This window comes from Miniopterus natalensis, chromosome 1 (assembly GCF_054644295.1).
Source record: "Miniopterus natalensis isolate mMinNat1 chromosome 1, mMinNat1.hap1, whole genome shotgun sequence".
Classification (NCBI taxonomy): Eukaryota; Metazoa; Chordata; class Mammalia; order Chiroptera; family Miniopteridae; genus Miniopterus; species Miniopterus natalensis.
In genome coordinates, this window is record NC_142081.1 from 117,864,128 (window position 1) to 117,925,075 (window position 60,948).

Here is a 60,948-nt window from a genome sequence, read left to right on the forward strand (position 1 = left end):
TTATGGGCCTTAAGTGGCAGGTTGAAGAATGTTTATTTAATTGTTTCGATGTAATAGGGAACTGCTCAGATATCTGGAGTGAAATAATCCTTATGAGATATTTCTGGTAGGCCAGCTGAACTTATCTGGAGGGCTGGATCAGGGCGGCAGTCACGAGAATGCAGAGGGGGTGTTCGGGGGGAAGAATGGCAGATTCTCACACCCTGTGTTCTGGCCGCCCTCTCATTCCACAGTTTCAGCCTGGCTTTGGTGCTTTCTTTACTCTCTTTTCATTGTATCAGTTTAAAACATGACACTGTAGAATTAATCTGTGTTTTTAGTCATTAATAAAAACTCTCGTGAATATAATATTCTCTTTCAACCTCTACAACACTTAACTCTTTATTTCAGGGATACATCGTTGCTTAGACAGTTTTGTGGATTTTCTATAAAGTTTCCGTGCAATACAATATTGCTCCAATTTTCTATTTATTTTCCATGAAGCGTTACATAAAATAATCATGGAAATTCATGTACTTTTAAAACTACTCATGTGCTCATTGCATGGGAAACGCGTTGCCCCTAGGAAATTACCAGACCCACGACTGCGATGAACTGATCCTTCTGAATGTGGTGCAGTCTTGACTTGGGGAACATAATCCGGGCATTTGTTCTGCATGCTCATTACTGCAATGACTGCAATTATCTTGAGTGTAATGAAAAAGAATTATGAGTTAATCATTACCATTTGAATAATTCAGTTTTGTCAGAGATTTCCCTGAGAAAGTAGATTGTTACACACTATTGAGAGTTTGGAGGACTTTTCTTTTTTTCAGATTTTTTTCTAAAGTATAAAAAATAAACAGAGAAGATAATCAGAAAACTCATGTCCAGAGGAAGAAATGTCATAGGGAAATAGGTCTTTAGATAAGGACCATAGGTGTGCTAATGGCATGTTACATACACACACACACCTACGCATCTACTCAAGTTCTAGAAAACATAAAATATGCACTGGGGGGTCTTGTGTCACTGTGAGACAGGGACTGGGTAATGATAGGGCACAGGGCAGAGAAAATATAAATTGCTAGGATAAATAGCTCCAAAAGCCAGTGAAGGAACAAACACAGCTCGCTCTACCTCCAGCAGCTCTGGTCACTAGAATTTCAGCACATGCACTGGGTTAATCCAAGTTTCAGTTTCCCTTGTGTAAACCGTTCCTGACATCTCTTTCCAAGGGAACATAAAAAGAACAAAAATAAGTTTTCTACTTGGTGACTCCTAAAATTCCCGGAACAAGGCAATAAAGGGAAGGATATACTATAATGAAGGGAAAATGCCAAATTGCACTAACACTTCAACGTGAGTGACTGTAGAATTGTAGGTGTTATGTGAACAAGTGCAACTTATATTAAATGGGAACTTTTGAGAAGGGGGAAATTAATATTTATAACGATGCTTTGTGTTTGATGAGAGGAAGAGAGGTAAGTGTGTCACCACCGAGGGGAAGGAAGAAAGAAGGGTTTAGGGATACTTGGCACACTGCAGAACTCTGCCTCTGCTGCTTTTAATTGGAAAGATACAAATGGAAGCAGTACAGAGGCATCTTTATCTGCTGATGGGAGGCTTTGCTTCGTTGACGTGATTGATGATGGGAGGAGTGTTTTAACGAGGCTGACACTTTACCAAGGGCCATCACTCCCAGGGGATTTGTTAATTGAAGTGCCACACAGATCTGTGGGAAGATATAAGGTGTTGCCATCAAGGGCAGGAAGAAGAACGAGATGACCTCACCTCTCGGCTTTTCAGTGCCATTATTCTTAGATCTAAAAAAAACCCATAGCCTTTGTCCCTTTGTAAGTTTTCTTTTCTAGTGGCTTGGGCTATATTTATTACAGAAGTACTGCTAAATCAGGCTTTGTCAACAATTCCCAGACTATGTTTAGAGCAGGCATAAACAATCCCCTGGGAGTTATACACAATTCTAATATTAAATACTTTTCCTATAACAGGTAATGTGCGATTCTCGTTTAGGTTAACTGAGAGAATTATTTCAACAAGTCGTAAAAGACCATAATGATTCCCCTATAATACTCAGCATACACATATTCAAGTCAGGTTAACTGGACAATTATATATTAGATGCCCACAATCTGTCATCATCTGAGGGAGGTGCTGAAGAGACAGAACTGGGTAAGATACAGCCTCTGTCCAGGAGGGAAAATGTCTGCGGAGGAGACTGTGTTACAAGCCATCAGAACGCAAATGAAGTAGTGACTTGAAAGCTAGTTTAAAATGAGCAGACTTCATGGTAGAGACTTGGAAGAGAGTACTGATTTTGAATGAAAAAATGTTTTTACTTATAGTAATGTAACTATATTGCATTCAATTTGTAAAATATAAACAGGGAAACTTAGAATTCAATCACTCTAATATACTCTTACCTATTATTTTATTCCAATCTATTTTCAGATGAATAATTTCAGAGTTATAATTATAGAATATACATGGATAAAACTGTGTCCCTTCTTCTCTTGTTTTATTTCACATGAGCCTAATTCAGTGTCACTGCTTGGTCTCCCCTAAGAATAACTATAAAAAGTTTTACAAGGTTTTATATACATAGAGAAAGATACAACAGACACAGAGACACACTCAGAGAGACAGAGGTACAATTCATTAAGCAGATTCCTATGTGGGTCTTATTTTTACCTTCCTTTTATTTTCAACCTAACTACATTATTTTATTTGAAGTTTCTTGTAAATGACACCTAGTAAAATCATGGTTTTTTATCCACTCTGCTAATCTCTGTATTATAATTAGTGTATTTTGACCAACTATATGTAAGATAATTATTGATGCGGTAGAGCTTGTGTGCCATTTAATCATTTGTTCTATTTGTTTCCTCTGCTTGTCATTCTTCTGTTTCGTGTTCCATCTTGACTTATTTATGGTGGTTTTGAGTGCATTTCTTTGTATATTCTTTTGCAGTGGTTGTTCTGAGCATTACAATATACATACATGATTTCTCAGTCTACTGGTCATGAGGGGAAGCATAGTTTATTGCATGTATCCATATTTCTGCTCTTTCCATTATTGTACCTTCCTTCCTGATGCTCCAAGATGCCTTTTTTCATCATTTTATTTCTGTCTGCAGAACTTCCATTAGCCGTTCTTTTTGGATAGGGCTGCTAATAACAAATGGTTTTAGTTTTGCTTCATTTGAGAATATCATTATTTTCCCTTTATTCCTGAAGAATAGTTTGGACTAACACAGAATTTGCAGTTAACAGTTCTTTTCTTTAAGCACTTGAAAAATGTTGTATCACTTGCTTCTGGCCCTCATGGTTTCTGCTGAGAAATCATCTGTCATTCAAACTGTGTTTCCCTATAATAAATGTGTCACTTCTCTCTGGCTACTTTTGATATTTTTCCACTTTCAGTTTTCACATGTTTAATTATGATGTGTCCTGTTTGGGGTTCACTCAGCTTCTTGAACTTTCACATTTATATATTTTGCTAAATTTGAGATGTTTATCCGTTATTTCTTTGTGTGGTCTTTCAGCTCTATTCTTTTTCTCCTCTGCTTCTAAGACTCCAAGTATATGAGTGTTGGCGCCTTCGTTATTGTCCCACACGTTCCTGAGGTTCATTTTATCCCCAGTCTTTCTTCTCTCTCTAACCCAGATTTGGTTAATTCTATTGATTTATTTTTATGTTCACTGACTCTATCTCTGTCATTTCTACTCTATTATTGGGCCTATGCAATGAGTTTTTTATTTTGCTTACTTTTTTTTCAGTTGTATAATTGCCATTATTTCTTTTATTATCGAATATAGTGCACATACCATAGAAATTCTTTTCACTTTAGAAAAAAAACAACTCTTTTTGTTAACTATTTCTTGCTGAGCCTTTCTATTTTTTGTTTGTTTTGGGAGATCTTGTAATTGCTTGTTGACGCATTTTTATGATGACTGCTTCTAAATCCTTGTCAGATAATTCCAATATCTGATTCATCTTGGTAGTGTCATCAGTTGACTGTTTTTTTCTTATTCAATTTGTGATTTTTTTGGCTCTTGGTATGATAGGTGATTTTAAAATTGTGTTGTGGATATTTTGCTTGTTACATTAGGAGACTCTGGGTCCCATTTTAATCTTTTATTTTAGCAGGCAGTCACTGTGTTCATGTTTAGCGTGCAGGTTCAGGTTTTTGGTCTGTGATTCCAGTAACAGTTAATTTTCTGAGTCTTTGTGATGTTATTTTGGTCGGCTTGGTTTATCTGGTGCTGCTAGGGCTCCCAATGGTCCTTCATGGTGCTATGCTAGAGGAAGTTTTCTCTAGGCCAGGTTACCTGGTGCCTCTAGGCTGGGGGAAGGGAGCCCCCTGCCCACGGTGATGAAAAGGCTCCCTTTGCTGGTGCCCTCTGGCTGCCCAAATCTCTCAGCAAGTGAGAGGAGTCTCAAGCCTGGTAGGGAAGTAGAATGCTTCCCCTGGATACTTGTCAGTGGGATTCCTATATACTGGTGGTATCAGACTCACCTGGTTTTGTCAACAGGAGTTCAGTTCCATCTGGGGTAGAAATGAGCCAGTCTGTACTCCCGTATGTTGCTAGGTTGGGGGTTGGGGAATACCAAGCCTGTGTTACCTCTTTGTTGAGTGAGAGGTCATAAGACATCCTGCAGTTATGTTCCCTCTCCAGTCTTGGGAGTAATTAGCTAGTTTGTTTTTCTCATCCCATCTTTCAGAGTTCTCTTTCTGATGCCTCTGGCATTATCTTATAATTGTACTTACCCAGAATTGATCATTATGTTGGTGGTGAAACTGCACCAGGTGCTAGACCTCAGTTCAGCAACCTTAGTACTTGAGTTCTGGCTAAGAAAGAATTCAGAGCCAAGACTTAAATTATAAGAGAAAGCTTATTTAGAAAGTCATAGAGATGGAAGAAGTGAGCCATAGAAGAAATGGGCTCAGGAAATGAGTTACAGAGGCAAAAGAAGGGCCCTTGGAGCTTAGGGGAGAGAGAGAGAGGAGAAAGAGAGATGCACTCCTTGAGACAAGAGGAAGGAAAGGCAAGGGCATACTCTGGAAAAAGAGAGTACATGCACCTGGGTACCTGTCTTAAGGACTTTTATCTGGAAGTCCTAGGGCAGAATCTCAATGGGGAATTTATCAGCTTTCCAGGTGTGTCCTTTCAGGGTCATGGTCTCCACTAATTGGTCAGCACTAGGGCAGGGGGTCATTTAGTCATTGCAGCTGGTCCTGATGTCTCCATGGCATCGCTCCATCTGATTTTGCTGCTTCTCTGGGTCTGGAGCCGAAACACAGCTGAGGCCTAGATTTCATCTCCAGTAGTTAACGCTTAAGGAAGTGGTCATGCAAGGGCTTATAGTTTTGCCCATTGCTAGGCACCCGGGGCTCTCCACCCTGGTGACCCTCTGCATCTGGTCTATGGTCCCTACTCTGCTCATGTCTATCTACCTACCTACTACAGTTATACTTATCAGGGAGGAACAAAAAGAAATGAGTCCGCCCTCTTGTCCAGACAAGAAGTCAGAATACAGTATTTTTAAAATTTTCTATCTGCACAACTTTCCCTAAAGCCAAACTACAAGCACTATCCTAGAATTATTTTTAAAATCATGTATTTCAAACCTGAGTAAATTTGGCTCTTCCTCTGTGTACGGAGGACATGGCAATAGCACAAGTTAAATAGTTTTCAGGACAGTGACTTAAAGACACTGTTTGAACTTCACAGTGTGACAACTTTATGCAGCTTCTATATCAACCCATACAGTAACTATACTCACTCATTTAACAAATGTTTACTGAGTGTTGACTATGAGCCAGGTACTGTTGTAGTCACTGAGAAAGCAGCACTGAAAAATAATTAAATCCCTACCCTCCTGGAAGGTTACATTGTCTAAAATATGGAATATTCTTTATTTAAAGCCAATTCATATCATAGCAACTATCCAGCTTATTGTCTATTCATCCATAGGATGAGCTCTCAAATAGCCCACTCAGCTTATATGTGCTACACAAGAAATATCACATTCCATTCGGTATTTTCAATAGTGTGTGTGTGCGCGCGCAATTTCACTCTATTTGTGTAAGGAACTAGCTAAAAGTGAGCAAAATAACTACTTTAGTAAATATGATATCCATGCTAGATTAAATTCAGAAGGCTGAAATCTGTTAAATGTCCACGTTTAGCCAAGCATGCAAATCTGGTTGCAAACATACAAGTATGTTTTCAGATGTTTAAAATGATTTTTTCTTACTTTTGCTAAAATAAATCACGGTTCAGGAAAGGCCTTCTTGGGAAGGCTACTTTAATAATAGAAGCTTACAAATGGAAATAGAGGAGACAGAAGGGAAGATGATCTTGGCTGATGGGTTTGAACTTGGGACACTGGGAGAGGAGCAATACCATAGAGAGAAATATTTTAGTCATGAATGGAAATGACTTTATAACTGAGGACAATTGACTTGTTTTCAAATATACTAAATTTGATGTGACAGGAAGATATTCAAGTTAAAAATCTTCTCACATGAAAATTTTAGAATAGGGCCTAGGAAAAATATCAGATCTGGATTCATCTGGGTGTCATGGGCAAAAGGTAGAAGTTGTAGGAAAGAACGAGATAGATCTCTGAGAAAAAAGACAATGAAGGGTAGAGTCCTGAGGACTGAATCTTTAGAAACAGTTAAAGAGTTCAGCACCAAACCTCTGCAATCCTCTCTCCCCGTCTACTCTTTAGATTGTGATCTCATCTGATTATAGTGTCAACTTGGCTAAATAAACATGTTCCCTATTTACACTCTTATAATTGAAATCTTCCCTGATATGAGTAGATATAAAGATGCAAACAAAATAAAATGCTTCAAGTAAACAATGAAACCATAGTATGTGTAAGCAGAGAAATGAGAACCACCTAGAGCTATAAAGAAGAGTTCTATGGGAAAATTAACTTCCTATGTTCTAGCTTTTATTTTTTGTGAACATTTCTATCTAGATTTATATTTGTAAGAAAAATAAGATTTTAAAAGCTTTAGGAATCAAATATGGTGTGCTTGAGGTAGAGTTGTTAAGTGTTGGATGTAGTTGGAAACAAGACTCAGAACCTAAGGTAAATATAAAACAAGCTGAGAAGCTGGAGAGTAAGAAGTCATAAAATTTCCTTGCATGTGCTCAATTTTATTGAAAAAATAAATTTAAAAAGGAATAAACTTACAAATCAAGACAAAAATAGTAATTAGTTTTTGGGTCATGATTCAAAAATCCTAAGATTTTTGTAGAGCATGAGTATCTTAGTGCAAGACATTCTTATAAGTCCTAAAGAGAGAAATAGAGACAGAGAGGCTAGGGAAATAAATTTTTTAAAAACTGAAGTTTTAAAATTTTAGTAGCAAAGTGAAGGAATGCCAGGAGAAGGAAAGGGGTGCAGGCAGGTTCACTGGTATAAACTGAAGTTGAAGAACATGTTTAGAACTCTTACTGCCTCCTAACAAAATGAAATACAGGCATAACTAGACATCTCGGTGAGTATGATGAATGTGTGTAAGAAAGAGGCGGCTGGGTTGGAGGTGGGTCAAAAACATGCACGTTAAGAAGCTGACCTGGGATTTGCATGCAGCACACCTTGACATTAGAAGCTGAGGAAGAGAGTTCTAGTACAGGAAGGTTCAAAGGCTGTCTTGAAAACTTACATAATGACTTCAATCAGACTACAAAAAAACTGCTGAGACCATCTGACCCTCACTCAAGTTCAAAGTCCAAAGTCATTAGTAAGTCACTTTATAACTGGTAGCCAAAACTGCCATAGTTCCAAGCTGAAGACCAAATTGTGAAAAGTTAACCTTTTCAGTAACAAGATCAACTCAGGAAAACACACTTTAACTACTCTGTCTATATGGGTTTAAAATTAGATCCTTATTGCGTTATCTTGGTTTATTTGGGTTCCTCTTGATTCTAAATTTTGTTTTTAAATAATAAAGTTTTCAAAACAAAAAGAGCAACCAGAACTATTGTACTTTGGGTACAGACACAACAGCTGACCGGCAGAGTGCATTCTTCAGTATGTGCTTGAGGTTGGCTGACTTAGTAATGCTTTTTTTATTTTTATTGAATTTATTGGGGTGACACTGGTTGGTAAAATTATATAGGTTTCAAGAGTACACTTCTATAATACATCATCTGTGTACTGTATTATGTGCTCACCAACCCAAGTCGTCTCCTTCCATCACCATTTACCCTTTACTACCCGCCCCAGCCCTCTTTCCCTCTGGTATCAGCCATGCTGTTCTCTGTGTTTTTTTTTTCCTGTCCCTTCACCTTTTCACCCAGCCCTCAAACCTGTCCCCTCTGACAGCTGTGTGTTCTCTTCTTTATTCTGTACTGCTATAGCTAGAATTAAACCACTCTAATTTGTCCTCACATTGATTTCTCTATCCCCAGAAGCCTCCAATCTAATAACTTCTGACCTTAACTAGGTTGAAATTGGAGGAAGTACAGACTGTGATTTTTGTTAAGGAATCCTACCCACTACTCTTATTATTAAGTGCTGGGTAGTCCCTCAACTTCCACAATTTCAACTACTGTTTTTGTCTTTTTAAAAGGCTCTATCTTGGGAGGGGGGCAAGTTGGCTGGTAGTTAGACATTTTCTCACTCTTTAAGGCACAGGGCAGTGCCCACTGTGCAGCTGATTTATTAACCAGAACGCAATGTTTAGGGTCCTCTGAAGGGGGTCAGCTGATCCCTCAGGGTGACTCACACCTTCCTGTCATTTGGCTCTACTGCCTACCACTAAGGATTAAGATACATAAATGCTGAATCACTATGCTGTACACCTGAAACTAATATAATACTGAATGTCAACTATAATTTAAAAAAATAAAAGAGTGCAATGCCATGTTGGATAAAGGAAGAAACTGTATCAGGAGAGGGAGTTTTGACTGCTGTTAAGTCAGGCAAGATAAAGTCTGAAAACCTCGGGCACACAGAGATCCTTGATCATGATAGTAAATGCTCTTTTGGTAGTTTGACCAAGGCCAAAGTTATATTGGAGCAGTGGAAGAGTTAGAGGAGAGACCGCTAAGTGGAGATAAGTTACAGATAACCTCTGTAAGGATCTGACTATGAAAGGGAGGAGATGAAAAAAGATTAGGATCTAGGGAGGTTTCTGCCTGTTGTCACTGTCTTTAATATGGAAGAGACTTGAACAAAGTGAATGCTAGGAATGACTGAGATGGTGAGTTTAAATACTTAAGAGGGAGAAGAAACAATAATGTAAGTGTCCTGGGAAGGTGAAAGTATACTGACACAAAGCGAATGAATAAAAACCTGTATGAGACCCCCTCATAAAAGATTATCCAGCTCTGGCTCTTTCTCCCGTGATGCCTACCCAATCTCCTCTTCAAGATAATTCTCTAGTAGGGTTCATTTTGTTTGTATTAACTCATTTGATTATCTATTATTCATCATTTGGGGTCCAAAACACCTGCTAAAATTATGAGGCAGGTTAATAAATAACTTAGTTATTTGGCAAGCCATTCAAAAGAATACAGCTGATGAAAGTAGGAGAATGAAAAATCACAGTAGAAATGATACAGACCTAATTACATATAATTCTTTGTAAAAGAAGAGGCTATATTTTCCAAAATATTGAATATATAAATCCAAATATCAGAAATTTCCCAGGCAAATTTTATGCATATTACCCTTAGTATAGTGGGCATTCAATAAAATGACATTTCTAAATTAATTATGCATATAAATATATATAAATTAAAGTGTGTGTTTTATGCTTGCTACTGTATATTTTCAATTATGAATTTAGGGCAAGAATTACCATCTACCCATGAATATACTTCAATAATTTAAACTATCTCACAAAGCTATAGCCTATCTTCTAGTTTGTCAATGGATGTCTCTAGAGCTTTCATGTGTTTATAGTTAGTGCTCTGTAACTCAACACTTAAATTTTGTATAACATTGCTCAGTGCAGCATAGTACACTACAATTATAGCATAATCATAGTAAAACTCTCAACTTTTTTATTGGTAAAAATCTTTCAGAAATGAAGAGAACTGAGTAAAAGTGTGCCAAAATAATTTCAGGTTGTTGTACACTAAAATTTATGAAACTTGTAATAAGGTACGTCTTTAAACACAGATACAAAACGTAGATAGTGATACTTGATATATCACAAAAGTAGGTTTACAGTTGTTCATATGGAAAGAGACATGTAGGTTATGATTATTACAATAGCTTTATTGTTTATACAAGTATAAACTCTCTGTTTTGTGTACTCACAACTGTAAACCTACTTTTGTCGACATCTATATATACATTGGCCTACAGTTGCCCTATCCCTATATCCATGTTTATCTGAGTTCTGAGGAAAAAAAATATGGTGAAGTTTTCTGTGGTAAAATGTATATGACATAAAATTTGCCATTTTAATGATTTTAAGTATACAGTTCAGTGGCATTAATTACTTTCACACTGTTGTGCAACTATCACCATCACCCATCTCCAGAACCTTTTTACCACACCAAACAAAACTCCCCAGTCATTAAACCCCAACTCCCACTCCCAAGGTCCCCAAGCCCTGATAACCACTAGTCTACTTTCTATCTCTGTGAAATGGATTCTTTTACATGCTTCACATAAGTGGAATCATACAAAATCTGTGTTTTTGTGTCTGGCTAATTTCACAGAGCATAATGTCTTCAAGATTCATCCATGTTGTAGCACGTGTCAGAATTCCCTTTTTATGACTGAATAATATTCCACTCAAGGCTTACACCACATTTTGTTTATCCACTCATGTGCTGATGGGCACTTGGGTTGTTTCCACTTTTTGGCTGTTGTGAATAATGCTGCTATGAACACTGGTGTACAGGTCTCTGTTGAAGTCCCCTCTTTCAATCTTTTTGGGTAATATTCAGAAGTGGAATTGCTAGACATACGGTTTTTTTGGTTTTTTTTAAAGAAATCATCATCTATTTTCTACAGTGGCTACACCATTCTACATTCCCACCAGCAATGCACAGGGTTCCAATTTCCCCACATCAAACTATTATTTTTTTAAGGATAAAAATATGAATTAAAATTTTGTGATAAAATTTCTGTTCATATTTTTCATTTTTTCCCTCCATTTGTCACTTGATTTTACCACTGAAATCAAAGCCACAGGATTTCTGATGCAAGGTTTAGTCTGATTAGACACCCTAATTCTAAGAAGTCTACTGAAAAGGGAGAAACAGAAAATTTAAAGTTATAAAAGTTAATTCACAGAATAGTCATGAGGAATGGGGTCAGAAGGCAGAGTTTCCTCCCCAAAATCTTAATGTCATGCTATATTCCTTAGGATGTGATGATAAATTCAACTTATAAGAAGCTGAGAAGAAAGCTTCTGATCACAGCAAGCTCTGATCACAGCAAACTGAAGGGAAATATGCACAAATGAAGAAAGAACGGGTTTAACCTTTCAGCTGGAGGGAGAATTAAAGAATGTGCACCTACATATCCTGTGGCTTCCTCATAAAGAGGTAATCAAGAATTTAGGATTATTTTTTTCTGTCATTTTCTTCAGACTGTTGTATAAGGTGAATGATGATAATTTGATTTAAAATATTATAAGCATTTAAGTAAAACAAAGGAATGTTTAAGGAATTCAAATTAAGTAAAACATTCAATATTTGAAACAGGCTAGAATTAGAATTATTATTTTAGAATTAGGAATAATCATCTAACAAGTAAAATGACAAGATTCATAAAACAACTTTAATTAACACAAAAAATACAGCTTCTCAGGTTCATTATATTATGCCTATTATGACACTTTATAAAATATTGATGTAGACATTAAAATTCTAATATTCCTAAATATGTTTATACCATATTATAAAAACAGTATTTTATATATATATATTTAACAACTTTATATGAAAATATATTTACCTAAAGCATAACAATAATTTTACTTTACAAAACACAGTAATATAAATTTAAGGAAACAAACTGACACTTTTGTGATAAATTCAAATTTCTTATTAAAGAGAGATTAAGGTAATTTAGTTGAATTTCACCAAAATTAATTCGAACTAGAATTCCAGAATTACCATCCGGACATGAAGGAATACTGTGACTACCTTTCAGAGTCATTTTAAATTATCCATATAGGACTTTGATTAGTTTAGCTACTACATGTACATTGAGACTATTTCCAAGTAGACGATAACGCTGTTTCACTGTTATATTCTCAGGAAATCCTAGAAAAGAGAGATAACAATTTATAATACAATCATTTGTAATAATAACTTCAAGATAAAAGGATATATCCTTTAGTAAGAGCACAGTGATCATTTACATAAATAAGTTCCTAAGGTCTCCACAAAGTTCAATTAACAAATGAGAATTTAGAGCCCAAAACAGTATGCAACAGTACACTGCTTACACAATGTGATATTGTCACATCACATTACATATCATACTATGCTCAGTGCACACGCATATATACATATAACAGCCACAGAGTGCCTAGATATCTGTATAGTAGCACACTTGAGGAAAAGAAGTGACTACCATTATTTCACAGTTGTTAAATAACAAGTTTTTGAAGATATAATTTACATTCTATGAAATTTTAGTATAGTACATACTAAAGTTTAGTATAGTCACAGTTTTGCATACATCTCCACTATATTTCTAGAACATTTTTGTTGTTGTTGTTAATCCTCATCTGAGGATATTTTTTCAATTGATTTTTAGAGAGAGCGGAGGGAAGGAGGAGGAGAGAAGGGGGGAGAGAGAGACAGACAGACAGAGAGAGAAACATCCATGTGAGAGAGACACCTCGATTGGTTGTCTCCTGCATGTGTCCCGACTGGGGCAGGGGAATCAAACCTGCAACCCAAGTATGTGCCCTTGACTGGGAATCAAACCCGAGACTCTTCAGCGCAAGGGCTGACACTCTAGTGACTGAACCACACCAGCTAGGGCAATTCCAGAACATTTTAATCGCCTGAAAAAGAAAGCCAACCCACAGCTAAGATCATACTTAATGATAAAGAGCTGAAAATGTCCTCTAAGATCAGGAACAAGACAAGGATATCAATTCTTGCTACTTTTATTCAACATAGTATTGGAAGTTCTCCTTAGAACAATTAGGCAAGAAAAATAAATAAAAGGAATCCAGATTGGAAAGGAAGATGTAGCACTATCACTATCTGTAGGTGACATGATATTGTATACAAAAACCCTAACTACTCAACCAAAAATTGGTTAGAATAAACAAATTCAGTAAAGTTGCAGATACAAAAACCAACATACAAAAATCTATTTTGTTTCTATGTACTAATAATGAACTATCAGAGGAGAAATTAAGAAAACAATCCAATTTACAACTGCATCAAAAAGGATAAAATACTTAGGAAGACATTCAGCCAAGGAGGTGAAAGACCTGTACACTAAAAATTATGACATGTTGATTAAAGAAACTGAAGAAGACAAATAAATGTAAAGATATTTTGAGCTCGTGGATTGGAAGAACTAACATTATTTAAATGTCCATATTACTTAAAGCAATCTACAGATTCAATGCAATACCTAATAAAATTCCCATGGCTATTTTCACAGAAATAGAACGTACAATCCTAAAATTCATCTGGAACCACAGAAGACCTAAGTAGCAAAAATAATTTTGAGAAAGAATAACAAAGCTGGAAGCATCATGCTCCCTTATCACAAACTATATTAAGAACCTAGAGTATTCAAAACAGTATGGTATTGGTATAAAAACAGACTCACTGATCAATGGAACAGAACAGAGCACCCAGAAATAAACCCATGCACATATGGTCAATTAATTTACGACAAAGGAGGCAAGAATATAACATAGGGAAAGGATAGTTTTTTCAATTACTGGTGTTAGAAAAATCGGACAGTCACATGCAAAAGAATGAAACTAGACTATCTTACACTGTACACAAAAATTAACTCAAAATAGATTCAAGACTTGAACATAGACCTGAAACCATAAAACTCCTAGAAGAAAACAGGAGGTAAGCTCCTTGTCATAGGTCTTAACAGATGATTTTTTGGTATATGACTCCAAAAGTAAAGGCAAAAATAAACAAGTAAGACTACAACAAAAAAGGTTCTGCACAGAAAAGAAAAACATCAACAAAACAAAAGGCTAGCCTACTGAGTGGGAGAAAATATTTGTAAATCAAATATCTGATGAAGGGTTAATATGCAAAATATATAACTCAATAGCAAAAAACAAGCAAACAAAAAATTCAATTAAAAAATTGGCAGAGGAATAAACATTTTTCCAAAGAAGATATACAGATGGACAGGCTCATGAAAACAAGCCCAACATTACTAAGCATCAGGGAAATGCAAATAAACACTACAATGAGATATTACTTCACACCTGTTAGAATGGCTATCATCTAAAAGACAAGTACTAAAAAGTGTTGGTGAGAATGTACACTGTTGATGGGAATGCAAATTAGTTAAGCCATTGTGGAAAACATATGGAGGCTCCTCAAAATATTAAAAAATAGAACTACCATATGATTCAGTAATTTCATGTATGGGTATTTATCCAGTAAAAACCAAAACACTAATTAGAAAAGATATATGCACTTCCATGTTCACTGCACCATTATTTACTGTAACCAAGACATGGAAATAAACTAAGTGTCCATCAATAAATGAAGAGAAAAGAAAATGTCATATATACAGTATATACAACAGAATACTGTTGAGCCATAAAAAAAGAAGGAAATTTTGCCATTTACGACAACATGGATGGAGAGTGAGGGCATTATGCTAAGTGAAAAACAAATACTGTATGATTTTACTCATATGTGGAATCTAAAAAGCAAACCAAACAAAAAAGCTCATAAATACAAAGAACAGGCTAGTGGTGATGGATGGGGGCAAAATGGGTGAAGGGGATCAAAAGGTACAAAATTCCAGCTATAAAATAAATAAGTTATGTAATAAACAGCACAGTGACTATATAGTAAATACTGTATTCCATATTTGAACACTGCTAAGAGGGTAGATCTTAAAAGTCCTCATCACACACAAAAAATTGTAACTATGCATAGTGACAGATGTTAACTAGACTTACTGTGGTGACCATTTCACAATATATACAAATATCCAATCACTGTTGTACACCTAAAACTGACACATTATATGTCAATTACACCTTAATTTTTTAAAAAGCCAGTACCTATTAGCAGTCACTCACCAATTCCCCTTCCTGCCCCCAACCAGTAATCTACTTTCTGTCTCTATGGATTTGCCAGTTCCAAACATTTCATATAAATGGAACCATACAATATGCTGCTTTTGTTTATGGCTTCTTTCACTTAGCATGTTTTCAAAGTTCATTTATGTTACAGAATGTATCAATACTTCATTCCCCTTTATAGCCAAATAATATTCTATTGTATGGATATATTACATTTTATTTATACATTGATCCACTAATAGAAGTTTGGTTTTTTTCTATGTTTTGATTATTATGAATAAACCTGTTATGAGCATTAAGTATACGGTTTTGCATGGACATTTATTTTGCACTCTCTTGTTTATACACCTAGGCGTGAAATTGCTGGGTCAAACAAAAACTCTGTGTAACATTTGAGAAACTGTCAAACTGTTTTTCCAAAGGGGCTGTACCATCTGATATTCCTATCAGCAGTATACAAGGGACCTGATTTCTCCACATCTTTTTCAATACTGTTACTATTTGACTTTTGGTATGGTATCTATTGTGGTTCTGATTTACATTTCCCTCATAACTAATGATGTTGAACATCTTTTCATGTGCTTATTGGCCATTTGTCTGTCTTCTTCAGAGGAATCCTTTGCCCACTTAAAATTTGATTATTTTTCTTTTTATTGTTAAATTGTAAGAGTTCTTTATATATGCTGGATACAAGTTCCTCACAGTTGTTTTTTATATTCTGCTTCCACAAACCAACTTTCTCATGGTAAACTTCTATTGGCTACATTCTTTTTAAAAACAAAATGGCCCACAGAAACTACATTTGCTGGAACAAAGCCTTGTGAGTATCAACATAAAAGACTGTGTTCAGAGTGTAGAGCATAATGTTAGAAATTCACATTCAGTATCCTTTGGCATAGCAATTATATAAAAGAAAAATAAATTAGATAATAAGATGAAGGAATGGAAGAGCATTAAGAATAGCAAAATTTCATATACTTGTGAGGATCTAAAGTTAGAGCTGATTAGGGTAAAGTTGCTTCATCAACACTTGACATTATACTTACTACAATAAAATAACAATGATTGCCATAATAAAACTATATTTGCAAATGAGCATAATCATAAAATTGCTATTATAAAAATAGTATGTCTTACGCAAGCCATTTCAAAAATTAGTAAGTTGAAAGTAGCCAGAGGTACAAATATATCTACAAAAAGACTTAAAATATCGTAAGGACGGTCCTTTGCAATATAAATTTGAAAACAAGTCAGATTTGTAAAAATTATGTATGTCTGTGTATTTTGTATCTAAATATAAATACTAAAATCTAAACTAGCTAATGGAAAAATTACATAATTTTTAAAAAGGTGGCTTTAAAAAAAACTTAGGTACATTAAAAATAATAATCCTATAAACAAAAAAAGCATAGAATTAATGAGGTCAAAATATCAGCTTTCATTCAGTAAGTGTAGGTTAGTATTCCTCTCTTCCAAAGCCTGCCATCTCACAAATGCATGTCACTAGTCACAAAAGGAACCAGGACAAATGTACGGAAAAATCAATGCAAATCCATCATTGCCAGGGGAGAGGCAGCTCAAACAATGCCCATTTTGGACCTAGAGTCAATAATGTCAAAAGCACATGTGAAGGACGGTTCTGTCAGAGTGCTGCTCAGTGGTGACATAGGGCAAGTCTGACTATACAAACAGATCACATATTTTAAAAGGTTAACCAATGAAAAATGCTTTCTTATATATACTATGCATATTTTTCAGAGAGCTATGAAAAATCTGATTTTATTGATCTAAAATTTTTAAATAATGAGAAAAAACTTTACAAAGGCTATAAAAACAAATGTTTATGATTTATAAAATAAAGCTGACACTTAAAATTTATATTATGTGTCAATGCGTAAACATTTTACATATACTAACTTACCTGTCAGAGCAACCCTATGAATTTGGTACTGTAATTGTCCCCATTTTACAGATGCATAAACTAAGGCAGAGAGTGGTTAAAGCAGAGCTAGGATTCAAACTCAGTCCAACTCTGGGGTACATGCTTATTTTCAGTATTATGGAAGTGATGACTACTAATTGAAAAAGAACTCAAGCAAAACTTAGGAGTTAGCTGTTATTAGACAGTAAATCTCTTTTTTCCCTTTAGTACTATTTAAAGTACCTCTGATTGCTCATTCTAAAAAGAGAAAAAAAAAAAAACTAACATGGAAAGAAGACTGGGAATTAAATTCTTGAGTTAATTCTCAGCTCTGTTTGTTTTATGATGTTCTCACTCATTTTGTGACATAAACTAAGACAAGGAAAGTCTGTATTTTTCTTAAATAACACTCCCCAGGATATTTGTGACTGAATGAGATCACCGAGAAAAAGGCTGAGTACAAAATAAACCTGGTTGCTGTGACTACACTCAGAGAAACAATTACCAAGAGGGTAGTCAAACTGTATAAGCACTTTGTTACCACTGTACAAAAGGATGTGTTCTAAAACTTCATCTGCAAATCCATTATTTAGAATTTAAAACATGATCCATTTAGTCCACTATGTGTTTCAAGAATAGTACTATATTACTTGTACAACAATATTGGATTTAGCAGTTTGGCTTTTCTGCATTCAAACTCCAGAGTTATCAAAAACACATTCCCTCCTTGTATAGCCCTGGAAGCATGTTAAGGTCTGTCTTTCTTTCTTGTGACCCAGGTACTGGGAGCACACCCACCCCAGCCTAAGACATGGCATCCACACAGGAGAGAGCACAGGGGCCAAGGAAGTGGGATCAGGAAGGGGCAGGGCTGCTCTAAGAAGCAAAGGCAATGTGTCCCCTCATTAATAGCAACAACCCCTGGAATTCCTAGACTGTAAAGAGTTAGGACTTTGTCTTACTCTACAACTGCATCTATCTTATTTTTGTTTTTGAGATTCTCTGCTTCAGATCCCCTAATTTTGGTCAGTTCGGGCATCTGTGCTCCTGAGTCACCCTTTCTTTCCATTAGGACAGCTCCTTCCTAGGCCACTTTTCCGCCTTCTCTTTCTCCACTTAAACCTTGTAGGGAAGGACAAAGGTGCATAACTGATAAGAATGCATCTTCGAGAAGAAAAAACACCTCACACAAAAATACTAAATTCCTCAACCTCCTTTTAATTTCTTCATAGAAAAGATAATTCTAGGCATTCTTTCACACAATCTAGTGTTGGGTTATTAGAACAGCACCTCTAGAAGCAAGAAATAAGCTGGAGAAAGATACTATTAACATCCATCCATGGGGAGAGTGAGGAACTGCTGATTAGGCCCTCTGTCCCTGAAAATCACTCAGGACCATTCATTACTGGAGTAAAGGGGGAGGAAGAATTAAGTCTGAAGGGAACAGTCTGAGGCAGGTTATAAATGAATGTGGAAAGACGAGGGAAGAAAAACGTCAATAACTGCACGACCAGGAAAGATAAAAGGTTGCCATCTGTCTGAGGTACATTCACTGTCTGAGCAAGGATTTCTTCATAAAATACATATATGAGCCCCTAATGAATTTGGGGATCTTTAATAAATGAAAGCTGAGGTCTGCATGTATCCCACATACCAAACTCTGGAGGAAATCCAAGGAGATTTGCTATTTCTTTAGGAGTGAAATATCGAAGTTTAAGCATTAACAATTTTGTTATCTTTTCCTCTTGTGACAAATTGGTAAGAGATTTGTAGATATTCTCGATCTGTAAAAAAAACCCAAGATAGTGATAAAGTAGAATGCAACTAGATTTGTTAAGATAAGATCACCTATTGTGAGACAGTTTAAAAACAATGGATATATAGTCTGTAACACATGACAGCACGGGGCAAAATATCTCTTCAATAAACTATCTAATTGGCTCATCAATGGCGAAACAAACTTTGAAAATAAACAAAAGCTTAATGTTCAATAGATCAGGATACTTGCAGTGTGCCTGTCATTACTGATCCCTCAAAAATTAAATCATAAGAACATAAACAATAAATGACAATATAACATAAAAGAAGTATAGGGAAAGATACAAAAAAACCTTAATCAACCAATGAGGTCAATACAATGCTTAACGGGTAAGTCATTAAGATGCTTACTGTTTATGATCAATTTCATCAAATTTCTTAAAATAATAAAGTATATTTAGTAAATATGATTTTTCAAATTCAGACACTCATTTACCTCTGGTAGGATTTTTACCACAGGTAAATTTTATTAATAGTAAGAGTTTAAGTCAGTATAAAAGAAGATAATGTGATTTCATTTCAAACTTATTCAAAAGCATAAAATAAAATATATCAAGCTTAAATTCAACCATGATACCATAAAGAGTTTATAACTGAGGTGTTAATAAAATGCTTTGCTAAAACACAGATTTCTTTTCCTAAAAGTAAGTTTTATAGTATGTGCTCCAAAGGAAGCCTCCAATATTAAGATGCTTGCGCATAATTTTAGAGAAATTAACTATATACAATGTATGTCAGTTTACTCTTTATGGAATAAATAATACAAAAGGTAAGAATAAAAAGAAAATAAAAACAAAAATATTCTTTGTACATAAACATATGCAACAAGAAAAATTTCTATAGTAAAGAATTACTATATCTGAATATAAATATAAATGAATAATATATATATTCATTCCCAATGAAACATGTAAAATTATTTTGACATTTTCAAATTTTAAGTATTAAACATAATCGTATTTAAAATTATTTTCAAATAATTTAGTTCTAAAGCATGCATAATACCTGCACATCCTCTGCAGTCTGTAACACAGATCCTGTCCCTTCTATGTACCTTCCATAACTGAAAAATTAGCACAAATATTATACAGCATCGAATGTATTTGTTAATGCAAAATTTCTTAAATAGTTCCTGAATAAATTAATCAAGCTACATAATTATGTCCTCCTGAAATATTCTGGAAATCATTACATAAATATACTTAATAATTTAAAAAATTACCGGGTGAGGGATATAAGATCATTTTATTTAAACTTCTCAGACACTAAATGTGGCATAGTTTTTCGAGTTGTGTAAATACTATTTTGAATTATGTAATATCAATTTTCATTTTTTTGTATTGTCATTTATTTAATGTTCATCACTGGTAAGCATGCGCTTGTTACAACTTTATATCCAAATACTATTCAATATTTGCATTCCTTCCACTTTAAACCAAGTGTTATGTAGGTAGAAAAAAATTGTTGCTCTTTTTATAATGACAGAACCATCACTTCTCCTCATGAACAGAAGGCCCCACTCTCCAGGACCATAATAAACACGGGCCCACTGAATGTGCATCTGCCTCTTTCTGTAACACAGTACACTTTTACTCTTTTCATACAACAATGAGACCATTGTAAGGTATTAGTAATATTTTTTTCCCTAAGATCATTGCCAAGCTGGTTGTTCAACATATTAGCATTATTATTTTTTTCTAATAGAACAGTTTAAAGTATAAGTTAAAGAAACACTAGGGAAAAGTTGTTTTCAAATTGTTTTCTCATATATCATTATATATGTATGTTCATATTATCCATACGAAATAGACTTTTACAGTAAGGCTTCTTTTATACTATCTTTATAGTTTAAAAAAAAATTCAAGGTTGTTTTTTATTACAAAATTGTTGTCTTGTTTTATTAGAATCCTAAGAAAGAACCTATTGGACTTGGAAACAGACAACAGCTGAGTGAAGTCTTTTAAGGTAATGAAAAGCAATAAACCCATTCCCTGGAAGTACAGGGGCAAAGTATGATAAAATCAGAATGAATCTGGTATGATTATATCAGGAGCATAGTGTCTTGTGCAAGACAGTCAGCTAGTAGGTAAAAAGAGAAGGCTGGAAGTTGCGAATCATACAAAGACTTATCAAATGAAGTTGAATGGCATTAACAAAGCAGAGTCAGGGATCTTTTACAACATTTTCTGGAAAGACTTAATTTTTCCCTTCTTTCTAGGTTTTAAAAAGTTGATGAAAATGTATTAACATTCAAGAAATAACCCAAAGGTAACCTGTAAATATCCAAATTATATTGTGCAATAAAAAGGGCATATAATAATGGATATAATATGTTATCATTTAGTTAAAGGATGGGGTAAAAATATACATGTATATTTAAATACACCCTCACACATAATGCCTCTGGAAGATTGGACAGTAAATTGAAATCACTGGTTGCATGTAGAGAGGGAAACTGAATGGCCGAGAAAGAGTAGAAGGGAGTCTTAAAATCTTAGTACCTTTTGCATTTTGAACTATGAGAATATATTACTTATTTTAAAAAATGAATAAAATCTAAAATGTACTCTAACATGAGCCAGATGATTCAATTTTATATTTTGATACTAAAATTTATTTTCTAATATACTGATCATGAGAACAGACATAAATTTTTAAGGTCTGATGTGCCATAACAAGAAAGGAACTAAAAAATTAGCCATTCACCATCTATAGAAAGCATGTTTCCACTATGGGCAATTAAGCTCCTATGGAAGTCACCTAACAAATGGCACTGTTTTATGAGCACTCTTATGGGATTCTCACATAATGTTCTCCCAGAAGGAATTTTCACTCATGCATTCTATTGGAACATCAAAGCAGGCAATTAGGGTGAAAAAAGCATTCTAACAGAAACATTTTATAAAAATGTTCCTTGTTTTGAGGAGAACTAAAAGAAACAAATATAAACCTGGTTATTTTGGATATACCACGAATAGAGTCTCTTTAAAACCTACCCTTTTGTAAAGCACATAGACCTTCTGCAAGAGGGCTTAACAATGTCTAACAAAAGAGCATATCGCAGCAATGACTTTGGTGGTAAAAGGTACTGATTCATGTCAATGTCATCTTCGAGAAAATCTTTTAGCATTTGCACAGAGAGATCACTGTCCTGTTGATGTTTCCGGTGAATTTCTTCTGCAGTTTCAAGCTTAAAAAGAATGGCTTCTTTTCCAGAACACTGTCTGCTGCTATCAAAGCAAACATTTGGTTCAATTTTCTTTCCTTCAATTTTATTTTCTGCATCTATTGCATGTTTTTGAGGATGTTCAGATTCAATTTGGGGAAACTCCATCAGTACCTGGCATTAAACAAAAATACACAAATTGTCCAAAGCTTTATTAAAAATAAATTAATAACATCCAGTCAACATTAAGCAAAAACTTCTAGTTTTTATAAAGTTGTCATTAAAAAGATAAAAACTGGTTTATTTGTATGTATACAAGTTATTACAAGTTATTCTTTGTACAGCTATATATAGTGTCATCTAGCTGCAGATAATTTATTTCATGGAGTTACTGCTTTCATGTATTTATTAATAAAAACATTCAACAAAATAATAGGAAGTATGTTGAATAAACATAGAGCATAATATCTATGAAAAAAGTTTAGAAAGCAATATTGACATTTTTAGAAAATATGCTTTGGATCAAATTTTGCCATCCCCTTCATCAAAGGAAAACTAGTAATTAAAAAAAATGCACTTTTCACCCTGACAGGTTATTTCTACTCCTGAGTCCCATAGGAAAAACTTGTTCCTGCAAAACATGTAACCATGAATAAAGTCCTATTTTCTGAAAAAGAAAAAAGAAAAGAAAAAAAAACAAAACAAAAGTTACAGGAATTTTTAATGATGAAGTCTTTGTTAACATATTTCATACATTCTTTTTGGAATTGCCTGCTATGGGGAGATGTATCAGTATTGTACTGCAGGGGGTTCAAATGACACTATTGACCCCCTGGTAGTAGGACAAAGTTCTTACTGTGATTATGGAGCTTCCCTGAACCACTGAAACTCTATTATTCAGACCAATTGCTGTCAGAAGCATGTACAACTACTTGCATAATTAGATATTCTATCTATAACAACTGAGCATTTTATTCTAGTTTGTACTAATCATTACTACATTTTAATCAATTAAGGATAAATAGCATTGACTTCAACGAAAATGCAACCAATGGATATTGTTGGGGGAAATATGATAAATGCAAAATAGTCAATGGTTAGATTGTAAATTTAGGGGGGAAAGAAGGGTGACAGCACTAATGGTAATTTTTAAAATTTTTAACTCATTTTTTTTCTAATGATAAACGAAAAATTATTTTGTTTAAAGCAATAAAAGTAGCACCAGGAGAAGAAAAGGCGTAGGGGACAGATCTAAGGCATGGTCTATATTATAGGCTCAATAAAATACATATAAACATCCACAAAGTAGTTCTTGAAATAAATGAGCAGACTGAGATATATTTACAATAGATAAATAATAATAACAATAATAATGATAACAACAACAACAATACCTGACCAGGGACTTGAAAAGGTAATGGCTCTGACTGGAGCTTTGCAATAAGGAAATACCGTAGCCTTGAATTTGGAATGCCAAGCTGGAAATTGAAGAGATCTGTATCAACTAAAGAAACTCATACGGGTATACATTTAGCCTCTGCCATTAAAAAATTCTATTACTAAGTTGTGGAAGATTACTTTGCGCAAATTCTTAAACCCTTTAAACCGCTTTGTGCGTTTATTTTGAATGAAATAAAGATTGAATCTGATAAATCATATATCTGTAAGTCTCTTTCATTTTATATTTCCCAGGTAAGAAGTTATATAGACATTTTTACATTCATTATTGATAATACAGTAACTATAAAGTAAATAAAATACAGCTATTCTTGGCTACTTAGTATCTCATTTTATTAAAAAAGAAGGATTCACTAAATTTTAAAGTTAAAAGGCAATACATATTAAATAAAGTTAGATATTAGATATATTGTCAATTTCCACAATTGGCCACCTAATATTTTTCATTGGTGTTAATTTCTTTTTAAGTTTAAAGTATAACATTAGCTTATACAGTCCATGAAAGACAGTTCCATGTGCAAAGTAAAGTGTTCGTCCAATAAAGATTTGTTGAAAAATGAACAGATTAAAATGAGTAAGATGGATAGAGGTTGCAATCCCCTTATTATCTACAGCATCTGTGTGTTTTTTACCCCCTGCAATTTGGTTTGACTATAAACTCTGATCCTATAAAGAAGTCATTGTGAATGATAACAAGTTTTTTTTTCTTTAAACATACTTGCTTTGCAGTCTTAGGATACACTTAAGTTCAATAACAACAACAAAATGAAAACAAAAACATTGAAATGGGTTTTCTTTTCATTTTAAGGCAAAGAATGGTAAAATAGAAAAAGATGACAATAGGCTAACAAACAGAAAGACAAAAGAAAAACAGACAGCGACACTTGTAATATTAAAGACCTACAAAACTCTTATAATCGATTTCTTACCCATGAAATAGAAGCAATGTTTGCATTTTAATGATATGTCCCAAAAAAGGAATTTAAAATTATTGTATGTTCATGTTGGTTTCTATTTTGGATTATTTTGAAGCATACTAAACTACAGCATACCTAGTTTGGAAATACCATATTCACGTATTTTCAAAACCCACTATCTTTTTTTTTCTGTGTAGAAAGAAAAACATATTCTCTATGAGCCTCAAGTTATATATTTTTCATAAAATATATTTAAATGAATCTATATGCCTGTACTATATTATTTACAAAGTAAATCCATGTCTGAAGTAATTTTAAGATTTACCTATAATATTATCCAAATAGATCCATTCTTCTTACTGATTCAAATTCCCTTTGAGAAAATTTATATAAGAGTTTATAATTGTGGTACCTACAGAGGTTGGTGATAATAGAAATTCTTGATACTGAAAGCCGCAATTTTCTATTGTTTTTATTAACAGGTCTCTGAAAAGACAAAAACAAAAGGAAATAAAAAAGAAAAGTTTTCACCTGAAAGTTGGAAATGAGGTTCTTATATAAAATATTATACATAAAACTTCATTTTAAGTGAAAATGAAATTTTACCTCCACTCAAGACATTTTTAAAAGGAGAATAATCCTAGGTCTTTATTATGTCCAGTACTTGAGAAATTACATTTTCAAAAAAAAGACAAAGATAATTTCTATTATATAAAAAGTACAGATATCAGATAATTTACTCAAACTGGTAAGACATAGAATCGCTAACCTACCGATGATAAATTTGCTAGGGGAACTAGAGCTATCTGTAGCAAATCAGATGAGGGAACAGTGGTAAAGACAGCAGCCAAATAAAAAACTTGCACGCTTTCTCTCCAGCTGGGATGCCACCTGAAAGGGTCCCGACACAGGGCAAGCTTCTTCCATCTAACTGTATGACAGAAAAAGCCTGTCCACAAGAACAATTTCTTTCTTTTTCTTTTTTAATTAAATTTATTGGGGTGACATTTGTTAATAAGATTATATAGGTTTCAAGTGTACAATTCTGTGATACATGCTCTGTATATTGCTTTGTGTGCCCACCGCCCAAGTCAGGTCTCCTTCTGTCGCCATATGTTTGGCCCTTTACCAAATGTATGGCGGCTACCACACTGCTGTGTGTGCCTGTGAGTTCTTATTTGCTTGCTTTTCTTGTTTGTTTATTTGTTGCTTTCAGTTTTATATCCCACATACATATGAGTGAAATCATATGGTTCTTAACATTTTTCTGTCTGACTTATTTTGTTTAACATGATAGTCTCAAGATTATTCAATAGATGACTGGATGAAGAAGCTGTGGTGCACATATACAATGGAACACTACTCAGCCATCAGAAAAGATAAAATACTGCCATTTGTGACAACATGGATGAACTTTAAGGGCTAATTATTACTGAAAATATTCCTACTTCTAAAGAAATAGGCACCAATATAAGTGGCTAACATTGAGAAATACCCTTCTCATTAAAATAATTGCTCATTCTGGAAAAATTCAAACATCAGAATGGGAGAGAATCAGTTCAACTTAACCTTATGATGCTTTACATTATTAATTAGCCAAAACCAATATTAATGAATATATAACATACATAAAATGTCAAAATATCCGTGTTTATTCTTAAGATCTTTATTTCACGACAGTTCTTACTATACAATACATTATGTCTAAGATGATACAAGACAAATACATGTTTTACCTTGTAGAAGATACTTCAAAACCTTTAACATTTTCTAAAAGAATATATTTCGGTAATTTTTGTAATCTAAAAAAAAAAACAACAAAACAAATGAAATTCCAAAAATCTCATTGCTAAGAAGAAAGAAAGAAATTCCTTACTTGTGGGAAATATGAGGTAATTTTCTGAACTCTCTTTTTTTATAAAAGAATTTTATAAGGGATGAAGACAACTCATATTTTATTCATTTTTCCCCATAATCATGGCACATCTGATAAAGTTAACATCTGGAATATTAATTTCCATTGAGTTTATCTCAAAACATGGGTTCATACAGAGCAACTCAAAGGGCTGCCATTTACACAGGGCTAGCACAGGCTTCCAGGCTCCGGGCAACAGCACTCGCTAACACAGACTTCATCTGCATTAACAGTATGAGCAGAGGCAGCAGAATTGAGCTATTAGGATGTAATTCCCTGTCACTCACTGTAGTGGCAACTGTGGAATAGCAAATATTTGCAGTTATCCTATTAGTCATGGCAGAAGAAGACAAATGACATGCACACTATCTGCAGGCAGCATGTATGAACTGCTAATCTCTATAAAATGACCAACATCACATTCTTCCAGATCCAGAGTTTTAAATTTAGGGTAAGCTTGTAAGGGAATCTAAGGTTTTACCTTGGGAGAATATCGAGAATATATAAGAAGCTATTCGTCCTTGGATCAGTCACATCACCTTGCAGACCAATTCTAAAAGGAGTGAGAAGGTACAAATAAGTTCATCAAGAATCTTACATAAAAATATCAAATCACCTTTAAAAAGTCAAAACCAAGTGAATTAAATTAGTTGGTCCTCACAAAAAAAGTGATCACTTTTGTTGCTACAGAGAACAATGCATTTATTTATTTAGTATTTTAAAAATGCCTTGCCTATCTAATAAACACACTTAAAATTTATTTTTACAAAACAATATGCCAAATAACTTACATGAGGCAAAGAAGGACAAGAAGTCGGTAAAGAATAAAATCAAATACTCTCTTAAAATAGCTTGGATTGGGAAAGACACACACACACACACACACACACACACACAAATTACTGATGGCACCTTTTGCTCTGTCCCAGATGAGACAACAAAAGTTCCAATGAATGAGCTGGCTGGGTAGGGTGACAACGTAGAGCCAATGGCATTGATGACTTATCACCATCTAAGCAGATCAAAGTAGTAGGTAAGACTTAGACAATCTTGTCCAATGTAAACATGAGAAACTTAAGCTGAAGACTTGATTCTACAAGCAGGAGTTGCTACCTGGTTACACTAACTAGGTCAAAACAGGTCACATAAACAGGCAGTATTTGGACTAGCAGATATTTCTTACAAATAAGATTCAATATAATCAACTGTGTGACCACTATGATGCTATACATCTGACACTAATGTAAAATAATTGAATGTCAACTGTAATTGAAAAAAAAAATTTTTAATCCTCACCAAGGATATTTTTTCCATTGCTTTTCAGAGAGAGTGGAAGGAGGGGGGAGAGAGAGAGGCATCGATGTGAGAGAGACACATCACATGCCCCGACAGGGGCCAGGGATCTAGCCTGCAACAGAGGTACCTGCCCTTGGCCAGAATCAAACCCAGGACCCTTCACTCTGTGGGCAGAGGCTCTAACTACTGAGAAACTGGCTAGGGTTGAAAATTTTTTGAGAAAAAGGTTCAAATTAGCAAGCAGAAAGGAAGAATTGGATTGAGCCTGAGGTGTAGAAACAGAGGACCTTGTTACTTACTAGTCTTAAATAAGTAACTTAGTATCATGTGTCAGTTTCCTCATTCATACCTGACAGGAGGGCCAAAACCATCAGTGGACCGGAGGCTCAGATGGGAAATTAGAGTGGACTTGAATAGATTCCTCAAAACTCTTGGTTCTTCTCATTCTGGCCCTTTCCTTTCAGCATTCTAAATGACGACAGTACTACAGAATCAGGTATTGCTGCCATCAGCATAAGACTATATATAATGGAGCTAAAAAATTCTTATCACCTAGGGACATTGTAGCCATCATAACACTGTATGCAGTGCAATGCGTTACTCATGTGTTTGTGGTGATACTGACATAAACAAACCTACTGCGCTGCCAGTTCTATGAAAGTATAGCACAAAAATTATATATAGTACATCACACTTGATAATGATAATAATTGACTATGTTGGTTAAATAATGGTTTATTTATTTACTATACTATACTTTTATCATTATTTCAGTGTACTCTTTCTGCTTATTAAAATAAGCTTGCTGTAAAACAGTATGCTAGGCTACACTGGCAACAGACATAATTTTTGCCATGTCTCCTGATTGCATCATTTTGTCTTATTTGATTTAATCTCATGTTCCTTTATAAACTTAATGTAGCCTAAGTGCACAGTGTGTATAAAGCCTACAGTAGTGCACAGTAATGTCCTAGGTCTTCACATTCACTCACACTCACTGACTCACCCAGAGCAACTTCTAGTCCTGCAAGTTCTATTCATGGTAAATATTCTATATTGGTGTACCACTGTTTCATCTTTTATACCATAGTTTTACTGTACTTTTTCTATGTTTAGATACATAAATACCTATCATTATGTTACAATTGCCTACATTATTTAATACTGTAACATGCTGTACAGGTTTGTAGCCTGGGAGCAATAGGCTATACCATGTAGCCTAGGTGTGTAGTAGGCTATACTGCCTAGGTCTGTGTAGGTACACGCTATGATGTCTGCACAATGATGAAATCACCTAACCACACATTTCTCAGAATGTATCCCCATCGTTAAGGGGTGAATGATTTTATCTTCTTAGGTAGGTATAAAAGAGGTCCTTTATAGTTACTGCATATCTACTACTGACCAAATTACTTTGTTCATGTGGCAGTGATTGCTATTTCCTTTATAATTAGCACTGCATTATAAATATGAGTAGATAAAAGGAATTATTTATGAAAAATTTCAAAACTACGAAAATGCAGCTGATGGACTTCAAAGTCCATGCTCAAAACTATGGTATGATTTGACTTAATGAATTCGTCAAAAGTACTCTTTCTCAACAGAGAAATATATATTATACATACCTTGTGAATGGCTGACAGGGAGGGCTCATCAAAATCATATTAAAAGATAATCTGTCAAACTCTTCTAGTGTAATGCCCTAAGGAATGAACAATTGAGGGGGGAAATGTAAAAACATGTATAGAATGGGAAAGGAGTAAAAATGCTAATTATAACTAACTACATCAGAAATTATACCAGTTAAGAGTTTTATTTACAATGCCCGAAAGTTTATATAACACAATACTTTTCAAATCAACTGCAGTTAAAACTAACTTTCCAAAGCAATCTTGAGAAGGAACCAGTTATGAAAAATTAAGTGACTTTCCCCAAGTCCCAGAGCTGCCAAAGCAGAGCTGTGACACTCCTTTCCTTTCTTACCTCCATGGTACCTCAAGTCTAACACTGTTGTGTTTTCCAGAGTCAAACATGGAGAACTGTTAGTCATTAGTTATAATGACTATGTTAACCTGGGGAACACATTAGTTGTCTCTATTGTATTAAAAGTTTAAATGTACATGTCCATCATTTTTAACTCACAGCTTTTAAGTAGTTCAAGATATATGTATGTAAAAATGGAACGTTGGATTCTAAAGAATACAATCCGAAAATCATACAATGAACAGCCTGTCAGAAAGCATGAGGCAGGCAGTACAACTAGACAGCACATCACACTCATGTTAAGCAGCTTGTCAGCACAGGGCCATGTGATTTCACAACTGAAATGTGGATTGATTAAAGCTAAATTCCTAAAACTGAAGTAAAAATAAAACAATAATCTTTTACATCAGGAGCATCCTATGTCTAAAATCTAAAGTAAGTAAAAAGAGTTAATACCTCCAATACAGTTAGACATGAAAAATTATAATTTTAAAGGATTCTTGAAAATAGTGTTTTTTTAAAAGTACAAGCCAAATGATGGAGCAGTTATGCAAAAAATAATCACTCACACCATTCACAACTTTATTTAACCTGGCCTTCTAGGTCAATAAATGTGTTGGGATTCAAGTTATGGAAATACACAAATTATCTTTAACACAGTTAACCCTTGAACAACATAGGTATGAACTGCATGGGTCCACTTATCCATAGATTTTTTTAAAAATAAATATTTATATCGTTTTCAAACTGCAGTTGGGGGTCCACAGATGTGGCAGGTTGACCATGTGCATTGATCTATACCAGAGATTTTCAGCCTTCTTCATCTCACAGCACACAAACTAATTACTAAAATTCTACAGCACAGCAAAAAATAGGTTTTTTGCTGATCTGACAAAAAGAAGTATAATTCTGATTCATTCATACCGGACAGCTATTGTTGCGTTGGCTGTTGTGATTTTTTTATTTGACAACATAAGGGAAAACAGGTCAATGCCCCTGACTAAATAGTGCATATTTAAAAATTCTTGTGGCACCCCAGTATGCTGTGGCACACTGATTGAAAATCGCTGATCTACAGCATTTTATACAGGGCACTTGAGAATCTGAGAATTTTGGTGTACACAGTGCAGTCCTGAAACTAATCCCCCACAGATACCAAGGAAAACTTAAGTTTCTGTAGAGTCAAAAGTTGTACATGCTGCATCTATTTTACAGATGTGGAGCAATTACTCTCGGCTGCTAAGGTTCTAGTGCAGATGCGAGTAAAAAGGGTCTTTGGGCTTTCTGGCTTACTGTGGCAGCCCAGATTGAATGGGGGACTACAGGAGAAAAGAAAGTTGTATGTGGATTTTTGATGCACGGGGGTCAGTGGCCCTGACTCCCATGTTGTTCAAGGGTCAACTGTAATTTGACATTTTTAAAAGTCCTCACCTGAGGATGTTTTTATTGATTTTAGAGAGAAATGAAGGGAGAGAGAGTGGGAAACATTCATGTGAGAGAGTAACATTGATCAGTTGCCTCCCATACGCACCCCAACCGAGGTTCAAATCCGCAACCTAGGTACATACCCTCACTGGGAATTGCACCCTGCAACCCTCTGAAGTGTATGGGACAACACTCCAACCAACTGAGGCACCTGGCCGGGTCTGTTATTTGACATTTTAAAGCTAGTGGAAATCTAGTCTTTTTTCATAATCTGGTCATACAAGTTAACAAAAACATCTTTGCTTTCGTTTAACACTAGATCAACTCAGCGTGGTAACAATGCTTATCACACGTTGATGAGCAGTTTTATTTGTCCCCCTACCTTTTTTATTCCTTCTTTTCTCAGAGTTTCCTGGTTATTCTTATAGTTAACTTTCATTTAAACTTTAGGAAGGACTTTGTAGGTTAGAAAACAACTTTTGACAATTTTAGTGAATGTATAGTTACTCTAAAGAAAACTAAAATTTGTACAATATTGTCATCCTATCCAATACCACAATATGCTTGTTTTTCAAATCATTTTATTCACATGTGGGCCATGCAGATTTCTTATTAAGTTTATTTTTTGGTGTTTATGTTTCTATTTTGCTACTATAAATAGAAATTTTCTTCTATTATATTTTCTAATGTGTTTTGTTTGCATATAGTAAGCTGCTGGCTATCATATCTTTGTAACCAGCCTCCTTATTTATTTTTTAATTGAATTTATTGGGGTGAAAATGGTTAATAAAATTATACAAGTTTCAGGAATATAATTTTACAACACATCATCTATATATTGTACTGTGTGTTTATCAATCCAAGTCAAGTCTCCTTCCATCACCATTTTTCCCCTTTACCTTCCTCTACCTTCTCTCCCCCCCTTTCCTCTGGCAATCACCACACTGTTTTCTGTGTCCATGAGTCTTTTTTTTTCTTTGCTTAATCCCTTCACCCTCCTCACCCAGCCCTGAAATCCCTCCCCTCTGACAGCTGTCAGTCTCTTCTCTGTATCCATGAATCTGTCTCTACTCTGTTATTTTGTTCATTAGATTCCACATATAAGTGAGATCATACGGTACTTGTCTTTCTCTGACTTGGTCTCCTTATTAAATGCACCAATTATTCCTCACACTATTTTTAGTTAACTATTAAATATACTAATAGCTCCTTGTACTATTTTTAGCACAATACATTTTGTGTTTTCCAAGCATATACAATTATTCTTTGGAATCCTCCTTAACAGTTATATACTACTTCTCTTGTGTGAGTGCATTAGCTAATGTCCACAACAGTATTAAACAATAGTGCAAATCCTTGTCTTATTATTTTAATGAGAATGCTTTTTTAAAGATTTACCATTTAACATGTTACTGGATTTGGAGATATGTATACATGTGTGTGTGTTTAAACACAAATATGAAAACACGTGCATGTGCATACATAAAACCAGTAAGTGTGATAACATTTGTTCTAATTTTACAAAGAGGGATTACACTGAATGTTGTCAAATGTTTTCTAACATATAGTTTTGCTCTTTCCAATTATTAACACACTGAATAATATTAATAGAATTTCTAAAATACTAAACTACTTTTGTGTTCCCAAAACAAAATCCATTTTGGTTTTGCTATATTGTTCTGTTAATGTGCTTCTGATGTATTTGGTCATATTTTACTCAGAATTACTGAGTTTATATTCATAAGACAATGGTTTGTCTATTTTGTGGCATATAGGAGCTGAATACCAAGTGGGTATTTCCTACCATTTCCTGCCCTATGAACTCTGATGTTATTTTGTACATGAAGACTTTTGAGAATTAAATCTTTCTTAATGATTGTACTAATCATCATCATAAAGTAACTTTCTAAGACTCTTAAATGCTTTTTGTTGTGAAGTCCATGTTTTCTAATATTAATTCTGAAACCCGTTTATCCTTGGTTGCCATTTGCTTGGTATTTGCCCATTTTTTAGGTATGATATGTTGTTCATTAAACAATATTCATCAATTAATTCACTAATATTTCAGAGTACAGTGGTACCTTGGTTTTCGAATGTAATCCGTCCCAGGAGACTGCTGGTCTGAAACGTTTGAAAACCAAGGGATCAACAGCCGACAGCTGGGCCTCAGGATCTTGCACTCAGAGGAAGCCTTGTGGCATGTTCCACTTCGGAGGCGCATCCGAAAACCAAGCATTTACTTCCAGGTTTACGGCGTTTGTAAATGGAAATGTTTGTCAATGGAGACGTCCAAAAACCGAGGTACCACTGTATCTAGTATATGCCAGGCATTGTGTTAGGTCTGGGAATACAAAACTGAACATACCGGCAAGGTTCCTGCTCACATAAAGTTTATATAGTAGTGACTGATAATGTCTCATTTTCTATCTAAATAAATTATAGATTTTAGTTTTATTACTAGTTGTCTTTATAACTGAGGAGTCCTGCTCCTGGTTAAAAACTGGTACGTGTAATTTTTCAGGCCTGACGATAGGCAATTACAAAAGCTGTGCCCGGCAAGGAAAAGGCTTCCCTAGGGAAGCTGCCCTAATACTCCACAACTGGTGCATAGCCAGTGCATCCTAGACTCTGAGGGAGGTTGCATTCAAGGTCTTGGCCCCCCGGGCCAGTCACACTCTTCACATATTTGCATTCCTTGGTCTCTTTATCTGAGGCCTTAGGCAGAGGTCCTCTTCAGGCGCCATCTATTTCTGCCAAGGCCTCCTTACAGAAAGAGGGAGAAACTTGAAGATACTTCTCCCCGCTTTGATTAACAGCACTTTCCACAGCTAGCCTCACCCCTTCCCAACCTTCCCCCAACGCCAAGGGCTCCCTCAGCAGTGAGCTGGCCCCCACATCTGTGCTGACCCATCAACTCTCCACCAGTGTGCTGTCACACAGGGAAATAAAACAGGGAATGTCTGCATTTTCTCTGCTTTTCTCACCCCAGTACATGATTAAGGATTCACTCTTTCATTTTGCCTTGTTGCTTTAATCAGCTACTCTAATCTCTGACAGTTCAGTTTTCTTTCCCAGCTCAGCTAAGCTCTTTACAGTAACATTACATATTGTCCTAAAATTCTATTGCTTTATTTACCTTTCAAAGAACAGACATAGTTTTTAAGTCTCATTTTCCTTTCCTACTCAAAAAAAAAAAAAAATCACAATACCACTATATGCTTGTAGAATGGCTAAAATTTAAAAGACTAAAAATAGCAAGTGTTGGTAAAATGTGAAACAACTGAAACATTTAAACTGACTGTGAGAATGTAATATGGTACAAACACAATGGAAAACAACTAGCATTTTCTCAGAAAGGTAAAGAAATTTACCATATAACCCAATAATTCTACTCTTAGGTATTTATCCACAAGAAATAAAAACAAAGGTCCATACAAAAACTTGTACATGAATGTTCATAGGAACTTTTTGTAACAGTCAAAAACTGGAAACTAAATATCTATATTTATGAATGGATATACATATTGTAGTATATAATATTTCATTCTATAGAATATTATTCAGCAATAATTTAAAAAGAGCAGACTACTGATATACACAAAACATGGGTGAATTTCAAAAACAGTACACTAAGCAAAAGAAGCTACCTACAAAAAATTACACTTATGATTTTATTTATAACGTACTAAAAATCAAAAATTTAATCTTTAATGACAAAAGCAGACCAGTGGTTAGCTGGGGTTGGGGTTAGAGACTGGCTGAGACAGGGCACTAAGGAACATTTCAGGGTGATGGATGTTCTACATCTTGATTATGACGGTGGTGGGTACACTGTTGTATATATTGGTCAAAACTCAAACTGCACCCTTAAAATGGGTGCAATTTAGTGTATATAAATGATAGCTTCATAAGAAATTTGTGTGTAAAGTTTTTCACAATAAATTGGGATAAATAATACAATTCCATACTATTTTTCAAATAACAATGTACTTCAGTGTTAAATACTTCTGATGAGCTCATGATACATGAAATAGTACCTTTTACTTTGACAGACTTGCTAAAATAAGTAATAGCAAAAAATGTTTTGCCAAGTTGTGCCTTTCTTTCTGGAATTGTAAATGAACACAATAATAGTACCTGTTTATACTATGAACTGGATATTGTTAAGGAACACACCAGAGGTTTCCTCACTGTTAAGCTAATAATGCCTTATGAATGCATGACTTAGAAAAACCATTGTAGTTTTACCCGCTGATGCCGTCTGTTAGAGAGTAAGTTTGGATGCCCTTCTCCCTGTAACCCCCAAAAAGTAATAGCCGTGACCGCCTCTCTTGTTTTCACTGCTGCTATACGATACATATACACACTACATGAGTATTGCTTAAAAGTAAAGAATCAAGCAAAGTTTAATATAATTACAGAACCAAGCATTTAGAAGTCAAGCATCTTATATTTCAAATATTTCTCTGAGACCAAAATACTGGTCTTGGTCTCTCTCTCTCTCAAGCTGGAAATTTAGAAAATAATACAGCAAAAACAGCATGTTGTCTTTTGATAAAATATAAAATGTTAATTCCCTTCTCCTAAACCTTTTCATTTATACATGACTTATCCTTGAATTAAGATACTAGTATCTTGCAGTGTTTTTCAATCACATTCTCCTTGCCATATACTTATTAAAACAATAGTAACAGTTACTCACTTCAATTGTCTTGGTCAGTAACTGTGTGTGAGGAAAATTATACTTGTATACTTCATTAGCGACATTGTTTACATCAATGGCAGCTACCACGTGTGCAGGTATACAGCTTTCTGTAATGAGAAATGGAATATCTTTAAATGTAAAGACCTTAACATCAATTTGTTCATTATAAAGAGAAGTCAAAATAACAAATTCTGTAGTACATTTCCTCACTTCTTCAATTATCTAGTTCAGTCATTTTCAACCTGTGTGCTGCAAGAATTTTTAAAGCACACAATATCTGACAATTTAGTCAGGGGCACTGACCTCTTTTCCCTTAGATTGTCAAATAAAAAAAATGACAGGTCGGCAAAAAAAGTATTTTTTGGTGTGCTGCAGAATTTTAGTAATTAGTTGATGTATGTCTTGAGATGAAAAAGGTTGAAAATCGCTGAGCTAGTTGAATCTCAGATTGTCAACTGACAAACAGGCCAGGCATGAAGTAGAATACTTAGTACTTCTGGGTCATCTCTCTGACAGCATTCCAATGCTAAAAATAAGATTTAAATGTTTTAGTCGTTATCTCTTATATTTGCTTCCCACCCTCCATTAAGATATATACATGAGTTAAATAGAAAGTCTTCCTAAGTTAAACCAAAAATAGGAAACAGAAGTATATTCTTCTTTTTTTTTTTTTTTTTTTTATTATTGTTTAAAATATTACAGATGTCCCTTTTTCGCCCCAATGACCCGTTCTACCCTTAAAAGCCATGTTACTTGGAACCTTAGGTCAATAAGTATTATTTATTCCTCTCCTTCTAACATTAATGCAAAACTCTTTCCTAGTATCACTGAAAATGTTTGTGGTAAGTTTTTTTTTTAATAACAGTCTGATTGAGATATAACCCACATATCACAAAATTCACCTATTTAAGATTTAGGTAAGTTTTTAAATGAGATAAACAATTAATTTGTATCCAAATGTAAAACGCTCACAGACCAAATATTAAAAATCTGACAGACCAGGAGAGAATATAAGAAAAGTAAGGAAAATAATTACAAGGGCATACCTTCACTATCTTGATGCTAAAGAAAAGCATGTTCAAAATGCTTTCAGATTAAGAAAATTCTGACATAGTCTTTAACTGGTAGTCAAAATTTGAATTATGTAAGTGCAGCTGCTATAATATTTTGCAATTAACACTCTCTTTGCCTTTCTTTTCCCAAACACACACAAAACCAAATATGTATATACTTTGTGCCAAATCAAAGGAAAATGCAAAGTTTTAAAAATAAGAGTATTTCAGACTTCTTAGGAAAACCATCAGAGAAAGTATTACAAAAGTACACAGTAGTTCCAAATAGCTATTTCTTTAATACCTACTTGCTGTTAATAATTAGTTTAGATAGCCCAAATATAAAAAGAAAAAAAAGTTAGGGTGTGAGGAGCAGGTATCTAGAAATAAAACACAAGATGGGGCAACGGGGAAAGGTTCACACACATTCAGAAATCACAACCATACACTGAGGCCTAGAGAAGATGATACCAGAGAGAAAACATGGGCATGTATGTCTTTAAGTAAATATATACTTAATATATATTATATATATATAATAAATAATTATAAATATATATTATATATATAATAAATGTCTACTAGGCTCAAGATACTCGGCTAGAACCAATTATCTCCTAGGTACCCTGCTGCCTTGTATATAGGTCACAGGAAACTTCGAGATCCAGTTAGTAATATCATAGGTTGCTGCCTCCAACTGAGTGTAAATTTAGTAACTACTTACTTGCCATAATATAAAATAAAGGTATAAACTGTATCTTTGTCAAAAGCATCAGAGAGATCTTAAAACATAAATCAAGAAGGCTTTTAAACAAACAAAATTAGTACATAAAGATCACTTTACAAAATCATGAATCTGTTATAACTCAGGTCAAGAACTAAGCTACTTTTAACCATTATAAGAACTCAGAATTAAATAAACTTCACTGAACTATTTGTTTTGCTAAATAAAAGGTGTTATTTGCAAGATGCAGCATGCTTGTATTTCCACTTTAAGTGCAGCAAACTGAGAGTGCCTGGAGTTGCTAAATATGACTTTTCTCTTTTTCTCAGGCTGGTTGAAAATCCAGTGATGTGCTGGGTTTGTACTAAAATCAATAATTAATTTTATGGTCTTTTATTATGTGCCTAGAAGACATAAAAATTGGGTGGGGAGGGAAGCAATTGCCAAATGACTGTTTCATGTGGTGATTCAAGAACTGATGAAATGAGAATTCTTTCTCAGGAAACAATGGATTTTAAAAGTCAATAAACAAGTGTACTGCTTGCATTGATGGATGTACATATTTTAGACTGTTATAAAATTAGGATCTATTGCATAACCTAAAAAGTTATTTCCATGATGAGAAATGGATGTACTAAGATATTACTGACACTAATTTAACTTGCCTTTTTAAAACAGAATTATTTGGGGGTATGGGTGTGATTCCAAGGAAAATGTTAAACATATAAATAACAATTTTAAAGAAAAAACCTGTCAATTCCATCAAAATATTAACTCCAAAGATAAACTGTCTTGATATTTCCTAATATATTTCAATCTATAGCTTCCAAAATCTTCATTAGGCAGCATACAGATGTCTTGAAAATGTTTAACTAAAAATATCAAAGTGAATATAATTCAGCAGAACTTTGCCTTAAGCAAGCTCCATCACTAAAGTGATCCAGGAGTAATAATTCAAAAGGGGAAAGAGACCTGGGGAAAGGAGCCCATCAGGATCTTTTGGTGGAGGTGGAATGGAGGGGATGTGTTTTTAGTATTTTGGTTTATTGCTATATGTGGATTTTATTCATAATATTTCAGTTATTATTCAAGATTGCATATCTATCAACAGGAAGCATGGGTAGAAAAGGTGAGACACTCTAGTTAGAGAAATGCAACATAAATGATTTTAAGAGGTTGTCAGATTGGATCTGCAAGGAAAGGATAAGGGATATCATGCTCCCACTTCTATGAGAACTGAACTAAAAAAGGCAGATTTATTTAGGTGAAATGTCAGAAATGTCAATGACAATGAATGCATAATTCCTGCTCTCAAATATGTTTCTTATTTAAGTAGGCAAGAATCACACACACACACAAACACACACCATTTGAATAGCAATAATGTTGCTTCTTTTTCTGATCACTCTTTCTGGAAAAATTGTGAGGAAGAGCCTCTGGTTGGTAGTACTGAAAAAGTACATTTTCTTCTTCTCCTTCTTTATCATTTATTTTCTGATCTACATCTCATATAGGTGAGTAATTATTTGAATTACCACCTTAAAATCACACCTGAGACATCTAATCAGGTATGTCAACACTGACATCTAGTTGTGAAATGGAAGATCAGCTGAATATATCTAATATCTGTTTCCTTTCTTTTAAAGTGATAGCTTAATTAAGAATAAAAGTACTAAGCAAAACCAGACCTGCAAGGATTCTAAATTTAAAATCATTGCCAAATATTTTATCACTATTAGCAAAGGACATTTTTTTTGTTTCATTTTGAAGATTTTTGCATTTCAAAAATCACAAATTATTTCTGTTAATTAAATAAAATTAAAAAGTGAGTTTGGCCCAGCTGGTATGGCTCAGTGGATTGAGTGCTGTCCCATGCACCAGGAGATCACTGGTTGGATTCCGGGTCAGGGCACATGCCCGGGTTGCGGGCTTGATGCCCCGTCGGGGGCGAGCAGGAGGAAGCCGACTGATGTCTCCCTCTCATCCCTGTTCCTCTCTCCTCATCCTCCTTCCTCTCTATCTAAAAATCAATATAAAATATATTTTTTTAAAAAAGTAAGCTTGAAAAAAAAATTGTTAATCCTTAGAAGTTTAACTGGTAGTCAACCAAAACCAATTTACTTTGGGTTAAGACATACTTTAAGATCTTTGTTACTAAGATCTGACTAAATACAAGAGCCCATCAATCAGAAAATGGGTGGAACTGTTTGAGATCAGTGTACAGACTAGAGGTACGGAAGGGGGATGCCAAATTAATGTTTTCAAAAAGGCACACTGAGGGAGTTCACATAGAATGGAAAATAAAGATGCTATGCCAGATAATATAAAGACAAGAGGAGGCGAAAGATGGCGGCGGACTGAGTGGAAGCTACACTGGCATTCCCTCAGGACCAAACTGAAATTACAACTAAAATATAGAAAAACCATCCTGAATAATCAACTGCAACTGAAGACTAACTGGAGAGCACCCTCATAACCAAGGAGGAAAAGTGGAGACCGCACAGAGACTGGTATGAAGTGCAGAGGCGAGAGGGCTGGTTGGGCTCCCACAGGCAGCAGCTGAAGGTCTGGAGGGATAGCTCAGCTGTGGGGGGTTCCCACTGAGGACTCTGGGGCATAAACCCCAGGCTGGGCTTCCCAGCCAAGAGCACCAGAACTGAGAAAGGTGCCCACATAACATCTGGCTGTGAAAAGCAGCTGGGTTTCTGTCTGCCGGGGAGAGGCTGCTGGAACTACAAGCACCCTCTTAAAGGGCCAAAGCACAAAGTTTCATGCGCAGTCACTCACCTTGGGCTCCAGCACAGGGAGGGCAAAGTAGACTGGAGCTGCACAAGGAGGATCAAAGATTGTGGGCTCTGGAGATAGAGCTCACAGGGCATTCCTCTGGATTCCTGTGCCTAGTCATCCCCCTATATTGCAGAGGACATCTTTCACAAGCAGACATTTACCTTCCGAGCAGCTTTCGCCTGAGGGGAAAGCAACTGCCCCACCTTGCTGGAAAACCTCTCACTCTACCCCACGGAGTTTCTACAGCCTGAGGCTCATTAAGAGACTGATAACAATCAGCCACCCCACCCTGTGGAGTTTCTACACCCTAAAAATTGTTAAGACAATGAGATTAATCAGTCTCCAGGCAGAGGCAGAACTCAGAGTGCTTTGAGTCTTTGCCTGATCTACTTTGGAACCCAGGCCTTAGAAAAGCAGATTTTGATGTGCATCTTGGTCCTGTCCAAAAGCTCCCCGCCCCAACAGAGGGGGCCTCAAGCTATGGGTTGTTGATAGCTCCAAACAGGGTACTCAAGGTCACTCACAAACAGCATCTGATATCGGCCTGCACCAGCGACCATCCAAAAAGACTGAGAACTAGTAGGTCTACCTAATACATAGAATCAAACCCAAAGAGGCAGCCAAAATGGGGAGACAAAAAAACAAGTCCCAAATGAAAGAACAAGAGAAGTCTCCAGAAAAAGAGCAAAATGAAATGGACATAAGAAATCTATCAGATATAGAGTTCAGAATGCTGATTGAAAGGATGCTCAACAGCATAAAAAAAGATATGGAAACTATGAAAAATGACCATTCAGGAATGAAGAATGACACAACAGAAATAAAGAGTACATTGGAAGGAATAAACAGCAGATAAGAGAAAGCTAAGAGTTGGATGAGTGACAGGGTAGAGAAAAGCACTCAATCAGAGATCCAAAAAGAACAATTAAAAAACAGGAGGACAGTCTAAGGGAGCTGTGGAACAACATGAAACATAACAATATTTGCATCATAGGAGTGCCAGAGGAGGTCAAAAGTAAGCAAGGGTTAGAGAACCTGTTTGAAGAAATAATGGCAAAAAACTTCCCTAACCTGGTAAAGGAAAAAGTCACACAAGTTCGGGAGGCACAAAGAGTCCCAATCAAAATGAACCCCAAAAGACCCACATCCAGACATAGCAAAATTAAAATGCCAAAAATCCAAGACAAAGAGAGAATCCTAAAGGCAGCAAGAGAAAAGCAATCTGTTACCTACAAGGAGCTCCCATAAGGTTGTCAGCTGACTTATCAGAAACTCTACAGGCCAGAAGGGAATGGCATGAAGTATTCAACGTAACGCAAAACAAGGATCTGAAACCAAGACTACTCTATCCAGCAAGGCTATCATTCAAAATAGATGGTGAAATATAGAGCTTCCAGACAAAAAAAGGTAACAGGAGTTTATCACCACCAAACCAGCGTTGCAGGAAATCTTAAAGGGGCTGCTATAATTAGAAGTAGAAATAGAGAGAGAAACATAGGCATAAAGAATTAAAATGGCAATAGATAAGTATCTATAAATAATAACCTTAAATGTGAATGGATTAAATGCTCCAATAAAAAGACATAGGGTGGCTTAGTGGATAAGTAAATATGACCCAAATATATGCTCTCTACAAAAGATTCATCTCAGAACAAAAGACTCACACAGGATGAGTGAAGGGATAGAAAAATTTTCCATGCAAATAGAAATGAAAAAAAGCTGGGGTATAATACTCATATCAGACATAATAGACTTATGAAGAACATAAGGGCAGACAAGAACAGTCACTACATGATACTAAAGGGATCGAGCCAACAAGAGGATATGATATAACCCTGATAAACATATATGCACCCAATATAGGACGACCTAAATTTATTTAAAAAAAAAAAAAATCTGGAGGACTTTAAGGGAGAGATGGACAGCAATACAGTCATAGCAGGGGACTTTAATTTGATGTCCGCTGACTTTACTGGATAGATCTTCCAAACGAAAAATCAACAAGGAAACAATGACCCTAAATGACACACTAGAACAGATGGATGTAACTGACATTTACAGAACATTCCACCCCAAAGCTGCAGAATATAGATTCTTCTCAAGTGCACATGGGACATTCTCAAGATAGATCACATGTTAGGACACAAAACAAGTCTCTAAAAGTTCAAGAAGATTTAAACCATATCAAGCATCTTCTCGGACGACAATAGCATGATATTAGAAATCAACTACAATAAAAACACTAAAAAACATTCAAACACATGGAGAGGCTAAATAGCATGTTATTAAACAATGAATGGGTTACCAAAGAGATCAAGAGAGAAATCCAAAACTTCTTGGAAATAAATGAAAATGAGCTCACAACAACCCCAAATGTATGGGACACAATGAAAGCAGTCCTGAGAGGGAAGTTCATAGCACTACAGGCCTATCTCAAAAAATAAGAAAAAATTCTAATAGACTTTCTAACCCTACAACTTAAAGACTTAGAAAGAGAACAACAAGAAAAACCCAGAGTAAGTAGAAGGAAAGAAATAATAATGATCAGAGCAGAAATAAATGATATAGAGACTAAAACAAAATACAAAAGATCAATGAAACCAAGAGCTAGTTCTCTGAAAAGATAAACAAGATTGATGAACTTCTACCCAGACTCTTCAAGAAAAAAAGGGAGAGGACCCAAATAAACAAAATCAGAAATTAAAGAGGTGAAGTAACAACTGACCCAAGAGAAATACAAAGGATTGTAAGAAAATACTATGAACAACTATACGCCATCATGCTGGACAACCTGGATGAAATGGACAAATTCCTAAAAAAATACAATCTGCCAAAACTCAATCAGGGAGAGTCAGAGAACCTGAATAGGCTGATAACTGCTGATGAAGTTGAAGCAGTAATCAAAAGGTTCTCAGCACACAAAAGCCCTGGCCCAGGCAGCTTCACAGGAGAGTTTTACCAAACATTCAAAGAAGAATTAACACCTACCTTCCTCAAACTATTCCAAAAAATTCAAGAGGAAGGAATACTTCCAAGCTCTTTTGATGAGGCCAGCATTTGCCTAATTCCCAAACCAGATAAAGACACTACAAAGGAAGAGTACTACAGGCCAATATCCCTGATAAACATAGATGCTAAAATCCTCAAAAAAAATATTAGCAAATCAGATACAGCAATATATTAAAAAGATCATACACCATGACCAAGTGGGATTTATTCCAGGGATGCAAGGCTGGTACAATATTTGTAAATCAATAAACGTGATACATCACATAAACAAACTGAAAGACAAAAATAACATGATCATATCATATCAATAGACGCAGAAAAAGCATTTAACAAATCCAACATGCATTTCTGATATAAAATCTCAGCGAACTGGTAATAGAGGGATCATACCTCAACATAATAAAGGCCATATATGACAAACCTACAGCCAACATCATACTCAATGGGCAAAAACTAAAACCATTTCCCCTAAGAACAGGAACAAGACAGGGGTGTCCACTTTCACCACTCTTATTCAACACAGTACTAGAAGTCCTAGCCACAGCAATCAGACAAGAAGAAAACATAAAACGCATCCAAATTGGAAGGGAGGAGTCAAACTGTCATTATTTGCAGATGACATGATATTGTACATAGAAAAATCCTAAAGACTCCACCAAAAACTACTAGGTTTAATAAATGAATTCAGTACAATAGGAGGGCACAAAATTAACACTCAGAAATCGATGGCATTTTTATATACCAATAATGTACTCTCAGAAAGAGAAAGTAAAAAAAATTCCATTTACCATTGCAACTAAAAAAAAAAGATACTTAGGAATAAACTTAACCAAGGAGGTAAAAAAAAACCCTGTACTTGGAAAACTACAGGACGTTGCAAAAAGAGACAGAGGAAGATATAAACAAGTGGAAGAATATACCATGTTCATGGGTTGGAAGAATCAACATCATTAAAATGTCCACACTACCCAAAGCAGCCTATAGATTCAATGCAATTCCTATTAAAATACCAACAGTATATTTCACAGATCTAGAAGTAACACTTCAAAAATTTATGTGGAACCAAAAAAGACTCTGAATAGCCACGGCAACCTTGAGAAGGAAGAACAAAGTTGGAGGGATCACAATACCACATTAAAAAATGGACAAAGGACCTAAACAGACACTTCTTCAAAGGGGACATACAGATGGCCAAGAGACATATGAAAAAATGCTCAATGTCACTAATCATCAGAGAGATGCAAATTAAACCACCATGAGGTATCACTTCACACTTGCCAGAATGACTACCATCCACAAATCAAGTTATACTACAAAGCCACTGTAATCAAAACAGCCTGGTACTGGCACAAGAACAGACATATAGATCAGTGGAACAGAACTGAGAACCCAGAAATCAACCCAAGCCATTGCACTCAATATTTGACAAAGGAGGCAGGAGCATACAATGGAGTAAAGACAGTCTCTTCAACAAACGGTGTTGTGGAAATTGGACAGGTACGTACAAAAAAGTGAAACTAGATCACCATCTTACACCATACACAAGAATAAACTCAAAATGGATGAAAGACTTAAAGGTAAGACATGGAACCATAAAAATCCTAGAAGAAAACGTAGACAGCAAAATCTCAGACATCTCTCATAGCAATATGTTTGCCAATACATCTCCTAGGGCAAGAGAAACAAAGGAGAAAATAAACAAACGGGATTGCATCAAAAAAAAAGGCTTCTACACAGCAAAAGAAACCATCAACAAAACAAAAAGGGAGCCAACTGGATGGAAGAACATATTTGCCAATGACGCATCTGATGAAGGGTTAATATCCAATATATATAAAGAACTCATATAACTTAACAAAAGGAAGATAAAAAATCCAATTAAAAAATGGACAAAGGACCTAAATAGACACTTCTCCAAAGGGGACATACAGATGGCCAAGAGACATATGAAAAAATGCTCAATGTTACTAATCATCAGAGAGATGCAAATTAAACCACCATGAGGTATCACTTCACACTTGCCAGAATGACTACCATCAACAAATCAACAACAAGTGCTGGAGAGGGTGTGGAGAAAAGGGAACCCTAGTACACTGCTGGTGGGAATGCAGACTAGTGCAGCCACTATGGAAAACAGTATGGAGTCTCCTCAAGAAATTAAAAATTGAACTGCCACTTGACCCAGTGATCCCGCTTCTAGGAATATATCCTAAGAAACCTGAAACACCAAAAACAGAAAGAATTTACGCACCCCTATGTTCATGGCAGCACAATTTACAAAAGCTAAGACCTGGAAACAACCCAAGTGCCCATCAGTAGATGAATGGATAAAAAAGCTATGGGACATTTACATCATGGAATACTATGCAACTGTAAAGAAGAAGGATCTTTTATCCTTTGGGACAGCATGGAGGAAACTGGAAAGTATTATGCTAAGCGAAATAAGCTAGTCAGAGAAAGACAAGTACCACATGATCTCACTCATATGTGGAATATATTAAACAAAATAAACTGATGAACAAAACAGACCCAGAGACATAGAAGCATGGAACAGACTGAGGGATCTCAGGGGGAAGGTGGAGGTGGGAGAGTGGGTGGGGAGAGATTAGTCAAAAGACTTATATGCTTATATGCATAACCTGTAGACATAGACATTGGTATAGGGAAGTCCTGGTGGTGGTGTGGATATGGGGTGGAGGAGATCAATGGTGGAAAGAGGGAGACATTTGTAACACTTTCAACATTAAAGATACAAAAATAAAATAAAAGTTTAAAGAAAAAGAGAAGAGGAAGCAATGAATCTTGAGGAGGACCTTGAGAAAAGAAATTAAACTGTAATAAATAATAAATCTTTCCAGTACATCTCTAGAAAAGTTCACTTAAAATGATGTTGGCATAATTAGGTAGTTAATACAGCTACTGCTTTCCCTATTTCTTTCTCCCTCCCCTTCCTCCCTCCTTCTCTCCCTTCCTACCTCCCTCTCTTCCTTGCTCTCACTCTCTTACCATAGCTTAAGCTTCCCTGTGTAGAGAAAATCAAGAGAAAAAGCAATTTTGGTAGAGGCCACACAACCCTGCACAGCCTTGAATTACCCTTAGCCTTGGGGATGCAGGGAGCCTTGATTTCCAGGGACATAATCTGGTCCCTAAAAGAAAGTTTAATAGGTAGTTGAAATTAGAGTTAACTTGAAACTCTAGAACAGCTTAGTACATCAGTGATAACTATGATAATGAAAATGTTCTTTATCTGCACTTTCCAATATAGTAGTCACTAGCCACACGTGGTTATTGAGTGCTTAAAATGTGGCTAGTGCAATTGAAAAACTAAATTTCTAATTTAATTTAAGTCATTTAAATCTCAATAGCTACATATGGCTGTGGATACCATACTGGGCATTCCAGCTCAATAACCTTGGGATTGCTATCATGAGAGGATGGGAAGCATTATACAGAGTGAGCATGAAGATAGCCTATGGAGTCAGAGAAATTCATGTTCAAATTCTGGATCTGACACTTATTTGTTAGTTATGTAGCCTTGGAAAATTTATTTATCCTCTCTAAGCCTTAATTTCCTTATCAATGAAGTGTACATAACAGCAGCTCCCAAAAAGAGCTGCTATAAAAAGTAAATGAAATAAAATATGTAAAATACCTAGTATATAGTAGATTCTCAATAATTATTAAAATTCCTATTCATTGCCTGACTTCTCATTGCCTGACTTCTAACTGGAATATTACAGACTAAATAGACAAAATTATTATTATAATTATTTTAATTATTATTTTATTAAAGCTAAGAAATTACACCAGTGAGAAAAGTTTAAGAGTTATAACTGTTCATCTGGGTGACAAATTTGAGGAAAACTATTTCTGAAAGATCTGAGAGTGACATAAGAAGGGATCTTCACAACTTCCAATAGCTAGATGGTTCCAATCTCTACTATAGAACACTAAGAGAACATGATTTAAATCCAATCCCAAGAGATCAGCATTAGTAAAAGAAAAAACTTTCCTAATCTTGCTATCAAACCCTGGCATAAAAGAAAAGGAAAAAAGGTATAAAGGGAAATATTTTTCAAAGCAGGGCAGAATCTCTTTTCTGCAGGGTATTTATTACTTGTTTTGTCCAATACGGAGGAAGACAGTCCAACTAAACAAACTTCTAAAGATACTTTCTACCCTAATACTCTATGACTATTTAGAAAAGAATAGGTCTTCAGGTCAATCCACTGATTAGAAACTAAAGAACTGACACAAGATAAATGCTCTTCTACAGTTAAGTTTGTCTATAGATTTGCCTTTTCTAGCTATTACATTTTTTTAATTATTAAGGGAAAAAAATAGTAAGTCTATGATTACATTATGACAAATAACATACAGTTTCTGTTTCCATATTCAGTGATGATGCAGAGAAAAAGTGATTTGTAGGTATCAAACTGCAAGAATACTGTACAAATGCTTAGTTTTTCCAATTATATGCATCTATTAGAGAGAAACTGCTATCACTTCACAGACAAAGCTAGATCTTAGGTGAAATACTGCTACACCTTTTTTGATGGTATCAATCTTCAATTCCCTTGTCCTCCTTCCCATTTCAAACTACCTAAGCAATACTTAACCTATTAGCCAACAACACTAAACAAAGGACTACTTAAAAAAAAAAAAAAAAAAAAGTACAGAAAGTGGATAGCAAACATCATGATCTTCGTTTTACAGAATTCAAAGAACTTAATTGCTCATTAATGCTGTCTCTCTGACTTCATCACGTGATTTCTAGTCATACAATCTCTGCAGAAATTATTTATCTACCCCAATATTTATTTTCCCATTCTCTTCAAGATCCAAACATCAAATTTATTCCCTGTGGCAGTGCACCCAGATAAAAGGACTATATCCCACCGCCTCTGCAGCTAGAGGGCCTTGGGGCTAAGTTCTAGCCTCTGAGATATAAGAGGAAGTATATCAAACTCTCAGGAAGTGTCTTAAAAAAAAGATGGTGAGAGATGCTTGTGCTTTCTGGCCTTCCTACTATTGGTTTGGAAAATAAATACAATGGCTGGAGCTCTAATCAACATGTTAGACCATGAAGAGGAAAGCTACTCTATAGGACTGGCAAAGAACTGGGAGGACTGAGATCATGAATGGTTTCACAGAGTCACCACAGCAGCCCTTGATTAGCACCTTTAGACTTATTTTATGGGAGAAACAAACTTCTACCTTATTTGAGTAATTATTATTTTGAATGTTTTTATTATCAACAATCATACCTAATCCTAACAGATACCTCAGTTGTTTAGATAGCGCACGTGTGTGTAATGAAGATGAAGAAATTCAAGTTCATTTTCTTCTTAGACAGGATCTATTTATTTCAACAAACTTTTATTGAATATCATGCGCAAGGCATTTTGCTACATTATACAGGGGTGAATATACAACGTTTATATTTAGAAAGATCAGGGGAATTTTAAAAGTAAAACAATATTGTTTTCCCCTCAAGTACAAGAATCCTTCCCTTAATATGCAAAATCATTTTCCCTCAAATTTGCCTTATAAAGTGAATTTCTACCAAGCAAATACTATTTTCATTATTTTTTTTTTAAAGTGGCATCTGTGTTTTCCTGAGGATGTAACACTTTGGACCTTGATTTAAGAAAATATAGAGAATTTAGAAAACTTACCAAAGTCTTACATTAAATAAATGACTCAAAGATAGAACTGAATAGCATTAATAGCAATACCAATATTAATAACTACACCATGTTATACCAAATACCTTCCTGATAAAATCCAAAATTCTTAGCATCATCTGGATCTTGCGTACCTATATAGCCTCCTCTCTCAACATTGTCCGTTGACCAACTCCACACTCTCTTCCAATTTACACTTGCCACCCTCATACACATACATTTTTCCCTTAGGTAATAGCAAACTATTTATCATGCCCCCAATGGGCCATAATTTCTCAATCCTAGTGTCTCTGCACATAGTTATAAAACCTATCCTATCCTGCCTAACCACTAACACCATCTCTCTTGTCCTGAATCATTCTTAATGGTCCCTCAGGACTCACTCAGCTCAGGCATGACTCCTCCAGGAAACTTTGAGGAGGAAAGTTTTGCATTTATCCCAGGACACTGTCTCTCTCGCTAGACTATGCAATCTGATAGAGCTCTGGCCGTATCTCATATATTTGGGTACTTGCAACACACAGACACTGCCATAACTGGCACCCACAGGCCCTCAATAACCTTCTCCTGACTGAATAGATGCATGAGTATGCATGAATTTGATTTCTGAAATCAACTCCTGATTACTGTTGATTACCCTCTTCACCGTCCTTTCCTGAGAACAGGACTAGCTTAATCTTTAATAAGCTTGTACTTATGTGATCATCAACGTCTACTGCAAAGTTCATTTTTAAGTAGATTGACATTTAGGTCAAATTTTTACCTGGGAAACAAAATTAAGTGCCCAGAATAGCCTATAAAACTCTATCTTACAAATATCTTAAACACAGCACCAATAGTCTGGCAGTTAGTATTTATGATAGCACCTATCACACACTGGGCACCCTTCTAGGTATTGAGAATACAAGACAAGTGGACATTTGTTTCTGCTTTGCCAGCAGTCCCAGATTTTCTTTTAGGGATCTTATCTTACTTGGTATTGGTCAAAGTAGTTCACACAGCCTCAAACTCTCAACCCCCGTCTCTATGAAAGCATATGTAACATGCCAGCTCCAATAAGACTTGCCAGGGTGGTTTCAGGATGGGCACAGAACTCAAAATAAGATAATAAAAGTTTATTATAGGCACAAGAGGGAATGCCTGGCTTTTTCTTGGGCAATTAGGGTTTAACCTTGGAAGGACATAAGTTGAGAGGTTACTACAACCATCTTGATGCAATAAGGGAAGAGTATATATAAAAATGCACTCAATCCAGAAACAACGCTGAGATATATAGAGAAAGAAACAGGTTTCTGGTGACATGAGTTGAGCCCCTTCTTCAAGCTCTACCCCAAACCAAGCTTACATTTGGGCTTGATCATTACATGAGTATTAACAACTTTTATGTAAATCAGTTTGGGTTGAGTTTTCTATAACTTGAAAACAACAGTTCTAATACACATTCAAAAGAACAGACACTTAAATATCATTTGTCACTATAAGGAAGTGCATTTTACATTCCAACTTGGCAAGCAGAGCAACATGAATGCTAAAAGTTTCATGAATGAGTAACTAACTATATATCTACAAAATAAAAGCACTTCTCTTTAAATGTCCTAAATTGAGGCAATAGTGGCAGGAGTCCCAATTTGGAGAGCCAGGGCTTCATTATGGGGATACCCAATTACCTAATCCTATATATGTATTCTAAATAAAACAAGTATGTAGAAAGCCATTTGTGACCTATTATCTCCAATGTCTTTTAAGGAGCACATAATATTTTCGGTTGTACAGTCTTACCAATTCTTATGAAATTCAAGTTTTGAAAGTAAAAATAATTAAAAGATACTTCAATTACAGGCAGCTCAAAAATAAAGAATATAAATGATCAATTAACATATAAAAGGATATTGAACCTCACTAATAGTGACAGAAATCCACATTAATCAGTTTTACCTATCAGACTAGCAAAGATATTATAAGATGAACCCTGTCTAGTGTTAGCAAGCGTTTGAGAAAATGTGCCCTTCCTCATATTGGCTGCAGTATACATTGATTTAACCCTTCTACTATTAGACCTCACTATCCCACTGCTGGTAATTTATGCTAAAGAAATATTTGGACAAGTAAGTAAAGATATAACTGTAATACCACACACGTATGAGAATAGACATGTTGAAAATGACACCCATATATATTGACATGAAGTGATACACATATTTTTAAGTACAAAAAGCAGCTTACTAAATATCCTGTTGAGTAATGATCCAAGTTTTATAAAGTGTATGTGTATATGTATACATGCACATCAAGAAAAAAAACAGCAGATGTCAACAGGGGCTCTCTTGGTGGTAGAGGTAGAATTTGGAGGTAATTCTTACTTCTTCCCTTAAACGTTTTTGGATTATTTGGGGGGCTTTTCTTTACAATAAGAACATAGTAGAAAGCAAACAAACATTTCCTTTTGATTTTGGAACAAAAGAATTCAATACTTCTATTGCTTGTGACCCTGAAAAATCATAAAAGGAAATTAAATATCAAGGACAAAAGAAAGGCTTGTATATATTCTGAAAACATGTTCATTGGACTGTGACCACACACATACACCAGTGAACAGTTAAGTCAATGCATTATTTTATCCCACCACCTCAACAACAGTAAAAAAAAAAACAAAAAACACAAAAAAAACCACCCACATACATATACACAATAAGCTAAATTGACATATAGCTACATTGACATATGGTATTTTAGAGATCAACAAGTAGCATATGGCCAAAAATGTAATGAGTTAAAAGCTATCTATTTAGATATTACAGAATTCAAAGGATATAAATGTCTTCTCTATTTTTTTCCATGATATTTAGACCTTCTCTTAAGCTCTAAAATTAAGGGTATTACCAATGTTTAAAAACACATTATTTAAATAGTTAAGAAATAAACGATATAAACATGTTCAGTCCAGCCTATTACAGGTTTAAACAACAAAGACTTTGTTTTACATAAATTTTCTTTGTGAATGAACATCTATGAATGGTTCATTACTATAAAATGGTGAAATGCTCCTTGTGATGTTTTCACATAATTTAAAAGGTGACGATTTCTTATATATTTGTGGAAGTCAAAGAAATGATATAAGCATTCATACTCTGTAACGTAGTTAACTGCGAATGAAAAAAAGAGTTCTTGTAAAAAATATAATTATGTTATCATAAAGATCCCCAAGATTAAACTAAAATTTCCTATCTAAATTTTTCCTGCCATAAGTTTTACAATTTTTCACTAGGGCAGAAAGTTTAAGTCATAAGACTTCAAAGGAAAATACACTCCAATAACTCCATTCCTCCATTCCTCTTCCACATGTCCTTCTGACTATATATTTCTCTGCAAACCTTTTCCCATTAAGCCATGTAGTATTCAACAAATATTACCTAGCATTTCTTTAACCAAGGCTGTCACAGGCACACCCTACAGATCTTTTATTCACACAGAGAGAATATATTCATATGTCCTAAAGAGAAAGATTTAGGATATGAATATCTAGCTATCTAGCTCTTTCTCTGCCTGTTTGAATTTAGCGCCACCATTTCCAACTGTGTAACTTATGTAAGTTACTTGACCTCCTTGTGTCTCAGTGTCTTTATCTGTAAAACAGAGATAATAAAGTACCTATGTCATATGTTTTTGAGGACTACATTATTAATACCTTTAAAGCTCTTACATTTGTGATGGCCAATCATTCAATAAATGCTTGCTATTATTATCAAAGGAACAAAGATTTTTTAAAATATCACATGCTACAAAGGTTCGGGCATGACAGGAAGTCTCACTGCAGGTAGATGTGACCATCAATTGAGGATTCAGTGTTTTAGATAAGAGTTCTTTGGCAGTATATATCTAAAGCCTTAAAAATTGCTTTGCAGTTATCAATTGTAATAATTTTTTATATTTCAGTTATAGTTGACATACAATACTAGTTTCAGGTGTACACCCCAGTGAAATTACATAACTATGTAATTATATGAAATGTTAAAGGGTCTTCTTTAACATTTAGAAATTACATAACTAAGTAATCATCCTGATAAATCTCGTACTCATCTGACACCATACATAGTTATTAGAGTATTACTGACTATATTCCCTATCTTGTACTTTACATCCTCATGACTATTCTGTAACAACCAATTCGTACTTCTCAATCCCTTCACCTTTTCACCCATCCCCCCAACCCCCCCGAACATTTAGCAACTGTCAAAATGTTCTCTGCATCTGTTTCACCATTGCTTATTCGTTTGTTTTTTAGACTCAGTTGTTGATAGATAAGTATTTATTGCCATTTTATTGTTCACATTTTTTATCTTTTTCTTTTTTCTTAAAGAAGACCCTTTAACATTTCATATAATATTGATTTGGTAGTGACGAACTCCTTTAGTTTTTCCTTGTCTGGGAAGCTCTTTATCTGTCCTTCAATTCTAAATGATAGCTTTGCTGGGTAATCTTGGTTGTAGGATCTTGCTTTTCATCACTTTAAATAGTTCTTGCCATTCCCCTTCTGGCCTGCAAAGTTTCTTTTGAGAAATCAGCTGACAGTCTTATGGGAGCTCCCTCACAGGTAACTAACTGCTTTTTTCTTGTTGCTTTTAAGATTTTCTCTTTAACTTCTGGCATTTTAATTATGATGTGTCATGGTGTGGGCCTCTTTGGGTTCACCTTGTTTGAGACTCTCTGTACTTCCTGAACTTGTATGTCTATTTCCTTCACAAGGTTAGGGAAGTTTTCTGTCATTCTTTTTTCAAATAGGTTTTCAACTTTCTGCTTTCTCTTCTCCTTCCAGTACACCCATGACACAAATGTTGGTATGCTTAAAGTTGCCCCAGAGGCACCTTATACTATCCTCATTTTTTTTTAAAGTTTTTTTTGCTTGTTTTTAGAGGAAATGCGGGAGGAAGAAACAGAGAAAGAGAGGAAGAGAGAGAGAAAGCAGCATTGATTTGTTGTTCCATTAATTTGTGCATTCACTGGTTGATTCTTGTATGTGCTCTGAGTGGGGATTGAACCTGCAACCTTGGTGTACTGGGACAATGCTCTATCCAACTGAGATAACTGGCCAGGGTGTCATCTTTCTTATTCTCTTTTCTTTTTGCTGATCAGGTGGTTTTTGCTTCCTTATATTCCAAATTGCTGATTTGATTCTCGGCTTCATCTACTCTACTCTTGATTCCCTGTAAATTATTCATTTCAGTTAGTGTAGCTTTTATTTCTGACTGGTTCTTTGTTATGGTTTCCATGTCCCTTTTTATGCTGTTGAAGATCTCACTAAGTTCACTGAGTATCCTTATAGCCAGTGTTTTGAACTCTGTATCTAGTTTATTGCCTCTCTCCATTTTATTTCATTTATTTTCTGGAGTTTTGTTCTGTTCTTACATTTGAGCCATGTTTCTTTGTCTCCTCATTTTGGCAGCCTCCCTGTGTGTTTCTATGTATTAGGTAGAGCTACTATGTCTCCAAGACTTGGTAGAGTGGCATAATGTAGTAGGTGTTCTGTAGGATCCAGCAGCACAGCCTCCCCAATCACTCCAGGAGAGCTGGGCACTCCAGGTGTGACACCTTCACATACCATGTGGGCTGTGTACACCCTCCTGTTATAGTTGAGCCTTGACTGCTATTGGCACATCACTGGGAGGGATTTACCTACCTCCAAGCCTTTCAGCTGCAAGGACTCTCTGCGACCACCTACCACTGTGGAGGATCAGCTGTGCAGGAGCCCACCCCCATGATACAGGAGTTATTTCAGTGTGCCCACTGAATCCCGCCCCTTGAGTGTGTCACTTGCAGAAATAGTTAGGTGGTGCTTCCACATGGTCTGACGCTGTCCACCAGGTGCGCTGGCTTTGGGGCCTCCCGGGAGATGTAGGTGTTCTGCCCAGAGCCACCTGGCATGAGCTACAAAGAAATCTGCAGATGGCTGCTTCTTGTGCTGGGCTTGGAGGTGCCCAGGTTGCAAACCAAGGCAGACTGCTGCCAATGCCAGACCTGGAGCCACTTAGCAAGAGGTACAGGGCACGCTGAGGCCAGATGCTGCTTGTTTGAGAGATTTTAATTTTTTTTTAATATATCTTTATTGATTCAGAGAGAGGAAAGGAGAGGGAGAGAGAGACAGAAACACCAATGATGAGAGAGTCATTGGAGATCGAGCCCGCAACCCAGGCATGTGCCCTGACATTGAATCGAACCTTGAACTCCTGGATCCTAGGTCGACGCTCAACCGCTGAGCCACACCTGGCCAGGCTGAGAGATTTTAGAGAAGTCTGAAGGATAAGCCAAGACATGCCACTCATAAGGAGAAGCCACTGGAAACAGCTTGGGTGGAAATAGCTTGGGTGGGCACACAAGTTGGGAGGGAATCCCCAGGGTGTGATGAACAGTAATAACCAGGAGGATGGAGACTCAGATGTGGCACCTGCCTACCAGCTCTTTGGGGGGCAAAGGGATCTCAAAAAAGAAACCATGGCCTCTGCCAAAACTTCTGTCTGGAAGAAAACTGCCCTTCCAGCTCTTGCCCTGATGCCAGACAATTCAATTCCTGCCCATATGTCCCTATGCCTTTTGAGCTGCTGCCCTAGAGCTGAAGCTCAGAAGGAGTGAGCCCAAGTAAGCCCACGTGCAGGCCCTTTAAGAGAAACTGCCTGGGACTCCAACAGTCGTCCGTCTCTCTCAACCACACTTCCCACAGGTTCTTCCAGCCAGAAGTTATGGGGACTTGTCTTCCGGGCACTGGAACCCTAGACCTGCTGTGGGGCTGGGACCCCTTGCTCCTCAGTGGGGACCTCTGTAGCTGACAGATGCCTCCCAACTTTTATCTGCTACACATGAATGTGGGACAAGCCAGTTTCACGTCTCTGCCCCTCATACCAGTCTCAATGTGGCTTCTTCTTTATATCCTTAGTTGTAGAATTTCCATTCAGCTAGATTTCAGGTGGTTCTGTATGATGGTTGCTCTTTTATTTAGTTATAATTTTGATGTGGTGGGAGGATTCGAGTGCTGCATTTTCTGGACTTACCAAGTTTATATTAGGGCACATATCCTTAGGCATGGTAGGCAGAATAATTACTAACTCCCCCACCAAAGATTTCACATCCTGATCCCTGAAACCTGTGAAAATATTACCTTACATAGCAACAGGGACTTTCCAGATATGATAAAGGATCCTAAGAACAGGAGATTATCCTGAGTTACACAGATAGCCACAATGTAATCGCAGGAAGGATGGACAAAGGTTAAAATCAGAGAAGTAATATAATGAAGGAAGGAAAGTCAGAGAGAAAGACTGGAAGATGTTACTCTTTTGGCACTGAATATGGAGGAAGGGGTCACATGCTGAAAGATGCAGGTTACCTCTAGAAGCTGAAAAAGGCAAGAAAACTGATCCCCCCCTACAGCCTCCAGAAGGAATACAGCTCTAGCAACACCTCCAGAACTATAAGATAATAAATTGGTGTTGCTTTAAGCCATTAATTTTGTGGTAACTCATTACAGCAGCCATAGGAAACTAATATGTACAGCAATAAAAGATGTGGAGAAAAATATTTATGTAAAGGACAAATGCTATTTTATTTATAATAGTGAAAAATCATAAGCAATCTAAATGTCCAAAAATAGGTAACTGCTTTGTATAAGTATGGAACTTTCATAAAATGGAATATCACAGAGCTTTTAAAAACCAAGTTTAGAAATATATACAATGGCAAGGAAAAATTTCAAGATATTTCAAGTGAAAACAAAAAGCTATAATTTATTTTAATATTCATGGTTACATGTAGAATAAAGATTGAAAAAATGTAATCTAAATCCTTAACAGTTTTTTATTCCTGCATGAGCATCATGTATGATTTTTATTTTTAAATTCTTTCTTTGCCTGTGTAGCATCAATATTTCCCAGTAGACCATAATCTCTGGAGGAAAAGAACATAGTTTCCTCTTAATGCTGTATCCCCATCACACACCCCAGTAACTGACACAGAAACCACTCAATAATAATGTGCTGAGTGATTAAATGCACGTTTTCAATATTTCCCAATTTTAAAAAATACATCATATAAAACAGAAAGAATATAAATGTAAAATGGTATTTTTAAATATTCAACTTCACTATTAATTAAAATAATTTCACCTAGTAAATTATGTAGTTTTAAATGTTATAGTAGCATATTTATGGTAACACAGTTTATTGGATATATACCTTTAAAATGTAAATTGACAATATCACCAACTTTTAAAATGTTAATGCTCTATAACTTATTCACTCATTCAACAAATGTTTACTGAGCATCCACTATGCAACAAGCACTATTCTAGGTGCCAAGAATATAACAGTGAACAAAATAGAAAATAAACAAATCCCACACAAAACAAACAAAAATTTCAAACAAAAATATCTCCACCCTCACGGAACTTGTATTTTAGAAGGGGAGGTAGCTAATTAAAAACATAAACAAATAAAATATATCATATGATAAGGAGCAAAAACAATTAAGGGGGATAGGGAGAATGAGCAGAAGCTGCAATTTCAATAGTAATCAGGGAAGCCCTGAGAAGATGACATTAAAGACAAGAATGGAATACTACATAGCCATAAAAAAGAAAAATCTTATCTTCTGTGACAGCATGGATGGACCTGCATTATTATGCTAAGTGAAATAAGCCAGCTGGAGAAAGACAAATATCATATGATCTCACTTATATGTGGAATCTAATGAACAAAATAAACTGACGAACTAAAAAGAAACACAGGCATGAGACTAAGAGCTGTCAGAGGGGAGGGGGTGGGGACTGGATGAAAGAAGGTGAAGGAATTAGCCAAAGAACACAGATGCATAATCCATAGACACAGATAACAGTGTGTTGATGGTAAGAGGGAAGGGGGGCAGGGGCTGGGTAGAAGTGGGCAAAGGGGTGGGGGTGGGGGGAAAATGGGACATCTGTAATAGTGTCAACAATAACATTAAGTAAAGAAATAAAATAAAGACAAAGGACTAGTCATGCGGCTCTCAGTAGCCCAGACGGAGGGAACAGCAAGTACAATGGCCCTAAGGCAGGGATGTTCTTGGTGTGTTTACTGGTAGCAAGGAGACCATTATCCCTAATCCACTCCCAAGGAGCTAATACTGGTAACAGGAGAATATGCATCCTTCCCAACCTTTTTCTAAGTCCAAACTCACCTACACACACACACACACAGATGCACTCATGCACTGTATGTATGTGCCCAAATATAAGACAACTAGAATAAAAGTCAACCCCCTCCATCATTTCCCCATGAGAATATCCAAAATTAGATGTATGGCCATTTTTCATTGTACATGATGAAAAAATATGGCTGAAATATTCAAATAACCTCATATTACATAACATTAATTCAGTAGAGAGGCTGCAGGAAGGCTCTGTGGGTTATAGGGTCAGCCAAGGAAAGCTACTCTGAAGAGGCCACATATGAACCAAGGCATGAAAAAGAAATGCATCCGCTCTGGAAAAGTCTGGGGTTAGAGCACTCCGGGTGGACACTATAGTAAAGGCCAGAATGTAGCAGGAACACGGGGGGTTGAGGAATGCAGAGAAAGAAGACCAGTGTGCCCAAAAAAGAGAACCAGAGGCAGAGTGGCATGTAAGGCTGATGAAGCAGACAGAAGCCAGATGTCATAGGCCTAGTAAGAAGATAGTACTATGACTCTAAGCTCAAATGGAAGCCTGTTAAGCAAGGAAGTGAGTGACATGATTCAGTAGAGTGTGCAAAAAGATCATTCTGTTGCTATGTGGAGAAAGGGTGGAGAAAGAGTGGAAGCAGGGGAGCAGTTAGGAAATTACTATTTTAAGTAAGAGATGGTATAGCTTAGATTCAGGATGGTGGCAGTGGTAATAGAAATAAATTTGTGTACAAATTCAGGTTGTACTGGCTGACAAGAAAGAAAATATTTAACTGTTTCATTAACCAAAAAATTAAAATTATACAATTGCCCCTTTCAAATTAGCAAAAGTTAAAAATGGATAATACAAGTCCCGAAGACTATATAGTTGAAAAGCAATGTTATATTATCAAAAGCCTTAAAAATATTCTCATAATTTTTTACTTGGTAACTGGCACACGGTCAGTCTTTTATTGTGGAATGAATTAGTTTGACTTTTACAAAACATGCTTAAAGAGAAAATCAGGATTTATGGTCAAGGGTGTGACTGTAGCACATTTATAAATGCAAAAAAAAAACAGCGAATTATCTAATATTCAACACTTAAGGAGTGGCTGAATTGTAGCCTATGGTAAAGCACTAAGCAACCTGAAAATCACATTTGAAGATATGAGGGAAATTTAACTAAGAAAGCAAATAGTACTGGAGTTTTGTTTTCATGCTGGTAAGTTTTGATATGACAACTGAACAGAGAGAGCTAGCAAATAATTGGTTATAAAAATTTAACAATAACTAATCTAGTCTAAACTCAAAACTCAATACATATTTTCAGAAAACTTACATACTCAACTCATTACACACTGTCTGTATCTTAGTGTCAGCCAGTTGTTACCCTTGCTACTAAAAAAGGAAGCAGGGCAGTTTCCGTTTTGTGGTTGTCTTAGCAATTTAAGTATAAACATTCACATTCAAAGTCTCTTTGTCACTCTGTATCTCCAGTGCCTGGCACACAGTACCAGGCACAGAACAGGAGCTTGCTCCACCCATATTTTTGGGTGACTATCACCAAAAATAAACTTTTCAACTCCAACTTAGCACCAAAGAAATTGAAAACGTCAAAAAGGAAGAGGTACATACAAGCAACAGTGATAACAGCAATTTATAATATTTTGAGTGGCTACCGTGTACCACTTTATGTGCCTTATCTTCACTCCTCATAATAATCCTTCTCTGAAAGAATTACTTTTCACATTTTAAAACCAGGAAGCGGGTTCAAAATGTTAAAGAACTAGCCCAAGGTCACACAGCAACTGAGTCTGAACGCAACTCTTCTCACGCCCGAAAGTATCTAGACACCATGTACCGAGACAGGATGTTTCTTTTCAGCGATCAGAAGTGACCAGATTATTCCTCGAGGCTTCCCCTACAGTGCTTGGTGTTCAGTAACCTCCACCTTAATCGCAGTTCTCTCTTGGAAGAGCCTTGAGTCACCAGAGGAGGCCTGACCAGCGGCCTCCCCTCCCCCACCGAGGCTTCCTCGGGGCCCGGCCGGGCTCTCCCCGCCTCCCGGGGAGGCCGCGCAGGGGCCTGGGCCTAGACGCCAGGCCGGGGTCGCCCCTCCCACCCTGTGGGGACCATTTTGGTTTCCCTTAGAGCCTAGCCTTGAGGCTCCAGACTCACACGTGGAGTCCTCTAAGGCTGCAGACTGGAAGAAGGGAGTCTCGGCGCCGAGCAGCTGGAGGAGGTGGCCCGCTGGGGCGGTTTCCAGGACAACTGGGTTTCCCCTTCCCGCCCCCCCGGCTCCGCCCCTAGAGACTCCTCGCTCCTCGCCTCCCGGGAGCCGGAGGGCGGACCAGCGCCGACGCGGGACTAGAGAGCCGCTCGGTGCACTCTCACCTCTCAGCGCCTGGTGCATGCCCCCAATGCCGCTGTACAGCTCCAGGACCCGCAGAGGCTCCATCCCCGCGCCGCCGCCGCCGCCGCCGCCACGGCGGAAGTAGGCCTGCGGGTCCCGCAGCTTCTCCTCCCTCCGCCCGCGCCGCTCCCTGGGCTCGGGTTCCGCGGCTTTTCAGTTCCACCCTTCCTGCGGCCCAGGCTTAGGGTTGCACTGGGCTGCGTGGGGTCTGGGGACGGGCAGGGGTCAGCGCGGGGACAAAGGGCATGCA

At 36.0% G+C, this 60,948-nt stretch overlaps 1 protein-coding gene across 3 annotated transcripts; it reads right to left on the reverse strand.

Annotated features, from left to right (window-relative positions):
- Positions 1 to 10,696: 10,696 nt before the first annotated feature.
- On the reverse strand, positions 10,697 to 60,743 carry TRDMT1 (tRNA aspartic acid methyltransferase 1). 3 transcript variants are annotated; one of them, XM_016213232.2, is made up of 11 exons: positions 60,680 to 60,743; positions 35,862 to 35,971; positions 29,377 to 29,453; positions 26,937 to 27,008; positions 26,277 to 26,342; positions 24,957 to 25,026; positions 23,560 to 23,643; positions 21,996 to 22,339; positions 20,005 to 20,062; positions 18,836 to 18,965; positions 10,697 to 12,261 (listed from the first exon to the last, which is right to left on the reverse strand). In XM_016213232.2, exons 1-11 carry the CDS (start codon positions 60,741 to 60,743, stop codon positions 12,161 to 12,163), a joined length of 1,176 nt encoding a protein of 391 aa, XP_016068718.1. In that variant the 3' UTR covers positions 10,697 to 12,160. The 3 variants fall into 3 exon arrangements, with proteins under 3 accessions (XP_016068718.1, XP_087681391.1, XP_016068719.2); XM_087825265.1 differs by lacking the exon at positions 60,680 to 60,743 and adding an exon at positions 36,168 to 36,364; XM_016213233.2 differs by lacking the exon at positions 23,560 to 23,643.
- Positions 60,744 to 60,948: the final 205 nt, after the last annotated feature.

Excerpts from the sequence above, each read along its gene's own strand:
- TRDMT1 (XM_016213232.2), bottom strand. The coding sequence starts at position 60,743 with ATGGAGCCTCTGCGGGTCCTGGAGCTGTACAGCGGCATTGGGGGCATG. Across the intron at positions 26,343-26,936 it reads ATTCTCGATATTCTCCCAAG|ATTACAAAAATTACCGAAAT; the intron begins GTAAAACCTTAG and ends TTTTTTTTTTAG. Across the intron at positions 12,262-18,835 it reads TGGATTTCCTCCAGAGTTTG|GATTTCCTGAGAATATAACA; the intron begins GTATGTGGGATA and ends TCTCTTTTCTAG.